Genomic DNA, 72,089 nt, shown 5'->3' with positions numbered 1-72,089 from the left:
CTGACGTTAGAAAAATTATATACGTCACATAAATTTGATGTTCAATGTGCATACAAACAATTTTATTTTTTTCCCCCCATAGTCTTTTTTACCCCATAGTCTTTGTTTTTTCTATTATATATATATTTTGTGTACAAATTGTAATGTTGTACAAATCATAATGTGTACAGAGTTTTTGTACAAGTTTAATTCATCAGTGTTTTCATGGTTTTACGAACCACTTATCACAAAATGGATGATTATATACAAGCACACTCTTTTTTTTGGGCATATTTCTGTCGCATTTTCATGACTACATGATACAGGCTAATACTAAGCACTCATACAAAAACATTATAAGAAAACAAAAAGACTTTTTATTGATACATTTTTTCTATAACATGTATAAGGAGAAAAATAAGAAAATAAAATTCAAACCATTCAGGTGTCCTTATATCCGGTTTTAGGGCAAGGAGAATAGCATTAAATGTTAGGTTGAAGTATATGAATTTAAATTTACGACATTATGCCAAAAATTTAAGAAGATAAACTTTTATCGTCTGGTGCAAAAAGGTATGTGTCAAAAAACTTATTACTTGTACCATGGATAATTATACTGATCATTATATACAATTATTATTTATTGACTGGTACAAGTGAATTATTTTGAAGGTAGAGTTATGTCCCTTAAACATTCAAGGTTGTTTCAATTCATATAAGTTAAAATGTCAAGTTTTTAATTGTCTTTCTATAAATGTTGTCTTTATAAATTCAATAACAATGGGTAAAACAGGTGAGAATTTTTAGGATATGAAGTTTGAAACTTGTTTCCAAAATTTCAAGTTTTAAAAATATATATGTAGTATGTAATAACAGAACTAAAAAAGCAGAAAAAAGAAGGATTCATGTCCTTGTTTGCAATATAAACACAAAAAAAAACCATTCAAAATTTATCGGGGAATAATTTTCTGTAGATATTCCATTCATTTAACATTGGCACCTTTTGTTTATCAAAAACTATGAAAAAATATATAACAATGATTTTGTAAGAGGACTTAATATATACTTAATTATAGAGACATACTTTTTAATTCAATTTTAGAAAATAAAAGCATCAAAATCATGCTGATCAAGATTGCAATTATTTAGTTTGCTATATTGCTTTTTAAATGAATATGAAAAGGAACAGGAAAATGTTAAATCAAATTTCCACAGGTATTTAGACAATATTTCCCTTTTAGATAAGACCACAGTAATTATCCAAAAAGATCTTTTAGCCTACATTATTTGTTTTTTAAGTGACCGTATCTTTAAAAGAATCAACACCTTCATCAATGTCTTGTTATTTTTTATTGAAATACATCAATTGTATATGAATAAAAGGAGATTTGTAGTACACATCATAATATATTTCATAGGGCAACATGCAACCTTCAATTATAGACAGGGATCTTTAACAATAGTTTCTGCACTTAATCTTTTTGAGTCCATACAAGTTATTAGTCCCCCACCGACCAACTCGAAGGGGTCCCTTTAGGTTTACACTCTGTCCGTCTGTCCATCCGTCAGTCTAGCAAATCAGTTTTCCAGACTTTTTTTTCATGCTTGAAGATATTGATTTGATATTTCATTTGGTGTATTGTATCATGAGAAGTTACAGCTCAAGTTCAATTTTCACGATTTTAACTTTTCTCCTTGTTCAGTTAACTTAGCCCTTTCCCTAGAATAAAATTTTTGATAAAATACTTATTCTAAATTACTAAATCTCTGTTCAAAGGGATATAACTCATTTTTTAAAAGATTTTTGAAAGACTTTTTGAATTTTTTTCCTTTTCTTTAGTAAATTGTTTGAAGAATTAAGTGGTAGGTTTCTTTGTTATTTTATGTTATGTTATTGATGCATATGACAAGTTATAGATCAAAATAGAATTTCGTTCCATTACAATGAATTTTAACCAGTAGGGGACTATGTATTGCCATGCAATATTCACAAAATGCTTGTTTAAAATCATTTAGTGAAGCTGTCATGGATGAAATATCCAAAATTTTGAGATCTACCTACTGTCTATTCGAAACCGGGTGGAAATGGGCATCATAAAGACTCGGTTGTAAATATGTATGGATTCTTTATTAAAGGTCTTAGTAATCAGTTGTCTCGTAAAAAGACCCTACAAAACATAATTTTAAAATACTTTAAATACTGGTGCAAAGATAGATAACTCTGACATGTTTATGAACAAGTACATTGCACTGTATAACATTTTAAGTAAAATAATCTTCTTTTTCACATCTATAATTCTGTCTCAAAGACACAAGTTTAAGTTGAGTCTTACATGTATTAATTTATGCATCTCATAAACTTAATTGCAATAAATATTCCGTTACCATGTAAATAACATATTCTACATGAATTCCATAAATAGTAATAAACTAAGCAAAACAGTAAAATATTAAAATATATACATGCAGCAACTCAGCAACGCAAAGTAAGCAAAATAAGCAAATAATTAACAAAATTATAAAACAACATAACACAACTCTTTGCTTACCTCAAGTGCTTATTTGAAGGTCACAAGACTTCATATGTGTATTGGCTACATCATATATTAACCTGAAGATAAATATAAACTTATAACTAATGTGTTCCATGTCTATAATATGAACACATACCAAAAATATGAAAATCTGTTCCCTTAGATACTAAAACATAATAAAGGTTTAAAATGAATATTTTACTATTTAATTTACTTCTTATTGATACACAAGAAAACTCTTTCTTTCTATTTAATATAATTTCACTCCAATGCTCTATTATAATCTATTATTTAAGATTTATTTAATATTTTAATCATTTATCAATCTTTAATGATTTAAAGCATGTTATGGTTAATTAATTGTATTTATCATTCATAAAGGTCATAGTCATACTACAGATTCATTTCTCCATTCAATCCAATCAATCTAACCAAATCTTGCATACTCTGTTAAAACTCTAGGACTATTAAAATAATGTGAGAAAAGTATATACAACTGACCTGTAAAGTAGTAATATGGATTCCCAAAAGATTCAGCAATAACTATAACATTTTAAATAAGACAATTTGCAAACTCCAGAATTGTGAAATATATCTGCTCAGTATGACAGTTAAAATGAGAGTCTCCAGAACAATAGAAATTTCCCTCCAAAAAGAACATGTGACCAAAATCACTATCCATAAGAAATATAGCCTTAATTAAGATTCTAAATATAGAAATCAAGGTAACATAGACAAACAGGTACACTGGTCAGTTAAACAGTATTCAGATTGGACAAATTAAATACCATTCAATTTGTAACTAATAATATCAATAGTATGAAAATCATTTTATTCCAATATATCTAATCAATAATATATACAAATTTACATTTACAAAAATATGCCAAATTCCACTCTTCCACATACTCCACCCAGCCGGAAAATGATGTCTCGGCATTTCCTGCTACGTAGAAGCATTGGTAGATGACTTCAAAATTTCCAGAATGGTCCGACCTGCCTCTGTCTGTAAATCTTGGGAGTAAAGTTGTCTGGTCTGATATAGATTTCAGACACTGGATCTTCTTTTCCCAATCCGACATGGTGGTGATTGCAGACTTTGCCATATCGAATTAACCAGTGGTAAACCGTAGTGGTGGTCTCCGCTCTCTGGCTGAACGACGTAAAGGAACCGGTTCATCTTCGTCATCTGTATCTGTTTGAGAAGTATCATGTTCGAGTGTATCTTCTTGAACAATCTCATCTTGCGAAGCGCTACTTTCGTCCTCAGAAATCAGGTCCTCAACAACACTAATTGTGTCTCCTGAAGATTGGGCGTCCCCTCCTGTCTCTGTATTCTGTAACTCATCAGCTTGAACTAGGGGTAAATTTTAAATGATGGTTGAATCACTGTCCCCTTTTTCCTCTCTGATGACATATCCCCAGTTTGATTCCTCATCAGATGTTGTATCCTTCGAGAAGTCATTCCTGGTGGTCGGTTCCTTCTGTTTTTGTCTTCTCTTGGCAGGTGTTGGTCTTTTTCGGGTTAACCTAGGAGCAGGTGTTGGTGTGTCACTAATAAATCCTATAGGAAGAAGCAAATTCCTGTGAAAAGTTCTAATTCTTCCTTCACCATTTTCCTTTTCACCGAAAATACTGGTATGTCGCTATTGGGTTGACTGATGACATGATAAGGGTCATGTTCCCATCTGTCAGCCAATTTGTGTTTTCCTTCTTTGAAGGCGACTATCTTCACCAGCACTCTGTCTCCTGGTTTAATTGTACCACCACTAACTTTCGTGTTATAAGCCTTCCCTTGTTTGGTCCTTGCATTATCCGCTGCTGCAGTGGCTAGGTCGTTTGCCTGAGTAATCCTGTGTCGCAACTCCTTGATGTATTTTGAGCTTGGTTCCTTCTCATTCTCTCTTAACCCAAATACCACATCAATTTGCAATCTTGGATTTCTACCAAACATAAGCAGATAAGGTGTCTGTCCAGTGCTGTCATGACGCGTACAGCTATAGGCGTGAACAAGCGGAGCGACATAATCTTTCCAAGCAGCTTTCTTGTGTGGTTCCAAGGATCCTAACATTTCCAGTAGTGTTCTATTAAACCGTTCACACATTCCATTGCCCATTGCATGACAGCTGGTAGTTCTCGATTTCTTCATGCCAGTGATGTTACACAGTTCTTTAATCACTTTACTCTCGAAGTTGGCTCCTTGGTCCGAATGTATTCTCTCTGGTATCCCGTAATGGAGAATAAAGTGATTATAGAATGCTTCAGCTGTAGTCTTGGCTAACTGGTTTCTTGTTGGAATGGCCATAGCAAATCTGGTAAAATGATCTGTTATCACTAACAAATGTTGATGCCCTCCTCTAGATGGTTCCAGCGTCAAGAAGTCCATGCAGACCAGTTCTAGTGGAGAACTAGTTGTGATGTTCACTAAAGGTGCTCGCTGAGTGGTTGGAGTCTTCCTTCTGATGCACCTACCACACTCTGAAATCCAAGTTACAATATCACTGTACATTCCTGGCCAGTAGAAACGGTCTTTAATCAAAGATACGGTCATATCTTTACCAGGATGACCCATGTCGTTGTGGATAGCTTGAAATACAGTTGGTACATGTACTATAGGCAATACTAACTGATGTCTTTCTTCTTCATCTATAAATGTTGCTAGATGTAGTACTCCATCTATTAACTTCAGGTGGTTATACTGCTTGAGTAAAGGGTTTGGTTCAACCTCTTTACGTGATGGTTTCCTGTTTTCTCTGATGTATTCAATTATACGGTGTATGTCAGGATCTAAATGTTCAACCTTTTCCCAGTCAATAAGGTTGCCGGTACCTGTTCCTCTTGGGTCGTAGTCATCCAATACTAACTCTTGGTTGAGCGTCAGGTTTTCAATATGGGACCTCGAAACCATGGAATTACAGATGGCTTGAACCGCATCAATGCTAATAGGTAGTCGGCTAAGAGCATCTGCATCTGCATTGTTTCGTCCTGGTCTATACTGTATGTCAAAGTTGAATGCTGCAAGTGCTGCCAACCAACGATGTCCTGTTGCATCCAACTTTGCGGTGGTCAAAACTTATGTTACTGGATTGTTGTCAGTGAGGACTGTGAACTGTTGGCTTTACAGATAGTCTTTGAACTTGTCACAGATGGCCCACTTGAGTGCAATGAATTCCCTCTTATGTGGCGGATAGTTCTCTGCCTTGTTCGAACCACGACTGACATAGCTTTTTCAGGTCTCCCTGCTCCTGGTACAGAACTGCTCCAAGTGCTTCCCCAGACGCATCAGTGTGTATCTCGTATGGAAGCGAACTATCAACAAAACCAAGTACAGGTGCGGAAACAAGATGGTCCTTTAATGTCTGAAACGCCTTATCCTGATCCTCATTCCATATCCAGTCCTTTCTCTTGACTTTTCTCTTGTTCTTCTTATGTGGTGTAGGAATAAGATTTGTCAATGGCCTACTGATCTTACTAAAGTCCTTTATGAATCTCCTGTAGTATCCTCCGAAACCTAAAAATCTACGTACATCCTCCGGAGTTGTTGGTTTAGGCCAGTTGACTTCTCTGTCCGTCTTGTCTTGATCAATCTCTATTCCATCCCTCGATACTACATGACCAATATACTTAACTTTCCTTTTAAAAAAATCACACTTGTTTAGACTCAGCTTCAGGTTGGCCTCTCTGATGCGTTCAAATACCAGCTGTAAATTCTCTAATTGCTCTTCAAATGTCTTTCCAAAATTGATAATGTCGTCCTATCGGTCCTACGGAAAAAGCAGTCCGTTCCTTGTGTTCTACCAGGATTTCTACTTGATGATAACCGGACTGCATGTCGACAACTGAGAAAAACTTGCTTCCCTGGCAGTAATCCAACATTTCTTCAATGCGTGGAAGAGCATAACTATCCCGTTTTGTCTGATTGTTCAATTTCCTGTAATCCACACACATTCTTAAGGCTCCTGATTTCTTCTTAAAGAGGACGACATTTGACGAAAAAGGTGATCGGGAAGGTCTTATAATCCCTATGTCCATAAGTTGATGTAAATGTGACCTGACTTCGTCATACATGGATGCTGGTATTCTCCTATATGCCTGTTTGAATGGTCTCTCTTCATATAAATCTATACGGTGTTTCACTCTATCCGTGTGACCTACATCGTGATCTCCTTTACTGAAGATGTCAGAATATCCGACAATCAACTGCCTACCTACCTGTAACTGTGTAGTGTTAAGGTCACTTTCGGAGATATCGACTTGCTCTAATAAACTTTTACCATCATCTTTTTTCTGGGTTGGGTTGTTCCTCAATGGTTACTGGTTGAATCTCACATATAATCGACTTCGGAGGTATGGTGAAAGTCCTTGTGGTTGTATTTGACATTCTAACGGTTATTATTCCATTCTGTTTGTAATCATACTGGTGTAATGATGGCTCAATGTCGATGTCCTTGCATTCCGTAGATAACTCGCTTGACTGTGAGATAGATGGTGTTGTACAGTACGGAATTTCTCTATCAAAATATCCTGTAACTTCCTTCATGGTTGTATAGTAATTCCCTGTTGACATCTTACAATGGCTAATCGGTTGTTATTATTTGACAATTCTCTTTCTCTCATTGATATGCAGCGAAATGTCAAGTACCATTGAGTTGTCAATGCTGCATTTTGTAAATATCTATCTCCATGTTGTTCTTGAAGTTCCAATATAAGGTGATCTAAAATAGTGGATCCTATTAATGCTGGTACATGTTGACTGTAACGGCTATCTGGAACTACAAGTAGTACATGCTTACTACTGATGTTGCTATTCCCTGGTGTTTTAATATCCACTTCTATAAATCCGGCGTATGGTAATTGCGTTCCTCCTGCTGTCTCAATTTCCAAAATAGAGTCTAATTTCTTTAAAGGTGTAGATTCCGAAAGATATTCCTGATAAAATGATTCCGCTATAGTTGATACTGTAGAACTTGTATCCAATAATGCTGGTAATCTGTGTCCATTAAAAAATATTTCAGCTTCAGTTGGTTTTCCAAAAATGCCTGAAGGTGTAATACTCTTTACAATGTTGTTTCCAACCATGGAACCATAATTCCTCTTGCTCAAACCTAATACCGACCCTCTGTACAGGTTTCCTGGCGTTTAAATTCCTCGAAGGGTCCATTCTTGTTCTGCAACCTATCTTTATACATGTATGACCTTCCTGTCCACAACGATGACAAACTATCGGGTAATCGTTCCTTTGTTGTTGTTGTTATTGTTGTTGTTGAGGATCTTGCTGTACAGGATCATGTCTTCCTTGATTTTGCCAATTGTTGTTCTGTCCTTGGCAATTGTTGTTCGGTCCTTAAACATTCAAGGTTGTTTCAATTCATATAAGTTAAAATGTCAAGTTTTTAATTGTCTTTCTATAAATGTTGTCTTTATAAATTCAATAACAATGGGTAAAACAGGTGAGAATTTTTAGGATATGAAGTTTGAAACTTGTTTCCAAAATTTCAAGTTTTAAAAATATATATGTAGTATGTAATAACAGAACTAAAAAAGCAGAAAAAAGAAGGATTCATGTCCTTGTTTGCAATATAAACACAAAAAAAAAACATTCAAAATTTATCGGGGAATAATTTTCTGTAGATATTCCATTCATTTAACATTGGCACCTTTTGTTTATCAAAAACTATGAAAAAATATATAACAATGATTTTGTAAGAGGACTTAATATATACTTAATTATAGAGACATACTTTTTAATTCAATTTTAGAAAATAAAAGCATCAAAATCATGCTGATCAAGATTGCAATTATTTAGTTTGCTATATTGCTTTTTAAATGAATATGAAAAGGAACAGGAAAATGTTAAATCAAATTTCCACAGGTATTTAGACAATATTTCCCTTTTAGATAAGACCACAGTAATTATCCAAAAAGATCTTTTAGCCTACATTATTTGTTTTTTAAGTGACCGTATCTTTAAAAGAATCAACACCTTCATCAATGTCTTGTTATTTTTTATTGAAATACATCAATTGTATATGAATAAAAGGAGATTTGTAGTACACATCATAATATATTTCATAGGGCAACATGCAACCTTCAATTATAGACAGGGATCTTTAACAATAGTTTCTGCACTTAATCTTTTTGAGTCCATACAAGTTATTAGTCCCCCACCGACCAACTCGAAGGGGTCCCTTTAGGTTTACACTCTGTCCGTCTGTCCATCCGTCAGTCTAGCAAATCAGTTTTCCAGACTTTTTTTTCATGCTTGAAGATATTGATTTGATATTTCATTTGGTGTATTGTATCATGAGAAGTTACAGCTCAAGTTCAATTTTCACGATTTTAACTTTTCTCCTTGTTCAGTTAACTTAGCCCTTTCCCTAGAATAAAATTTTTGATAAAATACTTATTCTAAATTACTAAATTTCTGTTCAAAGGGATATAACTCATTTTTTAAAAGATTTTTGAAAGACTTTTTGAATTTTTTTCCTTTTCTTTAGTAAATTGTTTGAAGAATTAAGTGGTAGGTTTCTTTGTTATTTTATGTTATGTTATTGATGCATATGACAAGTTATAGATCAAAATAGAATTTCGTTCCATTACAATGAATTTTAACCAGTAGGGGACTATGTATTGCCATGCAATATTCACAAAATGCTTGTTTAAAATCATTTAGTGAAGCTGTCATGGATGAAATATCCAAAATTTTGAGATCTACCTACTGTCTATTCGAAACCGGGTGGAAATGGGCATCATAAAGACTCGGTTGTAAATATGTATGGATTCTTTATTAAAGGTCTTAGTAATCAGTTGTCTCGTAAAAAGACCCTACAAAACATAATTTTAAAATACTTTAAATACTGGTGCAAAGATAGATAACTCTGACATGTTTATGAACAAGTACATTGCACTGTATAACATTTTAAGTAAAATAATCTTCTTTTTCACATCTATAATTCTGTCTCAAAGACACAAGTTTAAGTTGAGTCTTACATGTATTAATTTATGCATCTCATAAACTTAATTGCAATAAATATTCCGTTACCATGTAAATAATATATTCTACATGAATTCCATAAATAGTAATAAACTAAGCAAAACAGTAAAATATTAAAATATATACATGCAGCAACTCAGCAACGCAAAGTAAGCAAAATAAGCAAATAATTAACAAAATTATAAAACAACATAACACAACTCTTTGCTTACCTCAAGTGCTTATTTGAAGGTCACAAGACTTCATATGTGTATTGGCTACATCATATATTAACCTGAAGATAAATATAAACTTATAACTAATGTGTTCCATGTCTATAATATGAACACATACCAAAAATATGAAAATCTGTTCCCTTAGATACTAAAACATAATAAAGGTTTAAAATGAATATTTTACTATTTAATTTACTTCTTATTGATACACAAGAAAACTCTTTCTTTCTATTTAATATAATTTCACTCCAATGCTCTATTATAATCTATTATTTAAGATTTATTTAATATTTTAATCATTTATCAATCTTTAATGATTTAAAGCATGTTATGGTTAATTAATTGTATTTATCATTCATAAAGGTCATAGTCATACTACAGATTCATTTCTCCATTCAATCCAATCAATCTAACCAAATCTTGCATACTCTGTTAAAACTCTAGGACTATTAAAATAATGTGAGAAAAGTATATACAACTGACCTGTAAAGTAGTAATATGGATTCCCAAAAGATTCAGCAATAACTATAACATTTTAAATAAGACAATTTGCAAACTCCAGAATTGTGAAATATATCTGCTCAGTATGACAGTTAAAATGAGAGTCTCCAGAACAATAGAAATTTCCCTCCAAAAAGAACATGTGACCAAAATCACTATCCATAAGAAATATAGCCTTAATTAAGATTCTAAATATAGAAATCAAGGTAACATAGACAAACAGGTACACTGGTCAGTTAAACAGTATTCAGATTGGACAAATTAAATACCATTCAATTTGTAACTAATAATATCAATAGTATGAAAATCATTTTATTCCAATATATCTAATCAATAATATATACAAATTTACATTTACAAAAATATGCCAAATTCCACTCTTCCACATACTCCACCCAGCCGGAAAATGATGTCTCGGCATTTCCTGCTACGTAGAAGCATTGGTAGATGACTTCAAAATTTCCAGAATGGTCCGACCTGCCTCTGTCTGTAAATCTTGGGAGTAAAGTTGTCTGGTCTGATATAGATTTCAGACACTGGATCTTCTTTTCCCAATCCGACATGGTGGTGATTGCAGACTTTGCCATATCGAATTAACCAGTGGTAAACCGTAGTGGTGGTCTCCGCTCTCTGGCTGAACGACGTAAAGGAACCGGTTCATCTTCGTCATCTGTATCTGTTTGAGAAGTATCATGTTCGAGTGTATCTTCTTGAACAATCTCATCTTGCGAAGCGCTACTTTCGTCCTCAGAAATCAGGTCCTCAACAACACTAATTGTGTCTCCTGAAGATTGGGCGTCCCCTCCTGTCTCTGTATTCTGTAACTCATCAGCTTGAACTAGGGGTAAATTTTAAATGATGGTTGAATCACTGTCCCCTTTTTCCTCTCTGATGACATATCCCCAGTTTGATTCCTCATCAGATGTTGTATCCTTCGAGAAGTCATTCATGGTGGTCGGTTCCTTCTGTTTTTGTCTTCTCTTGGCAGGTGTTGGTCTTTTTCGGGTTAACCTAGGAGCAGGTGTTGGTGTGTCACTAATAAATCCTATAGGAAGAAGCAAATTCCTGTGAAAAGTTCTAATTCTTCCTTCACCATTTTCCTTTTCACCGAAAATACTGGTATGTCGCTATTGGGTTGACTGATGACATGATAAGGGTCATGTTCCCATCTGTCAGCCAATTTGTGTTTTCCTTCTTTGAAGGCGACTATCTTCACCAGCACTCTGTCTCCTGGTTTAATTGTACCACCACTAACTTTCGTGTTATAAGCCTTCCCTTGTTTGGTCCTTGCATTATCCGCTGCTGCAGTGGCTAGGTCGTTTGCCTGAGTAATCCTGTGTCGCAACTCCTTGATGTATTTTGAGCTTGGTTCCTTCTCATTCTCTCTTAACCCAAATACCACATCAATTTGCAATCTTGGATTTCTACCAAACATAAGCAGATAAGGTGTCTGTCCAGTGCTGTCATGACGCGTACAGCTATAGGCGTGAACAAGCGGAGCGACATAATCTTTCCAAGCAGCTTTCTTGTGTGGTTCCAAGGATCCTAACATTTCCAGTAGTGTTCTATTAAACCGTTCACACATTCCATTGCCCATTGCATGACAGCTGGTAGTTCTCGATTTCTTCATGCCAGTGATGTTACACAGTTCTTTAATCACTTTACTCTCGAAGTTGGCTCCTTGGTCCGAATGTATTCTCTCTGGTATCCCGTAATGGAGAATAAAGTGATTATAGAATGCTTCAGCTGTAGTCTTGGCTAACTGGTTTCTTGTTGGAATGGCCATAGCAAATCTGGTAAAATGATCTGTTATCACTAACAAATGTTGATGCCCTCCTCTAGATGGTTCCAGCGTCAAGAAGTCCATGCAGACCAGTTCTAGTGGAGAACTAGTTGTGATGTTCACTAAAGGTGCTCGCTGAGTGGTTGGAGTCTTCCTTCTGATGCACCTACCACACTCTGAAATCCAAGTTACAATATCACTGTACATTCCTGGCCAGTAGAAACGGTCTTTAATCAAAGATACGGTCATATCTTTACCAGGATGACCCATGTCGTTGTGGATAGCTTGAAATACAGTTGGTACATGTACTATAGGCAATACTAACTGATGTCTTTCTTCTTCATCTATAAATGTTGCTAGATGTAGTACTCCATCTATTAACTTCAGGTGGTTATACTGCTTGAGTAAAGGGTTTGGTTCAACCTCTTTACGTGATGGTTTCCTGTTTTCTCTGATGTATTCAATTATACGGTGTATGTCAGGATCTAAATGTTCAACCTTTTCCCAGTCAATAAGGTTGCCGGTACCTGTTCCTCTTGGGTCGTAGTCATCCAATACTAACTCTTGGTTGAGCGTCAGGTTTTCAATATGGGACCTCGAAACCATGGAATTACAGATGGCTTGAACCGCATCAATGCTAATAGGTAGTCGGCTAAGAGCATCTGCATCTGCATTGTTTCGTCCTGGTCTATACTGTATGTCAAAGTTGAATGCTGCAAGTGCTGCCAACCAACGATGTCCTGTTGCATCCAACTTTGCGGTGGTCAAAACTTATGTTACTGGATTGTTGTCAGTGAGGACTGTGAACTGTTGGCTTTACAGATAGTCTTTGAACTTGTCACAGATGGCCCACTTGAGTGCAATGAATTCCCTCTTATGTGGCGGATAGTTCTCTGCCTTGTTCGAACCACGACTGACATAGCTTTTTCAGGTCTCCCTGCTCCTGGTACAGAACTGCTCCAAGTGCTTCCCCAGACGCATCAGTGTGTATCTCGTATGGAAGCGAACTATCAACAAAACCAAGTACAGGTGCGGAAACAAGATGGTCCTTTAATGTCTGAAACGCCTTATCCTGATCCTCATTCCATATCCAGTCCTTTCTCTTGACTTTTCTCTTGTTCTTCTTATGTGGTGTAGGAATAAGATTTGTCAATGATCTACCTGCTGATCTTACTAAAGTCCTTTATGAATCTCCTGTAGTATCCTCCGAAACCTAAAAATCTACGTACATCCTCCGGAGTTGTTGGTTTAGGCCAGTTGACTTCTCTGTCCGTCTTGTCTTGATCAATCTCTATTCCATCCCTCGATACTACATGACCAATATACTTAACTTTCCTTTTAAAAAAATCACACTTGTTTAGACTCAGCTTCAGGTTGGCCTCTCTGATGCGTTCAAATACCAGCTGTAAATTCTCTAATTGCTCTTCGAATGTCTTTCCAAAATTGATAATGTCGTCCTATCGGTCCTACGGAAAAAGCAGTCCGTTCCTTGTGTTCTACCAGGATTTCTACTTGATGATAACCGGACTGCATGTCGACAACTGAGAAAAACTTGCTTCCCTGGCAGTAATCCAACATTTCTTCAATGCGTGGAAGAGCATAACTATCCCGTTTTGTCTGATTGTTCAATTTCCTGTAATCCACACACATTCTTAAGGCTCCTGATTTCTTCTTAAAGAGGACGACATTTGACGAAAAAGGTGATCGGGAAGGTCTTATAATCCCTATGTCCATAAGTTGATGTAAATGTGACCTGACTTCGTCATACATGGATGCTGGTATTCTCCTATATGCCTGTTTGAATGGTCTCTCTTCATATAAATCTATACGGTGTTTCACTCTATCCGTGTGACCTACATCGTGATCTCCTTTACTGAAGATGTCAGAATATCCGACAATCAACTGCCTACCTACCTGTAACTGTGTAGTGTTAAGGTCACTTTCGGAGATATCGACTTGCTCTAATAAACTTTTACCATCATCTTTTTTCTGGGTTGGGTTGTTCCTCAATGGTTACTGGTTGAATCTCACATATAATCGACTTCGGAGGTATGGTGAAAGTCCTTGTGGTTGTATTTGACATTCTAACGGTTATTATTCCATTCTGTTTGTAATCATACTGGTGTAATGATGGCTCAATGTCGATGTCCTTGCATTCCGTAGATAACTCGCTTGACTGTGAGATAGATGGTGTTGTACAGTACGGAATTTCTCTATCAAAATATCCTGTAACTTCCTTCATGGTTGTATAGTAATTCCCTGTTGACATCTTACAATGGCTAATCGGTTGTTATTATTTGACAATTCTCTTTCTCTCATTGATATGCAGCGAAATGTCAAGTACCATTGAGTTGTCAATGCTGCATTTTGTAAATATCTATCTCCATGTTGTTCTTGAAGTTCCAATATAAGGTGATCTAAAATAGTGGATCCTATTAATGCTGGTACATGTTGACTGTAACGGCTATCTGGAACTACAAGTAGTACATGCTTACTACTGATGTTGCTATTCCCTGGTGTTTTAATATCCACTTCTATAAATCCGGCGTATGGTAATTGCGTTCCTCCTGCTGTCTCAATTTCCAAAATAGAGTCTAATTTCTTTAAAGGTGTAGATTCCGAAAGATATTCCTGATAAAATGATTCCGCTATAGTTGATACTGTAGAACTTGTATCCAATAATGCTGGTAATCTGTGTCCATTAAAAAATATTTCAGCTTCAGTTGGTTTTCCAAAAATGCCTGAAGGTGTAATACTCTTTACAATGTTGTTTCCAACCATGGAACCATAATTCCTCTTGCTCAAACCTAATACCGACCCTCTGTACAGGTTTCCTGGCGTTTAAATTCCTCGAAGGGTCCATTCTTGTTCTGCAACCTATCTTTATACATGTATGACCTTCCTGTCCACAACGATGACAAACTATCGGGTAATCGTTCCTTTGTTGTTGTTGTTATTATTGTTGTTGAGGATCTTGCTGTACAGGATCATGTCTTCCTTGATTTTGCCAATTGTTGTTCTGTCCTTGGCAATTGTTGTTCGGTCCTTGCCAATTGTTGTTCTGTCCTTGCCAATTGCTGTTCTGTCCTGAGGTTTGGTTTCAGCCTCTGCGGCCTCCCCTACCAGAATCTCTATACCCACCATTACCTCCGTATGGTGCATGTTCCTGTTGGCGTTGATCTCGTAATTCTGTAAATTGATGAGTCAGTTGTTGTACCATACCTTTTAATTCCTCAACATCCTTTGATTCATGTGAAGTAGTAGCTGCCTTAGAAGTGTTAGGCTTGGTGTTTTTTTTAGGCTGATGATCTTTCTCGATTTGTCTAAGAGCAACTCTGAGATGGTTGAAATCTTTTATTGAGTCATACTTATGGCCACTTACATCTTTTAATTCCTGTCTCAGTCCGGTCCATAACATGGCATGAAGCATGGTGTTCATCTCGTGATACGGAATAATAAACCTTTTCAATTCCTTTTCCTAAAATATCTTGAAGTCGATTGCTCCAGGTAGTTACATCTTCATCTTCCTTCTTGCGGGCACTGTAAAATTCTGACAGAAGTTGTTCTTTGTTGTCTACACTTCCATAAACGCTGTCTAAAATTTCCAATAAGTCGTTGATAGGTTTATCCAACCCTTGGTACATTATCATACGTGCAGCTGATCCAGATAAAAAGCGACGGATGGCAAAGTCTTTTTGTGATTTGGTATATGTCGGATCCTTTAATGCTATCTTCATATGTCATATGCAATCTCGTCCTTCTTATCTCCACCAGAAAAGTTCCTTACCTTGGATGCATATGATGACATGGTTACTGTTGGCTTAGGTGCAACTTTCAATACCGCTCCTGTTTCTGTTTTCAATACAGCAATATGTGGTGGAGACAAAAGCACATTTTCTAATGGCTTGTAATCTTTCTGGTGCTCGATGTAATCCTTAATCCATTGATCCAAATCCTTTGGAGTATCTCCCTTTGGGTTGAGACCCATAGCTTGGAAAGTGCTATACATAGTATCATACTGGTCTTTAATCTTCTCTGGCTCTGCCATGACGAGTAGTATAAAAAAAATATCCGAATAAAATAATACAGACGAATCAAATCAAAATGTACAACGGATGAAATCAATATCTGAAATAAAATATATATACACAAATACAAGTACCTTAATCTGTAATCAATGTAGACTAAAGACTAAGAAATACTATCAACTGAATGACCTAGGGCAATCAAAGATACCTAATCTCTAAACTCTAAACAGAAAAACTCAATCTAGAATCAAAGATCACCAAAATAAAAAAAAAAAATACCGACAGACAGTAACACCAGCTGAAATAAATAATTCTAATCAGGTATGTTGGGTGTGCTTGGTATGTTAACAAAAGCAAAATGTTAGTTCAGGGTAAGATGCATGCATTATGATATGACTCGCTCAACTTCAAATCAGTCAAAGTGGTTTAATTTTTATTTATTTTTTTATATATATAGTTCAAGTTTAGACACCAAGATTATTTATGTAAGTTTAAACTAAGTTTTATTTATGTTTAGACAAACCTTCAAAATATTTATAATATACCCTGTATAAATTGTATCGTGTTCACAAACGATTACACACTAACAATGACAAAGTACAATGTAACTGATAAATAAACTTAACTACAGTACAAATTCACATACAAACAATGAGTACGGTAACATATATGACATACAACAATACTAACTACACAATATATACTGACAACAAACAACAGTAATTTAAATAATAATAAAAAAATAATTTATAGTGTGTGTGAATGTGTATGTATGTACGAAGCTGTATGTAAATATTCACAGAAAAATTATTTTCAGAAACTAAAGTCCTTTTATGAAAATAATTTACATGAATACGAACAAATAATTGCAAGTCTCAATCTAGTATACCCTATCAAAACAAAAAAATTTCAATGTACCAAGTTTTCAATACCCTACAGACAGCTGTGTAATGTAAACAAAGCTACTTCCGGTTCAGTGACCTTGACCTAAGTGTGGGTGTGTCTGCAAAGGGGGTCGGATCAAGTATCAATGAATGTCAACAAAGTCAACAAAGATCTACAAAGTCACTTTAAATTTTTAAAATGTCTCCAACTCTCATTGACATTTACCCGAGTGTGGTGTATAATCAATGCGTAATGTTTAAAATAATAAGCAACACTTGCTGTAATTCAGCAGTCACAAAATCAACCACAAATTCTGCACAAAAATTTCAACCTGTTTACGTTCAAATAACAAAGTTTTTGTCACTCAATATTAAATACAAATGACAGTAAACATACATAAAACACAAATAACATATAATACAAATGTAATAAAGTAAATGTCAAACCTTTTGAAGACACAAAAAGGTTGTAAACTATCAATCAATCTGCAAAGTTCATAAATTCCGCCGTCTTGCTCGATTTCCGGAAGTTGATAAATTCGGTATATCCTAGAAACGGTATGCTGATCCAGGGAATGTCTTTTTATGTCATTGTCACTAAGAGCTCTAAATCACATTGGGCGGCATTGAAACCAGATGGAAATGGGCATCATAAAGACTCGGTTGTAAATATGTATGGATTCTTTATTAAAGGTCTTAGTAATCAGTTTTATACTGCACTCGTTCTATTTGAGCAGTCAAAATGCGTTGACTGTATATTTCTATGTCATATACAGTCACTGACCTGATATCACTTTTCCTAATGAATATTTAAATAGAAATTGCCGAAATTGTAATTAATTATTCATACGACCTATTCAAACTGTTCTTGTTTCCAATGTATACGACGACTCAAACTTATTTCTTTTACAATTTTTAGTAAAAAAATATTTCACTTAAATCATTATGTTTTATGCTTATTGTTGATATTTTAGTTCATTCTCAAACAATAACTCCTTCACCAAAGATTAAGGGTTTCATTAGAAAATGTACATTTCATTGTGTTGTTTATTTCTCCGCCTGCATGATATGAGGCCTTTTTATAAAAGGGGGAGTTTCCCAATATTTAAATCAAATAATAAAATCAGAGACATATAATACAATATATTGTATTATATGTCTCTGATAAAATTAACACATCAAACAACAATTAAAAATGTTTTTTTAGATTGCAGTATAAAGACAATAATAGTGCATTGACTTGACATATCAACGATATAAGGATTCGGCACGAAACGGGGAAAATGCTCGGCATAGCCTCGCTTTCCCCGTTTCTAAGCCTCATCCTTATATCGTTGATATAAAAAAATATAATTATAAAATACTTTAAATACTGGTGCAAAGATAGATTACTCTGACATGTTTATGAACAAGTACATTGCACTGTATAACATTTTAAGTAAAATAATCTTCTTTTTCACATCTATAATTCTGTCTCAAAGACACAAGTTTAAGTTGAGTCTTACATGTATTAATTTATGCATCTCATAAACTTAATTGCAATAAATATTCCGTTACCATGTAAATAATATATTCTACATGAATTCCATAAATAGTAATAAACTAAGCTAAACAGTAAAACATTAAAATATATAGATGCAGCAACTCAGCAACGCAAAATAAGCAAAATAAGCAAATAATTAACAAAATTTTAAAACAACATAACACAACTCTTTGCTTACCTCAAGTGCTTATTTGAAGGTCACAAGACTTCATATGTGTATTGGCGACTTCAAATATTAACCTGAAGATAAATATAAACTTATAACTAATGTGTTCCATGTCTATAATATGAACACATACCAAAAATATGAAAATCTGTTCCCTTAGATACTAAAACATAATAAAGGTTTAAAATGAATATTTTACTATTTAATTTACTTCTTATTTATACACAAGAAAACTCTTTATTTCTATTTAATATCATTTCACTCCAATGCTCTATTATAATCTATTATTTAAGATTTATTTAATATTTTAATCATTTATCAATCTTTAATGATTTAAAGCATGTCATGGTTAATTAATTGTATTTATCATTTATAAAGGTCATATTCATACTACAGATTCATTTCTCCATTCAATCCAATCAATCTTACCAAATCTTGCATACTCTGTTAAAAACTCTAGGACTATTAAAATAATGTGATAAAAGTATATACAACTGACCTGTAAAGTAGTAATATGGATTCCCAAAAGATTCAGCAATAACTATAACAATTTATATAAGACAATTTGTAAACTCCAGAATTGTGAAATATATCTGCTCAGTATGACAGTTGAAATGAGAGTCTCCAGAACAATAGAAATTTCCCTCCAAAAAGAACATGTGACCAAAATCACTATCCATAAGAAATATAGCCTTAATTAAGATTCTAAATATTGAAATCAAGGTAACATAGACACACAGGTACACTGGTCAGTTTAACAGTATTCAGACTGGACAAATTAAATACCATTCAATTTGTAACTAATAATATCAATAGTATGAAAATCATTTTATTCCAATATATCTAATCAATAATATATATACAAATTTGCATTTACAAAAATATGCTAAATTCCACTTTACCACATATTTACACCAAAACTGATTCCTGATACAATTGTATCTTGGCATTGCACAAGGTTATGTTTTTCTCTGTCAGACTGTATTATGACATCTACACTTTGAATCCAATAGATGTTGGATGTGTACATGATTTTTTTTATTATAGTCCTTTAAATGAGGTACAGCTTAAGTGCAGATTGTCTGACTGGGAGACCTTGCAAGGTATGCACATACTAAATATAGTTATCCTATTGCTCATAATAAGAAAAAAAATAAAGTTACCAAAAATCTTTCACCTACTCCACCGCTGCACCCTTAACCTTCTGCCCCTTCTGTTGCCGCTGTCCCCTTCGGTTGCTGCCGCCCCTTCTACAGCTGTCACCCCTTTTGCTGTTGCCACACCCTCTGTTGCTGCTGCCCCCTCAGTCACTCCCCATGCAATCTCGCTTTCTGTGACAGAAGTTACAGGCTCAACAAAACTATAAAAGATATAAATTATACACATCTTCATCTGGTAAAAATTATGCCATACTGTGTGACATATTTCAGTGCCTTTCATGTTTTACTTCCTGTTGTCAGAATAATTTTTTGAATTGTTCACTACAAGAAGGTCAATAATATTGACCATGGATATGATTGTGACTTTATATTTTGTTTTGTTTTAGTTTGCATTTTTCACACAACAATCCAGAGAAACAAGTCCTGCAGATGTATCTTTTATGGACAACTTCTCATGAAAACTTAATTTAAGATACCAGGTTTTTAAACTGTGTCTATGAAAAAAATAAGGTCATATTTCACTGCAACTTTGACATTTTATAGTAAGGGAAGTTATACATTTGTATATAATATATAATAAATGTAAAATAATGCTTTATTTAAAATGGTTTCCTTGCAAAAATAAAGACATAATTTGGTCAATTCACTTACAATGTATGTCAGTTGGTTTGAAGATATATATGTAACTGAAGCAGACAACGAATATATATGTTTTTAACATGTTAAATAAGGATGATGAATGTGCATTAAAATAGTTAAAGGCACGGATAAAGAAAGTTTGATGTGAAGAAATAAATTGTTTTGTGTACCCAGATCAGGAAGTAACTAATGGTATTGTTAAGCTGTGATGCATATCAATGTGATATTTATCATGTGTGTTACCTGAATGAGGAAGTTTGTTTATTTCTATTATACAAGAAGCTTTAATTATTTTTTGTCTGGTGATTTAATATTTTATTTAGTTATTGACTGTGTGAATAGGGTGACTGCTTTATAACTAACATAGATTTTATAATTCTTAATCTAATATTCACTCACATAATATGGCTTTTCTGAAATCTGATCCTTAAACTTATTTCTAAATGCATGATTGGTCTGTAGTAAAATGTTTATTTTTAACATGTTTATTGAAGGTTAATTAAAACAATTATATATGTATATCAAAACCTACATTATACCCATGCATGAGCAATGATGAACACAGTTATTTTGTAGTGCATTTGAACAATGAAAAATGCAAGTGTTTGTTTAGGGGCCAGCTGAAGCATTGCCTCGATATCCATGTGCGGGATTATCTCTCTGTGTTGAGGATCATTGGTGGCCTTAGGCTGTTTCTTTGCTCTATGGTCAGGTTGTTATATTAATGACACATTCTCCATTTCAATTTTCAAATTTAGATTGAGACTAATCCCACCTGTATAATTTCTCAGTTAGATTTTTACTGTGTAACTTGGTGAAGTATACTACTTTTGGACCAAATTAAATCAAAATTATTAAAATGTCTACTAGTTTTATATCATAATTATAATCATGGTCAATTATTCTAAAGGTGTCTTTTATTCAATTTCACCGGTCGTAGAGGACTACACATATGTGCCTATTGTCTTGAACTTTCAAATCCCTTGGTGTTCAGTTATGAAACTTAGCATGATTGTTCACCAATACGTAGTGATGTTTTTTATACAAATAAGAAAGCCCTACATTGAAGGTCAAGGTTAAAATAACAATTGACTAAATTCAACTGCAGTTTGGGAGGTATTCGAAAATTCTTGCCTTCCATTTGCCATGTTGGCATACGCTGACTTGCTGTCTCACTGATAATTTGTCTCATTGATTGAAAGTCATACAATAGTTATTATGCTATAGACATATCAACAAAAAATAGCTCACTTTACCCAAGTAAGGTTGAGTTAATTCCCTTTAGCCTTTGTTGAGATTCCAACTTACTATGCATTATCCTTTAATAGTGTATTGTTAACATGGACAATTTCAAGTTATTTTTTATCACATTTTAAAATGTGCAGAATATCTCTAGTAGGAAAGGCTTACAAAAATCAACAATGATGTGAAGGTGTAACCTCTATGCGAAATGTGTATGTATTTGAAATTGCAAAAGTATAAACCCACAACCCACCTCCTGTAGAAAATGAGTAGTTATATATACATGTTAAAGTTATATTAAATACTATAATTTTTGTCTTTTCAGGTATTACTGTTCTGTATTCTCTTTATGCCATGTGATGCTGCAGTAGATGAAACAGTCTGTACAGATGATTCTGGCTGCAGTACAATAAGTTTTTCACAATGTGACACTACTGCTGGTAAATGTCAATGTCTACCTGACTACTATGATGATGGGACAAAATGTCAGCCAAGTAAGTTGTTTAAACAAAAAACACAGAAACTTGTATGAAAACTTTATTTAAGTTAGCTGTTTTCAGATTGATCATTAAACCTCAAAGAGTCACGGATTTAAAAGCATCATCATGACTTCTGATTTTCGAAACAATCTTTTCAAATAGTAACTAATTTAGTATGTTTTGGTAGTCTTTCAATGTATGCATATGTCATTGATGTCCAACCCAACATATTTCGTGCCAGTACCAATATTAGCAGAGTAAAACGAAACTCAAAGTATATCTGTAACTCATCATGGTTAACTCACATACCAAACATCATCCATATATCTAAAGGCGTTTAGAAAAAAAGTGTGTATAATGATTTGTTGCGGAATGATGGAATGGAGGACAAGGGTAAAATTATATGGCACCGATTTCAACACGTTTGTCGTACACTTCCTTCTACCATTGCTACTGATAACAATGTCAAATGCGAAAAGGGTTGTTTTTGATATATCATTGGTGGCGATCCGATGGATACATCTGTTGTAGGGTTGTCACTGACTCAGACGTACTTATATATATATATATATATATATAAACGAGTCTAAATTGAAAACTACGTTCAAACCTATGATTGCATTGGATAAAAACCGCAATTTTTATACGTGTGCATGTCAAACAAATTTCGTTGTAGAAGGGTCTAAAAACAGCACAAACAACATTTTCCAAAAGACCAACAAAGTGAAAAAAGTATAACAAAACGCATTTGACTAACAGGTCGAACAACTGATGTTCTTTAACCCTGCTGACTGCCATTCGCGACTGCCAAATAAAATTGATCACAAGAAATATATATATATATATACAACTCGTCTAAACATCAACCCAACAATGTTAGATCTGTAAATTTGCTTTCGCAAATTTTTGGTTCTTCCCTCGCCGGGATTCGAACCCATGCTACTGTGATATCGCTGGCCATGTGTTACCTTTCCACGTCAGTTTTAATCTAGCGGCGTACTACAGTACATGATATATAAGGCATGAAGATGTTATTGTTACAGATCAGCTAAATTATCTATAGTAAAGGATCCTACAAATTAATGTAAGATACAGTCACAGAAAATAATTATATTCATAAGTACGTCTGAGTCAGTGACAACCCTACAACAGATGTATCCATCGGATCGCCATCAATGATGGTGATACATGGCTGTGTACATAATGTATATACAACTCGTCTAAACATCAACCCAACAATGTTAGATCTGTAAATTTGCTTTCGCAAATGTTTGGTTCTTCCCTCGCCGGGATTCGAACCCATGCTACTGTGATATCGTGACACCAACTCGCCTGCACTGCAGCCGTCCCGCTAGACCACACGACCACCTGGGCTCTCAAAAAAAGAGCTTTCGCTAGCCATGTGTTACCTTTCCACGGCAGTTTTAATCTAGCGGCGTACTACAGTACATGATATATAAGGCATGAAGATGTTACTGTTACAGATCAGCTAAATTATCTATAGTAAAGGATCCTACAAATTAATGTAAAATACAGTCACAGAAAATAATTATATTCATAAGTACGTCTGAGTCAGTGACAACCCTACAACAGATGTATCCATCGGATCGCCATCAATGATGGTGATACATGGCTGTGTACATAATGTATATACAACTCGTCTAAACATCAACCCAACAATGTTAGATCTGTAAATTTGCTTTCGCAAATTTTTGGTTCTTCCCTCGCCGGGATTCGACCCCATGCTACTGTGATATCGTGACACCAACTCGCCTGCACTGCAGCCGTCCCGCTAGACCACACGACCACCTGGGCTCTCAAAAAAGAGCTTTCGCTGGCGATGTGTTACCTTTCCACGTCAGTTTTAATCTAGCGGCGTGCTACAGTACATGATATATAAGGCATGAAGATGTTATTGTTACAGATCAGCTAAATTATCTATAGTAAAGGATCCTACAAATTAATGTAAGATACAGTCACAGAAAATAATTATATTCATAAGTACGTCTGAGTCAGTGACAACCCTACAACAGATGTATCCATCGGATCGCCATCAATGATGGTGATACATGGCTGTGTACATAATAATATATATATATAGAGAGAGACAGAGAGAGATAGAATTCTATAAATAAAGGCAACAGTAGTATACCGCTGTTCGAAAGTCATAAATCCACGGACAAAAACAAAATCGGGGTAACAAACTAAAACTGAGGGAAACGCATTAAATATAAGAGGAGAACAACGACATAACACTAAAATGTAACACACATAGACAAAATCCCACGAGAATAACAAGCATAACATATATATAACATCAAAACCAAAGACATGAATTTGGGATAGACAAGTACCGTGACACGTCTTATCGCAATGTGAATTTACACTCAAAAATAAGAGAAAACAAACGACACAACGTTATAATGTAATACACACAGAAACGAACTATAATATAACAATGGCCATATTCCTGATTTGGTACAGGGCATTTTTAAAGGAAAAAATGGTGGGTTGAACCTGGTTTTGTGGCATGCCAAACCTCGCACTTTTATGGCCATGTGAAATATAAAAAGGACCAACCAGCAAATTTACTATGTACCGGATCGTCTAGAATAGACGATACTATGCAGATAAGGAAAAAGTTATATCAGTCTAAAAATTTGCACAACGGTACTGGTATAAGATGTTATTATACGAAAATGTTGTTATTAAATCATGTTGACAAATATTTCGGCTCAACAAATGGCCTTCTTCAGTGTCAAAAGTTTTAACAATACTGATACATAATGTATTAGGTGTAAAAATAGATCAGTAATAATACGAGAAGGCCATTTGTTGAGCCGACATATTTGTCAACACGATTGAATAACAAATATATAACAGATATCCTTCCTCGGTAACTGCACGTTGACAAATGAATCATGTCAATTCAAATTAAGACTCTATCAAAATTTATACAATTTAAGCAAACGCTGGAACAATTTTAAAATTTCCAAACACGGTGCAAAGACTACAAAGATAAGATATGCCAATGTAAAACATTCTTCAGTGTCGATGTGGCATGCAGTATATTGGCGAGACAGAACAGCCATTCAACAAACGCATGAATGGTCATCGTAGTGACTACACCTGCAAGCCCGACCGTAATCATTTAAGATCACATGGGCACGCCCAAGCTGATCTTAAAAAAACTAATCATCACCATCATAGATCACAACGAGGACTGGTCAAAGGCCGACAGACTTGCTCGGGAAAGTTTTTGGATAGGAAAGCTCAGGACAGTTTCCCCAGAGGGCATTAATGAAAAAACATAGAAGAGTCACTCATTTTCCCTACCATCACTAATTTCCTGTCATCACTTGTGTCCAGTTACTCCGACTTCCGTACTGGACTCTTACACTTTTCAGGAATTTTGAATTATACTAGTTTTAATTACAGTTGGCAGGGATGTGTAAATACGCAGCCACGTTCTATTACTTAACCTTAGTAAAAATTTATTACTAATTTTTCTTATCAAATTACTATATTTTTGGGATGTTTAAATACGCAGTCTCTGTTGTTGCAATTGCTCTACCGTTGTCATATTTCAAATATTATACCAGCTTAGATCGGTCAGGACTGTTTATTGGGACTGGATTTCCACGCAGTTGTTTAACATCTCAACTGTCGACACATTTGGGAACTTAGAGTTGTGCCAATTCACATCGTAAATAACTATTTTAATTTTGGCATATCTTTGTAGTCTTTGCGCCGTGTTTGGAAATTTTAAAATTGTTCCAGCGTTTGCTTAAATTGTATAAATTTTAAGATTTTGATAGAGTCTTAATTTGATTTGACATGATTCATTTGTCAACGTGCAATTACCGAGGAAGGATATCTGTTATCCGAAATATCTAACATATTGTTCGTTTTATTGTGTTTTTGGTGATGTTGTACCCTTTTAGACTTGTTGTATATTATATTTGTAGTGTACTGAATCATGTTTATTTGATCCATCGCCCCGTAAGATTTATCATTGACTATTTATTCAGTCATTTTATATATATATATATAAATATAGACAGGGGCCCTAATGCATTTCTGCATCAAAACAGATTTATGGTATGGGATTCTGTTCTCTACTTTCATCTTACCAAGCTGTTTGAACATCTAGGTGCTGAAGATGAAAGTGGATCAACATCTAAAATTAGTTTTGCAGCCCTTTTCTGCAATTTTATTATTTTGAGAAGCTCATTTTTAGCACAACCACTCCAAATAATACAACAATTATCTATCAGTTTGGGAATATAACCATGATAACCAGTAAGAAGATATATACCAGACAAGAGACTAAAATTCAACTGGGATCTATATATGCTATTGTTCTATATTGTGATATCTCTTATTATCTATATATAGATCACAGTTCAATTTCGTAAGTTTTGATGCAGAAATGTTGTAAGAAAGAAGCTGTAATTACAGACTTTGGAATTTTTGAAAATCACATTTATACGGATTTTTTTTTCTAAACGCCTCTAGATATTTGGCTGATTTTTGGTATGTCAATTAACCATGATGAGCTACAGATCAAGTTTAAGTTAAGTTAGATCCCAGTTCAATTTTTTAAGTTTTGATCCAGAAAAGCCTTAAGAATGTAATTGTTGTAATTACAGATTTTGGACTTAAATTGTTGAAAATCACAGTTATACAGACTTTTTTTCTATACACCTTCAGATTGTGAGCTGATTTTTGTCGAGCCTACAACTTTTGTTGCAGAAAGCTCGACATAGGGATAGTGATGCGGTGGCGGCGGCGTTTGCTAACTTCTTTAAAGCTTTATATTTTAGAAGGTGGAAGACCTGGATGCTTCATACTTGGTACAGGCATTTTCTACATTTGAAAATTCCTGTACCAAGTGACAGTTCTTGTCCATTCGTTTTTTGATGCGTTTTGTTATTTTATTTTGGCATGTGATTAGGGACTTTCCGAATTGGTTTTCCTTAAGTTCAGTATTTTTGTGATTTACTTTTGAATATGGATGCCTCATGTTATGAAGTTTCCGTCAGTCACATGTCCAATGTCCTTGACCTCATTTTCATGGTTCAGTGACTACTTGAAAAAAAGGTTCAGATTTTTTGTAATGTTAAATTCTCTCTTATTATAAGTAATAGGATAACTATATTTGGTATGTGCGTACCTTGCAAGGTCCTCACCCCGGTCAGACAGTTTTTACTTGACCTCGACCTCACTTCATTGATCAGAGAACAAGGTTAAGTTTTGGTGGTCAAGTCCATATCTCGAATACTATAAGCAATAAGTCTAGTATATTCGGTGCATGGAAGCACTGTAAGGTGTACATGTCCAACTGGCAGGTGTCATCTGACCTTGACCTCATTTTCATGGTTCAGTGGTTATAGTTTAGTTTTTGTGTTTTGGTCTCTTTTTCTTATACTGTATGCAATAGGTCTACTATAATTGGTGTATGGAACTATTTTAAGGTGTACATGTCTAGCTGGAAGGTGTCATCTGATCTTGGCCTCATTTTCATGGTTCAGTGTTCATAGTTAAGATTTTGAATTTTAGTCTTTTTTTCTTTTATGAAGACCTTAGTACTATCATGAAAATGGAAATATTTTATAATCTATATATCAGTCGCATAGGTTTTATTTGACCTTGACCTCAATTTCATGGTTCATTGCTCAGTGTTAAGTTTTTGTATTTTGGTCTGTTTTTCTTAAACTATAAGCAATTATAATAGATCAACTGTATTTGTTGTATGGAAGGATTGTTAGCTGTACATGCCTGCCTGGCATGACTCATCTAACCTTGACCTATTTTTCATGGTTTTTGGTTAATGCTAAGTTTATGTGATAGTTGTAATAAAGCTTTATATTTAGTACTATCAACATAATATCAATGATTAGTACAGAAGGGGAGACATTTCAGCGTGTGCACTCTTGTTGATATATGAGACTATTACTTGTGTTGTTGAAATTGCAGTTTTTTTCAACTTTTGAGACAGGCTAATTGGTGTCATTCTGACACATCTAGTTTAAACATAACAGTACATACAATCTAACTCTCTTTCATTTTGTAACAGTATTAAAACATTTGACTTTTCTACTCTTTACACAAGTATTCCACATTCCAAACTAAAAGACAAATTAAAAGAGTTGGTATTACTTTGCTTCATAAAAAAGAATGGCCAACGTAGATACAAGTATCTTGTCTTAGGGAGGGATAAATCATACTTTGTAAAGAACCATTCTGATTCAAACAAAAAATTCTCTGAAACCGATATTATCAAGATGCTTGATTTCTTGATTGACAACATATTTGTTACTTTCGGAGGACGTGTTTTTCAACAGACTGTCGGCATCCCAATGGGAACAAACTGTGCCCCTCTACTTGCTGACTTGTTTCTTTATTATTATGAGGCTGACTTCATGCAGGAACTTCTTAGGAAGAAAGATAAGAAGTTAGCAATATCCTTTAACTCTACTTTCCGCTATATAGATGACGTTCTTTCACTAAACAATTCAAAATTTGGTGACTATGTGGATCGCATCTATCCCATCGAATTGGAGATAAAGGATACTACAGATACAGTTAAGTCGGCTTCATATCTTGACTTACATCTAGAAATTGATAATGAGGGTCGGTTGAAAACAAAACTTTACGACAAAAGAGATGATTTCAGCTTTCCAATTGTGAACTTTCCATTTCTAAGTAGCAACATTCCAGCAGCACCTGCATACGGGGTATATATCTCCCAATTGATACGATATTCCCGTGCTTGCATTTCCTATCATGATTTTCTTGATAGAGGGTTACTGCTCACAAGGAAGCTATTAAACCAAGAGTTCCAAAATGGTGAAGTTGAAATCATCCCTTCGTAAATTTTAAGGACGCCATCACGAGTTGGTTGACCGTTATGGAATAACCGTTTCACAAATGATATCGGATATGTTCCTTACGTCGTAACTACAATCCCCTTCCCTTTCATGAATTTGACCTACCGAATTAGACTATTTACCGGATTTGTAATCACATAAGCAACACGACGGGTGCCGCATGTGGAGCAGGATCTGCTTACCCTTCCGGAGCACCTGATATCACCCCTAGTTTTTGGTGGGGTTCGTGTTGTTTATTCTTTAGTTTTCTATGTTGTGTCATGTGTACTATTGTTTTTCTGTTTGTCTTTTTCATTTTTAGCCATGGCGTTGTCAGTTTGTTTTAGATTTACGAGTTTGACTGTCCCTTTGGTGTCTTTCGTCCCTCTTTTATCATGCGTGTTCAATAATATATTCTTATGGTACATTGCTTCTGTAAAATAAAGTATTTAGGTTTCAAAACTTGAACATAGCATAATTTTAATTTTGCATTTAAAATTCTATTAAACTTTTTAAATTCTTGTTTTGATTTATAAACAATATAAAAATATCCCACATATCACTATATATGTCTCATAGTACCACAATATGTGATGATACACTACAATAACTAAAAAATCTTCTACTTCATTGTATATATGAACAAGAACATTGTTGTATCAAAAAACGTAAATATTTACTTTAAACCACTAAAAGTTATTCTCCAGAGCTAGATTATTCCGATTTTTCGTATTAAAAGTAGAAAAGACTCTTCTACTTCATTTTAAGTACGAAATTTTGCATAAAGAACATGTGAAAATAATTTAACATTTGGCGGATCATTATGTATGCCAAATGGGGTAAATCTTACATGGTTAATCACATAAGAGCATTTGCTTAAAGTAATTCAGTACGTCAAAGAAAAAGGTCTGTATGTAAATTTTCGCCTTTTTTTTTACACGTTTCAAAAGAAAAGAACAATTGTACTTCACAATAATGGAAATCGAGATATGTATTATCCGCAAAATTAACTACTGTACATAAAACAATTAAATCAATTTGTTCAAATAAAAAACCTTCTTCGAGTATTTTATGGTATCAAAAGGTTTGCTGTGCGTTTAAAACTGTTGGTATATATTTATAGATGGAGCGCTAATAAATATCACATGCAGTTCATAATTTTACACGCATTTGAAGTTTACTAAAATCGGCTATAGAGGGCCCGGTCACTCATCTCTTACATGGAAGGAGGTGGAATTATCTCACGACATATGACACTAAAACTAAAAAGTATAATGTTGTCAATAACCTACAATTTGGTTCTTTGGTCAGGTTGCAGTTGTCTGTTTGACATATTCCACATTAGCATTCTCAATTTTATTAAGGACAAGTTTTATCTTATTTTTAGAAAGTTTAGAACTTGTTCTAAATCTTCATTAAGGCACCAGCCTCCCTAACAACACGACAGGTTATCTACTGTTACTAAATGTATTCACTGAAATATAGTTCCCTATGGTTCTCATGTATGTGCACATAATACACATACAGACTGAAAGAACTTTGTATATTATTGGAGCAGTTCATTTTAAGAATGTATTTCATTAAGATGTGTTGATGTGCAGGCTTTTTTTTAAAATATTTTGATTAGGTATTTGGGTATTGATACAATACTTATATGATTGAAAACTGTCATTATCACTAAAAAATCAGAGACAAGGTACTACTGCAGTCTACCTTTAATTACAATGCCCAACCTTCTAAACTGGCAATCAAATTGACCACATTACTTATCAACCTCAGTCTTGTATATTGCAGGGTCTGTATTATATTATTTAAGACTTAATATACAAATATTTGACCTCATAATTGAATACACAAATGTATATATTAGATGTCTGATGTCTGATGTATATAAGTTTATGATAATTGTATGCATTGGTTCAATAATTGGAATAACATTATTTTTCATCGGTCACTCGTTTATTATGACTTTAAACCGAGAATTGGTAAATTATTTCTTTTGATTTTATTTTTAAAGAAGTATTCTGATGCCAGTGATAGTAGTAGTTGATTCAAATAGGACTGGTCCTAGTCCGTTTGATTCCTATAAATATTTAGAAAATGATCCTAAAAAGTTCATTTTTACAAAGAAATATTTTTTTTCTTCATGTATGTTAATGTATGATATATACGAAAAACGTAAAATCACAAAAATACTGAACTTAGAGGAAAATCAATCCGGAAAGTCCATAATCACATGACAAAATCCTGACTTGGTACAGGCATTTTCAAATGTAGAAAATGGTGGATTAAACCTGGTTTTATAGCGCTAACCCTCTCACTTTGATGATAGTCTCATCAAATTCCGTTATATATTCCGAACTCTGACTATGAATAACATAATTTTGAACAAAAAATCAAAAAAATTACTCATTAGGTCTCTATGTTACTTCCATTGTTTTTAAAATAGAATACTCGATGGAGTAAGTATGAGTAGTGTAACAGCCTTCCGTTCAAAACAGAAACATTAGACATGTGCTTTAAACCTGTTTCATTGTACCATGTGAAAACTGAGCTTTCTGTATAAATGATTTTGTATTTTTCATTGTTTTATGAGTAACATAAGTCCTTAGTAATATTTTCCACTGGACATTACTAGTATTACATTTTAAAAAACTACAAAGTACTTTTTGACAAAATTCAGTTTAGAAATGAAATTTTGTGAAAAATGAATGATATAAAACATATTTGTTATAGTTATTTATACCTTCATATGTTTATGGAAAGTTTTATCTGCTTACTTTGATTAATTTTAAGAAAACCAAACACAAAATACTCACAACAAATTTATTATTAAAGCCATTCATAGTCCTCAGTCTCATCTCCATCACTTAAATCATCATTCTTACTTACGCTTTCAATTTCAGAGTCTGATTCAATATGAATTATTATTTTTTGAATTTCATCCTGTATAGCATCCTTTTGCCAATATTTTAGTTCAATATTGTTTTTTACATGATTGCATGAATTAACCATGTTGTGCTATTTATCTGTTCAAACCCTTTTTGGAAAGTTTGCTATAGCTTGCTATTGCTACTTTCCTTAGGCGTCGGCCTTAAACTTCCGGTGACAGACTATCGCAATATATTCTGCTTCAAGATAATGTAGTACTAGTGTTTGAAATCTGATTCTTGGAAGATTCTTTTGAAATTTTGAGTAACTACTCTTTTGACTGAAAAGATTACAGCTTGAATAAAAAAGATATGCATGTTCAACGACGATTCAGATGAATTTTACTTCATTTTGAAAACGAGTATCAAAAACATTACTTTGCGGATCTGCGATGCGATGCGCTGAGAAAAGAAAATCACAAGATTGAAACAAGTTGACAATTTTGACCAAGCCGTCGGATAATTGACAAGTGATAATGGTTTGTTTAAACAATACACATGTGATAGAATATTAAATACTGGATAATTATATGTCTAATATCTCAAGCCAAGGACGAGAAAAGGTAATACTAAATACCGGAAAGTGCATTGTTTCTGTCTAAACATCGATCGGAAGGTTTTGATGCCAAAAATCATTTGAAAACTTTTTATTCCGTTATTTAAATACTAATTGTTTCACATTCCAATGTGGATATAAGGACCTTTACTCGTTCAGCCTGATGCCGAAGTGGATCAAACTGACAGCAGAAAAACATTGACCCCAACGACAATTCAGAATTCTTCTTTTTCTTCCAATAATTTACATAATACCACCTCTGTTGTATTATCGCAAATTCGTATCATATAGCATCCGTATTAAAAGCAACCGAATCAGCATCTACTTCTTAGAATATTATCGCTAGATCAGTGTATCAAGACAAATGCTGTAGAAATTAATAAAGTCCATGATATGTACCCTTTGGCTAAAATGGCTGCATTTTCACTTCACAATTTAAATAGAGTACAGACAAACTTGTGCATCTGGAAAAGTTTTAAGGCATAACATGTCCTATATAAATAGAATACAATTGCTTTGTCATCCAAACACAGAGGCAATGATTACTACTTTATCAAATGAATGGCTTAAACAAAAAATCTCAAATGTTATTGACTCATTCTGCTATGATTGCTATATGCTCCCACCATATTGAGTTTCATCCTTGTTCTTCCGTAAGTATGTACGTCCTTCCCTTACTTGAACGTACCACCGTACATCCCAAAATATCGTTTCTGTTTTCTTACTTTAAATTGCCTGAACCAAACTGTATGAAACATGTATGCAATGCTTATAACCACAATACACAAGTCAAGTTTGAATTTTGATTGCGTCACTTTTACCATTCTAGCGTTAAATTGCTGGGAATTTTAGTTCCTGTTCTCTAACTTTAGTTTGTCTTAACCACAGGGTCGGATCCAGCCATTTTAAAAAGAGGGGTTTCCCAACCCAAAGGTAAAGAGGGGGTTCCAACTATATGCTCCTATTCAAATGCATAGATCGTCCAAAAAAGGGGGGTTCCAACCCCCGGACCCCCCTTTGGATCCACCAATGACCCATATGTTATGAAACCTATACATAATGCTCATTACCACAAACACTGTTCAAGTTTGAATTTTGGTGGCGATAGTTAAACCGTTCTAGAGTTATGCCCCTTTACATATGTAAAAATTGCTGAATATTTTTGTTTCAGTTATCTAACTTTAGTTCGCTCAACCAAATGTTATGAAACTTATACACAATACTTTTAACTATAAAACCAAGATCAAGTTTGACTTTTGGTGGAGTCATTTTTACTGCTCTAGGATTGTGCCTCGTTACAAATGGAACCAGATGGTCCGCAGGGCACAGCTTTATACGACTATAGAGGCCGAACTCTGAACAGTTGGGCAAGTATGGACATAACATTCAAGCTTGATACAGCTCTGAATTTGGATTGTGAATAGTTGACACAGCATAGGTTTCTGACACAGAATGAATGTGGTCTTATGAACTTAATTTGTTTTTGCTTTTGAGCAATTCACTATGCTGTTGAATATTAATCCCCTTAATGTATACACAATGCTTATTACCCCATAACTCAGATCACATACAAATTTTGGTAGCGTCACATTTACAGTTCTTGAGTTGTGACCCTTTATTATGATAATGCTTAAGCGGTGGCATCATTTCTGTCCCATGGACACTTTCCCTATTTTCGATCAAATAGATATAGGAAGATGTGGTGTGAGTGCCAATGAGACAACTCTCCATCCAAATAACAATTTAAAAATTAAACCATTATAGGTTAAAGTACGGCCTTCAACACGGAGCCTTGGTAATACTAAATTCACAGGCCCTTGAAGTTGACATGGCATGGGAACATAAAATAATTTACAGAGCTTTCTGTATATTTTTTTTTTTTTTTAAATCTACAGTTTTAGGTTGCAATAGATAAAATCAAAACATTTTATGACAAACATGAATTTTTTTTTAGGTTTTTGATAATTACTGACGAGATAATGGTTTAGTTTAATACATCAAAGTTGTGATGAAATAAATATTTGAAATAATACACGTCTATAACCTTTTTGGAATAATACACAGCTGCAGTTGCAAACTTTCCAGAGGTGCTATCCAGCACTTTGATTGAATAAGGGATTTCACATCATTTTGTTTAAATGTAGAGATTTCCTGACCAACATAGGAAGATGTGGTGTGAGTGCCAATGAGACAACTCTCCATCCAAATAACAATTTAAAAATTAAACCATTATAGGTTAAAGTACGGCCTTCAACACGGAGCCTTGGTAATACTAAATTCACAGGCCCTTGAAGTTGACATGGCATGGGAACATAAAATAATTTACAGAGCTTTCTGTATATTTTTTTTTTTTTTAGATCTACAGTTTTAGGTTGCAATAGATAAAATCAAAACATTTTATGACAAACATGAGTTTTTTTTTAGGTTTTTGATAATTACTGACGAGACAATGGTTTAGTTTAATACATCAAAGTTGTGATGAAATAAATATTTGAAATAATACACGTCTATAACCTTTTTGGAATAATACACAGCTGCAGTTGCAAACTTTCCAGAGGTGCTATCCAGCACTTTGATTGAATAAGGGATTTCACATCATTTTGTTTAAATGTAGAGTTTTCCTGACCAACAAATCCCTTTAAATTTACCCAAATAAGTTCATTAGGATTAAACTCGCAGTGATATGGTGAGAGTCTTAGAACTTCATGTCCTTTCTTTTTCAAAAATTCATCAACCTTGTATACAGGGTCAATTTTTTGAGATTTAATAATTTCATATATCTGAGGTTTGGGTTTTTTCATGTCAAATTCCACACCAAGTCTATTTACAAAGTCAACTATGTCACCTTTTCTGGAATTAGATGTGGGAGGTTTTGTACCCTCGACACGCAAACTATGATACGAGACATTGTTCATTACTATAAGACTTTTTTTTGGCAAAGTAGGAACTAATTATTGTCCAATCCATTGATCAAAAATTTTGCTGTTCATCTCTGTATGGTAATCGCGTCTGTCCGAACTGATACCCTTAAAACTATATCACATCCCCTTAAAAAAAAATTCATATCCAGCATGCATAACAACAAATCTTTGACCTTTACCTAGGGGGATTTTTCTGTTTTTTGCATCTTCTGAACTAGTCCATTGATGTATGGTTGGTTTCAACCCAAGTTTCATCCAAATAAACAACAGTTTAACCTTCTTTATGCTTTTTCTTAATTGTCCTAAGATATTTTTCAACAAACCTTTTCTGTTTTTATCCACTTTCTTATACCTAAAGCCTTACTCATGCAGAGTTTTCCATAATTTGTATTTTATATTAGCTATAATATCATGATATTTTTCCAAAAGATGTTTTAATTTTTTTAATGTCACACATTCATATTTCCTAAATAAATTATGCACAATTTAGTTTTAATCAGATCTTTGTCAAACTGATCAATTTTGTCCTTTTTAGTTGAGACACTTTTTGACTTCAAGATTTCTTCTGATCCAAACATTTTTTATATAAAGCTTTCACTTACTTTCAAACAGTGGGCAGTTCTTTTTTATGCAATGAATGAAATGGAGCTCCCCGCTTTGACTGGGCAAGAAAATAATTGAACACTTTCAGAATTATTTCCTTTTTTTAGAAATTTATGGAGGCATGTTGATTTTTTTTTATTCATAAGTAAGAGAGATAAAGCATGAATTAAAAACAATATTAAAAAAGTCCTCTATTTATAACAAATGCATTTTGGGTTATAATTTATCTAATTTTATTTTCATTTTTGAAAGTCATATAAGATGTGGGTTTTTTTTTCAAGAAAAAGGTAAATATCAAATATATTCTGTAAATAATTATTTGTAAAACTTTTTAGAGCCTCTCCATTTTGTTTCTACCGTCACCATGCTTAAAGCATGAAAGGTTGCTTATATTCTTTCAGAAGGTATAAATTTATAATCAAATTAAGCTAACAAAAACTAAGATTTAGTAAAGGAAAAAAATAAAACATATGATTATAACATTTTCCCACTAATACCATATTTGAAGATACATGCAAGTTCATTTATAAAATCATAAAAACACTTAAGATGATGGTCATTTTATATAACAGGTATAGTGTCCTTTAATATTAGAATGAGTAAAGTCACATGGTACAATGAAACAGGTTTAAAGAAACGCGCGTCTGGCGTACTAAATTATAATACTGGTACTTTTGATAACGATTTACACCATTGGGTCGATGCCACTGCTGGTGGACGTTTCGTCCCCGCGGGTATCACCAGCCCAGTAGTTAACACTTCGGTGTTGACATGAATATCAATAATGTGGTCCTTTTTATAAATTTTCCTGTTTACAAAACTTTGAATTTTTCGTAAAACTAAGGATTTTCTTATCCCAGGTATAGATTACCTAAGCCGTATTTGGCACAACTTTTTGGAATTTTGGATCCTCAATGCTCTTCAACTTTGTACTTGTTTTGCTTTATAAATATTTTGATATGAGCGTCACTGATGAGTCTTATGTAGACGAAACGCGCGTCTGGCGTACTAAATTATAATCCTGGTACTTTTGATAACCAATTAAAGCACATGTCTAATGTTTTTGTTTGAATGAAAGGTTGTTTCACTACTCATACTTACTCCATTGAGTATTTTATTCTAAAAACAATTGAAGGAACATAGAGACCTAATTAGTAATTTTTGACTGTTTGTTCAAAACTATATTATTCATAGTCAGAGTTCGTATATATCATACATTAACATACATAGATGCCTCATGTTTCGAACTTTCGATCAGTCACATGTCCAATGTCCTTGACCTCATTTTCATGGTTCAGTGACTACTTTAAAAAAAAGTTAGTATTTGTTTGTAATATAAAGTTCTCTCTTATTATAAGTAATTGGATAACTATATTTGGTATGTGTCTACCTTGCAAGGTCCTCATTCCTGTCAGACAGTTTTCACTTGACCTCGACCTCATTTCATGGATCAGTGAACAAGGTTAAGTTTTGGTGGTCAAGTCCATATGTCAGATACTATAAGCAATAGGTCTAGAAAATTTGTTGTATGGAAGGACTGAAAGGTGTACATGTGCGAATGACAGGTATCATCTGACCTTGACTTCATTTTCATGGTTCAGTTGTTATAGTTAACTTTGTGTGTTTTGTTCTGTTTTTCTTATGCTATATGCAATAGGTCTACTATATTTGGAGTATGGAATGATTGTAAGGTGTACATGTCTTGCTGACAGGTGTCATCTGACCATGACCTCATTTTTATGGTTCAGTGGTCAAAGTTAAGTTTTTGGTCTATTTTGTTTGATACTATATGCAATAGGTCTACTATATTTTGTGTATGGAAATAATTTATGATCTATATGTCAGTCGCGCAGGTTTAATTTGACCTTGACCTCATTTTCACAGTTTGTTGCTTAGTGTTAAGTGTCTGTGTTTTGGTCTGTTTTTCTTAATTTATAAGCAATAGGTGAACTTTATTTGTTGTATGGAAGAATTATTAGCTGTACATATCTGCCTGGCATGGTTTATCTGACCTTGACCTGGGATTGATTTTGGGAGTTTTGGTCCAACGAATTAGGGGCCAAATGGGTCCAAAATTAAACTGTGTTTGATTTCATCAAAAAATGAATTATTGGGGTATTTTGATATGCCAAATCTCACCGTGTATTCAGATTCTTAATTTTTGTCCTGTTTTTAAATTGGTCTACATTAAGGTCCAAACGGTCCAAAATTAAACTTAGCTTGATTTTAATAAAAAATGAATTCTTCTAACTTTAGTAAAAGTAAATAGAAATCTATGAAATTTTAACACAAGGTTTATGACCATAAAAGGAAGGTTGGGATGGATTTTGGGTGTTTGGGTCCCAACAGTTTAGGAATTAGGGGCCAAAAAGGGCCCAAAATAAGCATTTTCTTGGTTTTCGAACAATAACTAGTATAAGTGAACAGAAATCTATGAAATTTTAACATAAGGTCTATGACCACAAAAAAAAAGGTTGCGATTGATTTTGGGAGTTTTAGTCCCAACAGTTTAGGAATTAGGGGCCAAAAGCAGGTCCCAAATAAGCATTTTTCTTGTTTGTTTTGCACAATAACTTTAGTATAAGTTAATAGAAATCTATGAAATTTTAACACAAGGTTTATGACCACAAAAGGAAGGTTTGGATTGATTTTGGGAGTTTTGGTCCTAACAAATTAGGGGCCAAAAGGGTCCAAAATTAAACTTTGTTTGATTTCATAACAAATGAATTATTGGGGTATTTTGATATGCCAAATCTAACCGTGTATTCAGATTCTTAATTTTTGGTCCTGTTTTTAAATTGGTCTACATTAAGGTCCAAACGGTCCAAAATTAAACTTAGCTTGATTTTAATAAAAATTGAATATTACGGGTTTTTTGATATGCTGAATCTAAACATGAACTTAGATTTTTGATTTTGGGCCCAGTTATCAAGTTGGTCTAAATCGGGGTCCAAAATTATTATATTAAGTATTGTGCAATAGCAAGAAATTTTCAATTGCACAGTATTGCGCAGTAGCAAGAAATCTTCAATTGCACAGTATTGTGCAATGCAAGAAATCTACAATTGCACAGTATTGCGCAATAGCAAGAAATGTCTAATTGCACACTATTGCGCAATAGCAAGAAAATTTTAATTGCACAGTGTTGCGCAATAGCAAGAAATATTCAATTGCACAGTATTGTCCCGTTTTCAAATTGGTCTACATTAAGGTCCAAAGGGTAAAAAAATTAAACTTTGTTTGATTTGAAAAAAAATTGAATAAATGGGGTTCTTTGATATATGCTGAATCCAACCATGTATTTATATTTTTGATATGTTGGCCCGGTTATCAAATTGGTCCACGGGTCTAAAATTGAACATTATTTGATTTCATCAAAAATTGAATTCTTGGGGTTCTATGATATGCTGAATCTAACCATGTATTTAGGTTTTGAATATTGGACCATGATAGGTAAATGTCCAATTAAAATCATTCAGTTTTTAAGTTTAAGTTCTTAGACCACATTCATTCTGTGTCAGAAACCTATGTTGTGTCAACTATTTAATCACAAACCAAATTCATAGCTGTATCAAGCTTGAATGTTGTATCCATACTTGCCCCAACTTTCCCGGGTTCGACTTCTGCGGTCGTATAAAGCTGCGCCCTGCCGAGCATCTGGTTTTTAATTCGTATAAAATGAGTTTACGGTTAGATAGATATCGTCAAGCTCATTTTGTCTGTTTGCTTTTATATTTGCTTTAGCGTGTTATAAATTGATACTAGTATTCAACTTAATACAATTTTCCATGTTAATCTCTTGTAGTTTAAACAATTCTCATCCGTTTTTTAAGTTTTTTACATCATTCGATTTCGTTTTAAAGGTAGAAGTTTAATATGAAACAGCGCCACCTTGATAATTTACAAACTAGGATTTCCCACAGGTGCTTTATAATTACCGTACTTTATAAAATCATGTGACTGATAAGAAATTCCATATGCCATTTTACAATCCCGGTAACACAGATAGGTATCAAAGGGTTCTTGCCGCTGACACTATAATTGGATAAAATCATATGACTTTAGTACAGAGCTCTCTAGGCCATGAACACATGCTAATTAGTCGTTGTTATTCCTTTTAAATATTACTTCCATGGGTCAATATTAAAGAAGTTTTGTTTATTGTTATTTCTGATTATATCAACCAATTATACTAGATAAATGCAACAGTGGTATACCACTGTTTAAAAGTCATAAATCGATTGAAAACAAATCTGGTTAACAAACTAAAACCAAGAATTGGTGAATTAATAGTTTTTATTTTATTTTTAAAGAAGTATTCTAATGCCAGTGATGGTAGTAATTGATTCAAATGAAACTGATCTCTATTTGTTTTTATCAATTTAATACACCAGTGCACGAGACTTTTTGTGGTATGCGCTGTTTGCTAGTTGGTCTGTCTGTCCATTGTCAACATGTTGGAGATTTAAAACACTTTAAATAAAGGCAACAGTAGAATACCGATGAATCCATGGACAAAAAACAAAATCGGGGTAACAAACTAAAACTCAGGGAAACGCATTAAATATAAGAGAAGAACAACGACACAACACTACAATGTAACACACACAGAAACGGACAAAGCATCAGACAAAATCCCACGAGAATAACAAATATAACATCAAAACCAAATACATGAATTTGTATATCAATTGACTTGAGCTTCTTTTTCTTTTTATGCCCCATTTATTGGCATTATGTTTTCTAATCTGTGCGTCCGTTTGTTGGTTTGTCTGTCCGTCCGTTCGTTCCGCATCAGGTTAAAGTTTTTGGTCGAGGTAGTTTTTGATGAAATTGAAGTGTAATCATTTTGAAACTTAGTACACATGTTCCTTATGATATGATCTTTTTAATTTTAATGCTAAATTAGAGATTTTCCCCATTTTCATGGTCCACTGAACAAAAAAAATGATAGTGCGGATGGGGCATCTGTGTACTTAGGACACATTCTTGTTTTATAAATTTTAGATTTTATGTTTTTGAGTTATGGGGTTTTATTCATTAAAAAAGGGGGGATTTTCAAGTTTTCGGACAATAACTCAAGAATGCTGTCAGTAACTTGCAAGAAATTTGGGTGAATTATTTAAATCTATTGACATGAACTCCCTTTTGATTTTTATAAATTTTGGATTTTGCATTTCTGAGTTATAGGGTTTTGTTTATAAAAAATGGATAGTTTTCAGACAATAACTCAAAAAAGCTTCCAACAATTTTCATGAAACTATGGTGAATTGTTTATTAATAAATATTGAATATTCTTTTAATTTTCAGAGATTTCAAATATGAACAATGATGAAATTGAGAAGTAATTGAACTTCACTCTTTGAAAATGTGACTTGCATATCATGTGCCTATTGCGCAGCTATTTATTCATATTGTCACACTATAATTAAGAAAATTGATGATTAAAGTGAATTAAATGATCTAACATTAAGAATAATTTCAGTGAAAGAATTAGGAGTAGCCTGTACAAAGAATGGACAATCATTAGAATGTAAAGATGCACAAGGCATATGTCAGAGTAATGCCTGTAGTTGTAATTCTGGATTTTTTGACAATAATTTTGAAGGTGCTGCTGGAACATGTGAAGCAGGTTGGTAGATTTATTTATTCTAAGGTCAATATTAAAGAAGTTTTTTATTGTAATATTTGATTCAATTTATGGCCATTTATGGGCATTATGTTTTCTGGTCTGTGTGTGCGTCTGTTCGTTTGTTTGTGCGTCCCTCCGTCTGTCTGTCCATTCGTCTCGCATCAGGTTAAAGTTTTAAGTCGAGGTAGTTTTTGATGAAGTTGAAGTCCAATCATTTTGAAACTTAGTACACATGTTCCTTATGATACGATCTTTTTAGTTTAATGCCAAATTAGAGATTTTACCCCATTGTCACGGTCTACTGAACCAAAAAAAATCATTTAAAAAGGGGGGATTTTCAAGTTTTCGGACAATAACTCAAGTATGGTGTCAGTAACTTGCAAGAAATTTGGGTGAATTGTTTAAATCTATTGACATGAGCTCTCTTTTCATTTTTATAAATTTTGGATTTTGCATTTCTGAGTTATAGGGTTTTATTTATAAAAAATGGAGATTTTCCAGTTTTCAGACAATAACTCAAAAATGCTTTCAACAATTTTCATAAAACTATGGTGAATTGTTTGTAAATAGTGATGTAAGATTCCTTTTAATTTTCAGAGATTTCAAATATGAAATTGAGAAGTAATTGAACGTCATTCTTTAAAAATGTGACTTGCATATCATGCGCTTATTGCGCAGCTGTGTATTCAATTTGTCACACTATAATTAAGAAAATTGATGATTAAAGTGAAATGATCTAACATTAAGAATAATTTCAGTGAGGGAATTAGGAGTAGCCTGTACAAAGAATGGACAATCATTAGAATGTAAAGATGCACAAGGCATATGTCAGAGTAATGCCTGTAGTTGTAATTTTGGATTTTTTGACAATAATTTTGAAGTTGCTGCTGGAACATGTGAATCAGGTTGGTAGACTGATTTATTCTAAGGTCAATATTAAAGAAGTTTTTTGTCTCGCTTAACGAAGTCAAAAAACGAGACATAGGTATGGTGTTTCCTGTGTCGGCGGCGACGGCGGCGTCAACAATGTATTATTTTGTGATTAGGTCTAGTTTATGGTGAACTACTAGTAGTAAGTCAAAGATATTTGGAATGCAGTTGTATAAGTATTGGAACACCTCATTACCATGGAGATTATTTGATCCCGCCCTTATGTGATTAGGTCAGTGTATGGGGAACCAGTATAGGTAAAGTAATGATTATTGGTATGCAGTTGTATAAGCATGAGCATATCTCATTTCCATGGAGATTATTTGGCACTGCCCCCTCATTCATAGTCAATTGACTTTGAAATGTTTGCTTAGCTTAAATGTATTAGTTTGTGATTAGGTCAGTTTATGGGGATCCACTAGTCATAGGTTAATGATAATTGGTATGCAGTTGTATAAGCATTGGCATACCTCATTTCCATGGAGATTATTTGTCTCCACCCCTTGAGTCATGATCTATTGACTGAAACTTTTGCTAAGTTTTCATGTATTAGTTTGTGATTAGGTCAGTTATGGGGAACCAGTAGTGGTAGGTCAATGATAATTGGTATGCGGTTGTATTATCATTGGCACATCTCATTACCATTGATTTTTTTACCCTCCCCCTCAGTTATGGTTTATTGACTTTGAAATTTTGATTATTTTACATGTATGAGTTTGTGTTTAGGTTTGTTTATGGAGAACTACTTAATGATAAGTCAATGGTATTTGGTATGCAATTGTATTAGCATCGACACATCTCATTTCCATGGAAATTGTTTAGCCATGTACCTTCAGTCATAGTTGATTGACTTTAAAAATTTGCTTAACTTACATGTTAAAATGTTGCTATTATTTATTTCAACATTTGCATTATCGAAATTACAAAAAAGCGAGACATATCTCTGTGATAACAGTTTATTTATTGAAATTTTTGATTCTATCAACCAATTATACAAGATAAAGGAAAAAGTGCTATACCACTGTTTAAAAGTCATAAATCGATTGAAAACAAATTTGGTTAATAAACTAAAACCAAGAATTGGTGAATTATTAGTTATGATTTTATTTTTAAAGAAGTATTCTGATGCTAGTGATGGTAGTAATTGATTCAAATAAAACTGATCTCTTTTTTTTATCAATTTAATACACCAGTTCACGAGACTTTTTGTGGTATGCGTTAATTGCTAGTCTGTCCGTTGTCAACATGTTGGAGATTAAAAACACTTTAACCAATTTGCATAAAACTTTGGTGAATTGTTTATATCTATTGACTTGAGCTCCTTTTTTCCTTTTTATGGCCCAATTATGGGCATTATGTTTTCTGGTCTATGCGTCTGTATGTGCTTCCGTCTGTTCGTTTGTCTGTCCGTCAGTTCGTCCCGCATCAGGTTAAAGTTTTAGGTCGAGGTAGTTTTTGATGAAGTTGAATTCCAATCATTTTGAAACATAAGAACACATGTTCCTTATGATATGATTTTTTAAATTTTTATGCCAAATTAGAGATTTTACCCTATTTTGACGGTCCACTGAACATAGAAAATGATAGTGCGGATGGGGCATCTGTGTTCTAAGAACACATTCTTGTTTTATAAATTTTAGATTTTATGTTTTTGAGTTATGGGGTTTTATTCATTAAAAAAGGGGGATTTTCAAGTTTTCGGACAATAACTCAAGGATGCTGTCAGTAACTTGCAAGAAATTTGGTTGAATTGTTTAAATCTATTGACATGAGCTCCCTTTTGATTTTTATAAATTTTGGATTTTGCATTTCTGAGTTATAGGGTTTTGTTTATAAAAAATGATGATATTTTCCAGTTTTCAGACAATAACTCAAAAAAGCTTTCAACAATTTTCATGAAACTATGGTGAATTGTTTATAAATATTGAATATTCTTTTAATTTTCAGAGATTTCAAATATGAACAATGATGAAATTGAGAAGTAATTGAACTTCACTCTTTGAAAATGTGACTTGCATATCATGCGCCTATTGCGCAGCTATTTATTCATTTTGTCACTCTATAATTAAGAAAATTGATGATTAAAGTGAAATGATCTAACATTAAGAATAATTTCAGTGAAGGAATTAGGAGTAGCCTGTACAAAGAATGGACAATCATTAGAATGTAAAGATGCACAAGGCATATGTCATAGTAATGCCTGTAGTTGTAATTCTGGATTTTTTGACAATAATTTTGAAGGTGCTGCTGGAACATGTGAAGCAGGTTGGTAGATTTATTTATTCTAAGGTCAATATTAAAGAAGTTTTTTATTGTAATTTTTGATTCTATTTATGGCCATTTATGGGCATTATGTTTTCTGGTTTGTGAATGCGTATGTTCGTTTGTTTGTGCGTCCCTCCGTCTGTCTGTCCATTCGTCTCGCATCAGGTTAAAGTTTTAAGTCGAGGTAGTTTTTGATGAAGTTGAAGTCCAATCATTTTGAACCTTAGTACACATGTTCCTTATGATACGATCTTTTTAGTTTTAATGCCAAATTAGAGATTTTACCCCATTGTCAAGGTCTACTGAACCAAAAAAAATCATTTAAAAAGGGGGGATTTTCAAGTTTTCGGACAATAACTCAAGAATGGTGTCAGTAACTTGCAAGAAATTTGGGTGAATTGTTTAAATCTATTGACATGAGCTCTCTTTTCATTTTTATAAATTTTGGATTTTGCATTTCTGAGTTATAGGGTTTTATTTATAAAAAATGGAGATTTTCAAGTTTTCAGACAATAACTCAAAAATGCTTTCAACAATTTTCATAAAACTATGGTGAATTGTTTGTAAATAGTGATGTAAGATTCCTTTTAATTTTCAGAGATTTCAAATATGAAATTGAGAAGTAATTGAACGTCATTCTTTAAAAATGTGACTTGCATATCATGCGCTTATTGCGCAGCTGTGTATTCAATTTGTCACACTATACTTAAGAAAATTGATGATTAAAGTGAAATGATCTAACATTAAGAATAATTTCAGTGAAGGAATTAGGAGTAGCCTGTACAAAGAATGGACAATCATTAGAATGTAAAGATGCACAAGGCATATGTCAGAGTAATGCCTGTAGTTGTAATTCTGGATTTTTTGACAATAATTTTGAAAGTGCTGCTGGAACATGTGAACAAGGTTGGTTAATTTATTTATTCTAAGGTCAATATTAAAGAAGTTTTTTGTCTCGCTTAACGGAGTCAAAAAGCGAGACATAGGTATTGTGTTTCCGGCGTCGGCGGCGGCGTCGAAAATGTTTTAGTTTGTGATTAGGTCTAGTTTATGGTGAACTACTAGTAGTAAGTCAAAGATATTTGGAATGCAGTTGTATAAGTATTGGCACACCTCATTACCATGGAGATTATTTGACCCCGCCCTTATGTGATTAGGTCAGTGTATGGGGAACCACTCTAGGTAAAGTAATGATAATTGGTATGCAGTTGTATAAGCATGAGCATATCTCATTTCCATGGAGATTATTTGGCCCCGCACCCTCATTGATGGTCTATTGACTTTGAAATGTTTGCTTAGTTTTAATGTATTAGTTTGTGATTAGGTCAGTTTATGGGGATCCACTAGTCATAGGTTAATGATAATTGGTATGCAGATGTATAAGTATTGGCACACCTCATTACCATGGAGATTATTTGACCCCGCCCTTATGTGATTAGGTCAGTGTATGGGGAACCACTATAGGTAAAGTAATGATAATTGGTATGCAGTTGTATAAGCATGAGCATATATCATTTCCATGGAGATTATTTGGCCCCGCCCCCTCATTTATGGTCTATTGACTTTGAAATGTTTGCTTAGTTGTAATGTATTAGTTTGTGATTATGTCAGTTTATGGGGATCCACTAGTCATAGGTTAATGATAATTGGTATGCAGTTGTATAAGCTTTGACATACCTCATTTCCATGGAGATTATTTGTCTCCACCCCTTGAGTCATTATCTATTGACTGAAACTTTTGCTAAGTTTTCATGTATTAATTTGTGATTAGGTCAGTTATGGGGAACCAGTAGTGGTAAGTCAATGATAATTGGTATGCGGTTGTATTATCATTGGCACATCTCATTACCATGGATTATTTTTACCCTCCCCCTCAGTTATGGTTTATTGACTTTTAAATTTTGATTATTTTACATGTGTGAGTTTGTGTTTAGGTTTGTTTATGGAGAACTACTAAATGATAAGTCAATGGTATTTGGTATGCCATTGTATTAGCATCGGCACATCTCATTTCCATGGTAATTGTTTAGCCATGTACCTTCAGTCATAGTTTATTGACTTTGAAAATTTGCTAAACTTACATGTTAAAATGTTGTTATTATTTATTTCAACATTTGCATTATCGAAATTACAAAAAAGCGAGACATATCTCTGTGATAACAGTTTATTTATTGAAATTTTTGATTCTATCAACCAATTGTACTAGATAAAGGAAAAAGTGTTATACCACTGTTTAAAAGTCATAAATCGATTGAAAACAAATTTGGTTAATAAACTAAAACCAAGAATTGGTGAATTATTAGTTTTGATTTTATTTTTAAAGAAGTATTTTGATGCTAGTGATGGTAGTAATTGATTAAAATAAATCTGATTTTTTTTTTTAATCAATTTAATACACCAGTTCACGATACTTTTTGTGGTATGCGTCAATTGCTAGTTGGTCTGTCTGTCCGTTGTCAACATGTTGGAGATAAAAAATACTTTCACCAATTTGCATAAAACTTTGGTGAATTGTTTATATCTATTGACTTGAGCTCCTTTTTTAGCTCACCTGGCCCGAAGGGCCAAGTGAGCTTTTCTCATCACTTGGCGTCCGTCGTCCGTCGTCGTCCGTCGTCGTCCGTCGTCGTTAACTTTTACAAAAATCTTCTCCTCTGAAACTACTGAGCCAAATCAAACCAAACTTGGCCACAATCATCATTGGGGTATCTAGTTTAAAAAATGTGTGGCGTGACCCGGTCAACCAACCAAGATGGCCGCCACGGCTAAAAATAGAACATAGGGGTAAAATGCAGTTTTTGGCTTATAACTCAAAAACCAAAGCATTTAGAGCAAATCTGACATGGGGGTAAAAATGTTTATCAGGTCAAGATCTATCTGCCCTAAAATTTTCAGATGAATCGGTCAATCGGTTGTTGGGTTGCTGCCCCTGAATTGGTAATTTTGAGGAAATTTTGCTGTTTTTGGTTATTATCTTGAATATTATTATAGATAGAGATAAACTGTAAACAGCAATAATGTTCAGCAAAGTATGATCTACAAATAAGTCAATATGACCAAAATGGTCAGTTGACCCGTTTAGGAGTTATTGCCCTTTATAGTAAATTTTTAACCATTTTTCGTAAATTAAAGTAATCTTTTACAAAAATCTTCTCCTCTGAAACTACTTGGCCAAATTAATCCAAACTTGGCCACAATCATCTTTGGGGTATCTAGTTTAAAAAATGTGTGGCGTGACCTGGTCAACCAACCAAGATGGCCGCCACCGCTAAAAATAGAACATAGGGGTAAAATGCAGTTTTTGGCTTATAACTCAAAAACCAAAGCATTTTGAGGAAATCTGACATGGGATAAAAATGTTTATCAGGTCAAGAACTATCTGCCCTGAAATTTTCAGATGAATCGGTCAATCGGTTGTTGGGTTGCTGCCCCTGAATTGGTAATTTTGAGGAAATTTTGCTGTTTTTGGTTATTATCTTGAATATTATTATAGATAGAGATAAATTGTAAACAGCAATAATGTTCAGCAAAGTAAGATCTACAAATAAGTCAACATGACCAAAATGGTCAGTTGACCCTTTTAGGAGTTATTGCCCTTTATAGTCAATCTTTAACCATTTTTCATAAATCTAAGTAATCTTTTACAAAATCTCAACTGAAACTACTAGGCCACAATCATCTTTGGGGTATTTAGTTTGAAAAATGTGTCCGATGACCTGGCCATTCAACCAAGATGGCCGCCACGGCTAAAAATAGAACATAGGGGTAAAATGCAGTTTTTTGCTTATAACTATGAAACCAAAGCATCTAGAGCAAATCTGACAAGAAGTTAAATTGTTAATCAAGTCAATATCTATCTGCCCTGAATTTTTCAGATGAATTGGACAACTGGTTGTTGGGTTGCTGCCCTCCAATTGGTAATTTTTAAAGAAATTTTGCCGTTTTTGGTTATCTTGAATACTATTATAGATAGCGATAAACTGTAAACAGCAATAATGTTCAGCAAAGTAAGATCTACAAATAAGTCAACATGACCTAAATGGTCAATTGACCCCTTAAGGAGTTATTGCCCTTTATAGTCAATTTTTAACAATTTTCATTAATTTGGTAAATTTATGTAAATTTTTACCAAATATAGTTCTCTGTTACTAATGGGCAAAGTTCATGATAGATATAATTGTAAGAAGCAAAATCGTTCAGTAAAGTAAGAACTTCAAACACATCACCATCACCAAAATACAATTTTGTCATGAATCCATTTGTGTCCTTTGTTTAATATGCACATAGACCAAGGTGAGCGACACAGGCTCTTTAGAGCCTCTAGTTCCTTTTTATGGCCCAATTATGGGCATTATGTTTTCTGGTCTGTGCGTCTGTCTGTGCTTCCGTCTGTTCGTTTGTCTGTCCGTCAGTTCGTCCCGCATCAGGTTAAAGTTTTAGGTCAAGGTAGTTTTTGATGAAGTTGAATTCCAATCATTTTGAAACATAAGTACACATGTTCCTTATGATATGATTTTTCAAATTTTAATGCCAAATTAGAGATTTTACCCTATTTTGACGGTCCACTGAACATAGAAAATGATAGTGCGGATGGGGCATCTGTGTTCTAAGAACACATTCTTGTTTTATAAATTTTAGATTTTATGTTTTTGAGTTATGGGGTTTTATTCATTAAAAAAGGGGGATTTTCAAGTTTTCGGACAATAACTCAAGGATGCTGTCAGTAACTTGCAAGAAATTTGGGTGAATTGTTTAAATCTATTGACATGAACTCCCTTTTGATTTTTATAAATTTTGGATTTTGCATTTCTGAGTTATAGGGTTTTGTTTATAAAAAATGATGATATTTTCCAGTTTTCAGACAATAACTCAAAAAAGCTTTCAACAATTTTCATGAAACTATGGTCAATTGTTTATAAATATTGAATATTCTTTTAATTTTCAGAGATTTCAAATATGAACAATGATGAAATTGAGAAGTACTTGAACTTCATCTTTGAAAATGTGACTTGCATATCATGCGCCTATTGGGCAGCTATTTATTCATTTTGTCACACTATAATTAAGAAAATTGATGATTAAAGTGAAATGATCTAACATTAAGAATAATTTCAGCGAAGGAATTAGGAGTAGCCTGTACAAAGAATGGACAATCATTAGAATGTAAAGATGCACAAGGCATATGTCATAGTAATGCCTGTAGGTGTAATTCTGGATTTTTTGACAATAATTTTGAAGGTGCTGCTGGAACATGTGAAGCAGGTTGGTAGATTTATTTATTCTAAGGTCAATATTAAAGAAGTTTTTTATTGTAATTTTTGATTCTATTTATGACCATTTATGGGCATTATGTTTTCTGGTCTGTGTGTGCGTCTGTTCGTTTGATTGTGCGTCCCTCCATCTGTCTGTCCATTCGTCTCGCATCAGGTTAAAGTTTTAAGTCGAGGTAGTTTTTGATGAAGTTGAAGTCCAATCATTTTGAAACTTAGTACACATGTGTCTTATAATACGATCTTTTTAGTTTTAATGCCAAATTAGAGATTTTACCCCATTGTCACGGTCTACTGAACCAAAAAAAAAATCATTTAAAAAGGGGGGATTTTCAAGTTTTCGGACAATAACTCAAGAATGGTGTCAGTAACTTGCAAGAAATTTGGGTGAATTGTTTAAATCTATTGACATGAGCTCTCTTTTCATTTTTATAAATTTTGGATTTTGCATTTCTGAGTTATAGGGTTTTATTTATAAAAAAATGGAGATTTTCAAGTTTTCAGACAATAACTCAAAAATGCTTTCAACAATTTTCATAAAACTATGGTGAATTGTTTGTAAATAGTGATGTAAGATTCCTTTTAATTTTGAGAGGTTTCAAATATGAAATTGAGAAGTAATTGAACGTCATTCTTTAAAAATGTGACTTGCATATCATGCACTTTTTGCGCAGCAACAATTTTCATGAAACTATGGTGAAGTGTTTATAAATATTGAATATTCTTTTAATTTTCAGAGATTTCAAATATGAACAATGATGAAATTGAGAAGTAATTGAACTTCACTCTTTGAAAATGTGACTTGCATATCATGCGCCTATTGCGCAGCTATTTATTCATTTTGTCACACTATAATTAAGAAAATTGATGATTAAAGTGAAATGATCTAACATTAAGAATAATTTCAGTGAAGGAATTAGGAGTAGCCTGTACAAAGAATGGACAATCATTAGAATGTAAAGATGCACAAGGCATATGTCATAGTAATGCCTGTAGGTGTAATTCTGGATTTTTTGACAATAATTTTGAAGGTGCTGCTGGAACATGTGAAGCAGGTTGGTAGATTTATTTATTCTAAGGTCAATATTAAAGAAGTTTTTTATTGTAATTTTTGATTCTATTTATGGCCATTTATGGGCATTATGTTTTCTGGTCTGTGTGTGCGTCTGTTCGTTTGTTTGTGCGTCCCTCCGTCTGTCTGTCCATTCGTCTCGCATCATGTTAAAGTTTTAAGTCGAGGTAGTTTTTGATGAAGTTTGAAACTTAGTACACATGTTCCTTATAATACGATCTTTTTAGTTTTAATGCCAAATTAGAGATTTTACCCCATTGTCACGGTCTACTGAACCAAAAAAAAAATCATTTAAAAAGGGGGGATTTTCAAGTTTTCGGACAATAACTCAAGAATGGTGTCAGTAACTTGCAAGAAATTTGGGTGAATTGTTTAAATCTATTGACATGAGCTCTCTTTTCATTTTTATAAATTTTGGATTTTGCATTTCTGAGTTATAGGGTTTTATTTATAAAAAATGGAGATTTTCCAGTTTTCAGACAATAACTCAAAAATGCTTTCAACAATTTTCATAAAACTATGGTGAATTGTTTGTAAATAGTGATATAAGATTCCTTTTAATTTTCAGAGATTTCAAATATGAAATTGAGAAGTAATTGAACGTCATTCTTTAAAAATGTGACTTGCATATCATGCGCTTTTTGCGCAGCTGTGTATTCAATTTGTCACACTATAATTACGAAAATTGATGATTAAAGTGAAATGATCTAACATTAAGAATAATTTCAGTGAGGGAATTAGGAGTAGCCTGTACAAAGAATGGACAATCATTAGAATGTAAAGATGCACAAGGCATATGTCAGAGTAATGCCTGTAGTTGTAATTCTGGATTTTTTGACAATAATTTTGAAGTTGCTGCTGGAACATGTGAATCAGGTTGGTAGAGTTTGTTTTTAGGTTTGTTTATGGAGAACTACTTAATGATAAGTCAATGGTATTTGATATGCCATTGTATTAGCATCGGCACATCTCATTTCAATGATAATTGTTTAGCCATGTACCTTCAGTCATAGTTTATTGACTTTGAAAATTTGCTTAACTTACATGTTAAAATGTTGCTATTATTTATTTCAACATTTGCATTATCGAAATTACAAAAAAGCGAGACATATCTCTGTGATAACAGTTTATTTATTGAAATTTTTGATTCTATAAACCAATTATACTAGATAAAGGAAAAAGTGTTATACCACTGTTTAAAAGTCATAAATCGATTGAAAACAAATTTGGTTAATAAACTAAAACAAAGAATTGGTGAATTATTTGTTTTGATTTTATTTTTAAAGAAGTATTCTGATGCTAGTGATGGTAGTAATTGATTAAAATAAATCTGATCTCTTTTTTTTTAATCAATTTAATACACCAGTTCACGATACTTTTTGTGGTATGCGTCAATTGCTAGTTGGTCTGTCTGTCCGTTGTCAACATGTTGGAGATTAAAAACAGTTTAACCAATTTGCATAAAACTTTGGTGAATTGTTTATATCTATTGACTTGAGCTCCTTTTTTTCTTTTTATGGCCAAATTATGGGCATTATGTTTTCTGGTCTGTGCGTCTGTCTGTGCTTCCGTCTGTTCGTTTGTCTGTCCGTCAGTTCGTCCCGCATCAGGTAAAAGTTTTAGGTCGAGGTAGTTTTTGATGAAGTTGAATTCCAATCATTTTGAAACATAAGTACACATGTTCCTTATGATATGATTTTTTAAATTTTAATGCCAAATTAGAGATTTTACCCTATTTTGACGGTCCACTGAACATAGAAAATGATAGTGCGGATGGGGCATCTGTGTTCTTAGGACACATTCTTGTTTTATAAATTTTAGATTTTATGTTTTTGAGTTATGGGGTTTTATTTATTAAAAAAGGGGGAATTTTCAAGTTTTCGGACAATAACTCAAGAATGCTGTCAGTAATTTGCAAGAAATTTGGGTGAATTGTTTAAATCTATTGACATGAACTCCCTTTTGATTTTAATAAATTTTGGATTTTGCATTTCTGAGTTATAAGGTTTTGTTTATTAAAAATGGATATTTTCCAGTTTTCAGACAATAACTCAAAAAAGCTTTCAACAATTTTCATGAAACTATGGTGAATTGTTTATAAATATTGAATATTCTTTTAATTTTCAGAGATTTCAAATATGAACAATGATGAAATTGAGAAGTAATTGAACTTCACTCTTTGAAAATGTGACTTGCATATCATGCGCCTATTGCGCAGCTATTTATTCATTTTGTCACACTATAATTAAGAAATTGATGATTAAAGTGAAATGATCTAACATTAAGAATAATTTCAGTGAAGGAATTAGGAGTAGCCTGTACAAAGAATGGACAATCATTAGAATGTAAAGATGCACAAGGCATATGTCATAGTAATGCCTGTAGGTGTAATTCTGGATTTTTTGACAATAATTTTGAAGGTGCTGCTGGAACATGTGAAGCAGGTTGGTAGATTTATTTATTCTAAGGTCAATATTAAAGAAGTTTTTTATTGTAATTTTTGATTCTATTTATGGCCATTTATGGGCATTATGTTTTCTGGTCTGTGTGTGCGTCTGTTCGTTTGTTTGTGCGTCCCTCCGTCTGTCTGTCCATTCGTCTCGCATCAGGTTAAAGTTTTAAGTCGAGGTAGTTTTTTATGAAGTTGAAGTCCAATCATTTTGAAACTTAGTACACATGTTCCTTATAATACGATCTTTTTAGTTTTAATGCCAAATTAGAGATTTTACCCCATTGTCACGGTCTACTGAACCAAAAAAAATCATTTAAAAAGGGGGGATTTTCAAGTTTTCGGACAATAACTCAAGAATGGTGTCAGTAACTTGCAAGAAATTTGGTTGAATTGTTTAAATCTATTGACATGAGCTCTCTTTTCATTTTTATAAATTTTGGATTTTGCATTTCTGAGTTATAGGGTTTTATTTATAAAAAATGGAGATTTTCCAGTTTTCAGACAATAACTCAAAAATGCTTTCAACAATTTTCATAAAACTATGGTGAATTGTTTGTAAATAGTGATGTAAGATTCCTTTTAATTTTCAGAGATTTCAAATATGAAATTGAGAAGTAATTGCACGTCATTCTTTAAAAATGTGACTTGCATATCATGCGCTTTTTGCGCAGCTGTGTATTTAATTTGTCACACTATAATTACGAAAATTGATGATTAAAGTGAAATGATCTAACATTAAGAATAATTTCAGTGAAGGAATTAGGAGTAGCCTGTACAAAGAATGGACAATCATTAGAATGTAAAGATGCACAAAGCATATGTCAGAGTAATGCCTGTAGTTGTAATTCTGGATTTTTTGACAATAATTTTGAAGTTGCTGCTGGAACATGTGAATCAGGTTGGTAGAGTTTGTGTTTAGGTTTGTTTATGGAGAACTACTTAATGATAAGTCAATGGTATTTGGTATGCCATTGTATTAGCATCGGCACATCTCATTTCCATGGTAATTGTTTAGCCATGTACCTTCAGTCATAGTTTATTGACTTTGAAAATTTGCTTAACTTACATGTTAAAATGTTGCTATTATTTATTTCAACATTTGCATTATCGAAATTACAAAAAAGCGAGACATATCTCTGTGATAACAGTTTATTTATTGAAATGTTTGATTCTATCAACCAATTATACTAGATAAAGGAAAAAGTGTTATACCACTGTTTAAAAGTCATAAATCGATTGAAAACAAATCTGGTAAACAAATTCAAACCGAGAATTGGTGAATTATTAGTTTTGATTTTATTTTTAAAGAAGTATTCTGATGCTAGTGATGGTAGTAATTGATTAAAATAAAACTTATCTCTTTTTTTTTTTATCAATTTAATACACCAGTTCACGAGACTTTTTGTGGTATGCGTTAATTGCTAGTTGGTCTGTCTGTCCGTTGTCAACATGTTGGAGATTAAAAACAGTTTAACCAATTTGCATAAAACTTTGGTGAATTGTTTATATCTATTGACTTGAGCTCCTTTTTTCCTTTTTATGGCCCAATTATGGGCATTATGTTTTCTGGTCTGTGCGTCTGTCTGTGCTTCCGTCTGTTCGTTTGTCTGTCCGTCAGTTCGTCCCGCATCAGGTTAAAAATTTAGGTCGAGGTAGTTTTTGATGAAGTTGAATTCCAATCATTTTGAAACATAAGTACACATGTTCCTTATGATATGATTTTTTAAATTTTAATGCCAAATAAGGGATTTTACCCTATTTTGACGGTCCACTGAACATAGAAAATGATAGTGCGGATGGGGCATCTGTGTTCTTAGGACACATTCTTGTTTTATAAATTTTAGATTTTATGTTTTTGAGTTATGGGGTTTTATTCATTAAAAAAGGGGGGATTTTTAAGTTTTCGGACAATAACTCAAGAATGCTGTCAGTAATTTGCAAGAAATTTGGGTGAATTGTTTAAATCTATTGACATGAACTCCCTTTTGATTTTTATAAATTTTGGATTTTGCATTTCTGAGTTATAAGGTTTTGTTTATTAAAAATGGATATTTTCCAGTTTTCAGACAATAACTCAAAAAAGCTTTCAACAATTTTCATGAAACTATGGTAAATTGTTTATAAATATTGAATATTCTTTTAATTTTCAGAGATTTCAAATATGAACAATGATGAATTGAACTTCACTCTTTGAAAATGTGACTTGCATATCATGCGCCTATTGCGCAGCTATTTATTCATTTTGTCACACTATAATTAAGAAAATTGATGATTAAAGTGAAATGATCTAACATTAAGAATAATTTCAGTGAAGGAATTAGGAGTAGCCTGTACAAAGAATGGACAATCATTAGAATGTAAAGATGCACAAAGCATATGTCAGAGTAATGCCTGTAGTTGTAATTCTGGATTTTTTGACAATAATTTTGAAGTTGCTGCTGGAACATGTGAATCAGGTTGGTAGAGTTTGTATTTAGGTTTGTTTATGGAGAACCACTTAATGATAAGTCAATGGTATTTGGTATGCCATTGTATTAGCATGGGCACATCTCATTTCAATGATAATTGTTTAGCCATGTACCTTCAGTCATAGTTTATTGACTTTGAAAATTTGCTTAACTTACATGTTAAAATGTTGCTATTATTTATTTCAACATTTGCATTATCGAAATTACAAAAAAGCGAGACATATCTATGTGATAACAGTTTATTTATTGAAATGTTTGATTCTATCAACCAATTATACTAGATAAAGGAAAAAGTGTTATACCACTGTTTAAAAGTCATAAATCGATTGAAAACAAATTTGGTTAATAAACTAAAACCAAGAATTGGTGAATTATTAGTTTTGATTTTATTTTTAAAGAAGTATTCTGATGCTAGTGATGGTAGTAATTGATTGAAATAAATCTGATCTCTTTTTTTTTTATCAATTTAATACACCAGTTCACGAGACTTTTTGTGGTATGCGTTGTTTGCTAGTTGGTCTGTCTGTCCGTTGTCAACATGTTGGAGATTAAAAACAGTTTAACCAATTTGCATAAAACTTTGGTGAATTGTTTATATCTATTGACTTGAGCTCCTTTTTTCCTTTTTATGGCCCAATTATGGGCATTATGTTTTCTGGTCTGTGCGTCTGTCTGTGCTTCCGTCTGGTCGTTTGTCTGTCCGTCAGTTCGTCCCGCATCAGGTTAAAGTTTTAGGTCGAGGTAGTTTTTGATGAAGTTGAATTCCAATCATTTTGAAACATAAGTACACATGTTCCTTATGATATGATTTTTTAAATTTTAATGCCAAATTAGAGATTTTACCCTATTTTGACGGTCCACTGAATATAGAAAATGATAGTGCGGATGGGGCATCTGTGTTCTTAGGACACATTCTTGTTTTAGAAATTTTAGATTTTATGTTTTTGAGTTATGGGGTTTTATTCATTAAAAAAGGGGGGATTTTCAAGTTTTCGGACAATAACTCAAGAATGCTGTCAGTAACTTGCAAGAAATTTGGGTGAATTGTTTAAATATATTGACATGAACTCCCTTTTGATTTTTATAAATTTTTGATTTTGCATTTCTGAGTTATAGGGTTTTGTTTATTAAAAATGGATAATTTCCAGTTTTCAGACAATAACCCAAAAAAGCTTTCAACAATTTTCATGAAACTATGGTGAATTGTTTATAAATATTGAATATTCTTTTAATTTTCAGAGATTTCAAATATGAACAATGATGAAATTGAGAAGTAATTGAACCTCACTCTTCGAAAATGTGACTTGCATATCATGCGCCTATTGCGCAGCTGTTTACTCATTTTATCACACTATAATTAAGAAATTGATGATTAAAGTGAAATGATCTAACATTAAGAATAATTTCAGTGAAGGAATTAGGAGTAGCCTGTACAAAGAATGGACAATCATTAGAATGTAAAGATGCACAAGGCATATGTCAGAGTAATGCCTGTAGTTGTAATTCTGGATTTTTTGACAATAATTTTGAAGGTGCTGCTGGAACATGTGAAGCAGGTTGGTAGATTTATTTATTCTAAGGTCAATATTAAAGACGTTTTTTATTGTATTTTTTTGTTTGTTCTATCAACCAATTATACTAGATAAAGGCAACAGTGGTATACCACTGTTTTAAAGTAATAAATTGATTGAAAACAAATCTGGTTAACAAACTAAAACAGTGAATTGGTGAATTATTAGTTTTGATTTTATATTTAATGAAGTATTCTGATGTTAGAGACGGTAGTAATTGATTCAAATTAAACTGATCTCTCTTTTTTTATCAATTTAATATACCAGTTCACGAGACTTTTTGTGGTATGCCTTGTTTGCTAATTGGTCTGTCTGTTCCTTGTCAACATGTTGGACATTAAAAAAACTTTAAACCAATTTGAATAAAACTTTGGTGAATTGTTTATATCTATTGACCTGAGCTTCTTTTTCTTTTAATGTCCCATTTATGGGCATTATGTATTCTGGTCTGTGCGTGCGTCTGTTTGTTTGTTTGTCCGTCCCTCCGTCTGTCTGTCCATTCGTCTCGCATCAGGTTAAAGTTTTAAGTCGAGGTAGTTTTTGATGAAATTAAAGTCCAATCATTTTGAAGCTTAGTACACATGTTCCTTATGATACGATCTTTTTAGTTTTAATGCCAAATTAGAGATTTTACCCCATTTTCACGGTCTACTGAAAAAAAAATGATAGTGCGGATGGGGCATCTGTGTTATTAGGACACATTCTTGTTTTATAAATTTTAGATTTTATGTTTTTGAGTTATGGGGTTTTATTCATTTAAAAAGGGGGATTTTCCAGTTTTCGGACAATAACTCAAGAATGGTGTCAGTAACTTGCAAGAAATTTGGGTGAATTGTTTAAATCTATTGACATGAGCTCCCTTCTGATTTTTATATATTTTGGATTTTGCATTTCGAGTTATAGGGTTTTATTTATAAAAAATGAAGATTTTCCGATTTTCAGACGCTTACTCAAAAATGCTTTCAGCAATTTTCATAAAACTATGGTGAATTGTTTGTAAATATTGATGTAAGATTCCTTTTAATTTTCAGAGATTTCAAATATGAAATTGAGAAGTAATTGAACTTCATTCTTTAAAAATGTGACTTGCATATCATGCGCTTATTGCACAGCTGTGTATTCAATTTGTCACACTATAATTAAGAAAATTGATGATTAAAGTGAAATGATCTAACATTAAGAATAATTTCAGCGAAGGAATTAGGAGTAGCCTGTACAAAGAATGGACAATCATTAGAATGTCAAGATGCACAAGGCATATGTCAGAGTAATGCCTGTAGTTGTAAGTCTGGATTTTTTGACAATAATTTTGAAGATGCTGCTGGAACATGTGAATCAGGTTGGTAGATTTATTTATTCTAAGGTCAATATTAAAGAAGTTTTTTTGTAACTCAGTCATGTTTCATTGAATTTGAATATTTTCATAACTTGTGGAAGATGTTCAAGTATTGTTTATTTTTATTTCAACATTTGCATAATCAAAATTACAAAAAAGCGAGACATATCTCTGTAATAACAGTTTGTTCTTTTAATGCCCCATTGATGTTCATTATGTTTTCTGATCTGTGCTTGCGTCTGTTCGTTTGTCTGTCCGCTCGTCCGTCTGTCTGTCAGTTCGTCCCGCATCAGGTTAAAGTTTTTGGTCGAGGTATTTTTTGATGAAGTTGAAGTCCAATCATTTTGAAACTTAGTACACATGTTCCTTATGATATGATCTTTTTAATGTTAACGCCAAATTAGAGATTTTATCCCACTTTCAAGGTATACTGAATCAAGAAAATGATAGTGCGGATGGGGCTTCCGTGTACTTAGGACACATTCTATAAATGTTTTATCAATTTTAGATTTTATGTTGTTGAGTTATGGGTTTTTATTCATTAAAAAAGGGGGGATTTGCCAGATTTCGAACAATAACTCAAGTATGCCTTCAATAACTTGCAAGAAATTTAGGTGAATTGTTTAAATCTATTGACATGAGCTCCCTTTTGATTTGTTTAAAGTTTGGATTTTGCATTTCTGAGTTCTAGGGTTTTATTTATAAAAAAATGGAGATATTCCAGTTTTCAGACAATAACTCAAAAATGCTTTCAGCAATTTTCCTGAAACTATGGTGAATTGTTTATAAATATTGATGTAAGATTCCCTCTTATTTTCAGAGATTTCAAATATGAAATTGAGAAGTAATTGAACTTCATTCTTTGAAAATGTGACTTGCATATCATGTGCTTATTGCGCAGCTGTTTATTCATTTTGTCAAACTATAATTAAGAAAATTGATGATTAAAGTGAAATGATCTAACATTAAGAATAATTTCAGTGAAGGAATTAGGAGAAGTGTGTACACAGAATGGAAAATCATTAGAATGTAAAGGTGCACAAAGCATATATATATGTCAGAGTAATGCCTGTAGTTGTAATTCTGGATTTTTTGACAATAATTTTGAAGTTGCTGCTGGAACTTGTGAAGCAGGTTGGTAGATTTATTTATTCTAAGGTCAATATTAAAGAAGTTTTCTGTATTGAAATTTTTGATTCTATCAACCAATTATACTAGATAAAGGAAAAAGTGTTATACCACTGTTTAAAAGTCATAAATCGATTGAAAACAAATTTGGTTAATAAACTAAAACCAAGAATTGGTGAATTATTAGTTTTGATTTTATTTTTAAAGAAGTATTATGATGCTAGTGATGGTAGTAATTGATTAAAATAAAACTTATCTCTTTTTTTTTATCAATTTAATACACCAGTTCAAGAGATTTTTTGTGGTATGCGTTGTTTGCTAGTTGGTCTGTCTGTCCGTTGTCAACATGTTGGAGATTAAAAAAAGCACTTAAACCAATTTGAATAAAACGTTGGTGAATTGTTTATATCGATTGACTTGAGCTCCTTTTTCTTTTAATGCCCCATTTATGGGCAGAATGTTTTCTTGTCTGTGCGTCCGTCTGTTCGTTTGTCCGTCAGTTCGTCCCGCATGTGATTATAGTTTTTGGTCGAGGTATTTTTTTATGAAGTTGAATTCCAATCATTTTGAAACTTAGTACACATGTTCCTTATGATATGATCTTTTTAATGTTAACGCCAAATTAGAGATTTTATCCCACTTTGATGGGCCACTGAACAAAGAAAATGATATTGCGGATGGGGCATGCGTGTACTTAGGACACATTCTTGTTTTATAAATTTTAGATTTTATGTTTTTGAGTTATGGGGTTTTATTCATTAAAAAGGGGGGATTTTCCAGTTTTCGGACAATAAATTAAGAATGCTGTCAGTAATTTGCAAGAAATTTGGGTGAATTGTTTAAATCTATTGACATGAGCTCTCTTTTGATTTGTATAAATTTGGATTTTGCATTTCTGAGTTCTAGGGTTTTATTTATAACAAATGGAGATTTTCCAGTTTTCAGACAATAACTCAAAAATGCTTTCAGCAATTTTCATGAAACTATGGTGAATTGTTTATAAATATTGATGTAGGATTCCTTCTAATTTTCAGAGATTTCAAATATGAAATTGAGAAGTAATTGAACTTTATTCTTTGAAAATGTGACTTGCAAATCACGCGCTTATTGCGCAGCTGTTTATTCATTTTGTCACACTATAATTAAGAAAATTGATGATTAAAGTGAAATGATCTAACATTAAGAATAATTTCAGTGAAGGAATTAGGAGTAGCCTGTACAAAGAATGGACAATCATTAGAATGTAAAAATGCACAAGACATATGTCAGAGTAATGTCTGTAGTTGTAATTCTGGATTTTTTGACAATAATTTTGAAGGTGCTGCTGGAACATGTGAAGCAGGTTGGTAGATTTATTTATTCTAAGGTCAATATTAAAGACGTTTTTTATTGTATTTTTTTGTTGTTCTATCAACCAATTGTACTAGATAAAGGCAACAGTGGTATACCACTGTTTTAAAGTAATAAATTGATTGAAAACAAATCTGGTTAACAAACTAAAACAGTGAATTGGTGAATTATTAGTTTTGATTTTATATTTGATGAAGTATTCTGATGTTAGAGACGGTAGTAATTGATTCAAATTAAACTGATCTCTCTTTTTTTATCAATTTAATACACCAGTTCACGAGACTTTTTGTGGTATGCCTTGTTTGCTAATTGGTCTGTCTGTTCCTTGTCAACATGTTGGACATTAAAAACACTTTAAACCAATTTGAATAAAACTTTGGTGAATTGTTTATATCTATTGACCTGAGCTTCTTTTTCTTTTAATGTCCCATTTATGGGCATTATGTATTCTGGTCTGTGCGTGCGTCTGTTTGTTTGTTTGTCCGTCCCTCCGTCTGTCTGTCCATTCGTCTCGCATCAGGTTAAAGTTTTAAGTCGAGGTAGTTTTTGATGAAGTTAAAGTCCAATCATTTTGAAGCTTAGTACACATGTTCCTTATGATACGATCTTTTTAGTTTTAATGCCAAATTAGAGATTTTACCCCATTTTCACGGTCCACTGAAAAAAAAATGATAGTGCAGATGGGGCATCTGTGTTATGAGGACACATTCTTGTTTTATAAATTTTAGATTTTATGTTTTTGAGTTATGGGGTTTTATTCATTTAAAAAGGGGGGATTTTCCAGTTTTCGGACAATAACTCAAGAATGGTGTCAGTAACTTGCAAGAAATTTGGGTGAATTGTTTGAATCTATTGACATGAGCTCCCTTCTGATTTTTATATATTTTGGATTTTGCATTTCGAGTTATAGGGTTTTATTTATAAAAAATGGAGATTTTCCAATTTTCAGACGCTTACTCAAAAATGCTTTCAGCAATTTTCATAAAACTATGGTGAATTGTTTGTAAATATTGATGTAAGATTCCTTTTAATTTTCAGAGATTTCAAATATGAAATTGAGAAGTAATTGAACTTCATTCTTTAAAAATGTGACTTGCATATTATGCACTTATTGCACAGCTGTTTACTCATTTTGTCACACTGTAATTAAGAAAATTGATGATTAAAGTGAAATGATCTAACATTAAGAATAATTTCAGTGAAGGAATTAGGAGTAGCCTGTACAAAGAATGGACAATCATTAGAATGTAAAGATGCACAAGGCATATGTCAGAGTAATGCCTGTAGTTGTAATTCTGGATTTTTTGACAATAATTTTGAAGATGCTGCTGGAACATGTGAATCAGGTTGGTAGATTGATTTATTCTAAGGTCAATATTAAAGAAGTTTTTTTGTAACTCAGTCATGTTTCATTGAATTTGAATATTTTCATAACTTGTGGAAGATGTTCAAGTATTGTTTATTTTTATTTTAACATTTGCATAATCAAAATTACAAAAAGGCGAGAAATATCTCTGTAATAACAGTTTGTTCTTTTAATGCCCCATTGATGTTCATTATGTTTTCTGATCTGTGCTTGCGTCTGTTCGTTTGTCTGTCCGCTCGTCCGTCTGTCTGTCAGTTCGTCCCGCATCAGGTTAAAGTTTTTGGTCGAGGTATTTTTTGATGAAGTTGAAGTCCAATCATTTTGAAACTTAGTACACATGTTCCTTATGATATGATCTTTTTAATGTTAACGCCAAATTAGAGATTTTATCCCACTTTCAAGGTATACTGAATAAAGAAAATGATAGTGCGGATGGGGCTTCCGTGTACTTAGGACACATTCTATAAATGTTTTATCAATTTTAGATTTTATGTTGTTGAGTTATGGGTTTTTATTCATTAAAAAAGGGGGGATTTGCCAGTTTTCGGACAATAACTCAAGTATGCCTTCAATAACTTGCAAGAAATTTAGGTGAATTGTTTAAATCTATTGACATGAGCTCCCTTTTGATTTGTTTAAATTTTGGATTTTGCATTTCTGAGTTCTAGGGTTTTATTTATAAAAAAATGGAGATATTCCAGTTTTCAGACAATAACTCAAAAATGCTTTCAGCAATTTTCCTGAAACTATGGTGAATTGTTTATAAATATTGATGTAAGATTCCTTCTAATTTTCAGAGATTTCAAATACATGAAATATGAAATTGAGAAGTAATTGAACTTCATTCTTTGAAAATGTGACTTGCATATCATGTGCTTATTGCGCAGCTGTTTATTCATTTTGTCAAACTATAATTAAGAAAATTGATGATTAAAGTGAAATGATCTAACATTAAGAATAATTTCAGTGAAGGAATTAGGAGAAGTGTGTACACAGAATGGAAAATCATTAGAATGTAAAGGTGCACAAAGCATATATATATGTCAGAGTAATGCCTGTAGTTGTAATTCTGGATTTTTTGACAATAATTTTGAAGTTGCTGCTGGAATTTGTGAAGCAGGTTGGTAGATTTATTTATTCTAAGGTCAATATTAAAGAAGTTTTCTGTATTGAAATTTTTGATTCTATCAACCAATTATACTAGATAAAGGAAAAAGTGTTATACCACTGTTTAAAAGTCATAAATCGATTGAAAACAAATTTGGTTAATAAACTAAAACCAAGAACTGGTGAATTATTAGTTTTGATTTTATTTTTAAAGAAGTATTCTGATGCTAGTGATGGTAGTAATTGATTAAAATAAAACTGATCTCTTTTTTTTTCATCAATTTAATACACCAGTTCAAGAGATTTTTTGTGGTATGCGTTGTTTGCTAGTTGTTCTGTCTGTCCGTTGTCAACATGTTGGAGATTAAAAAAAGCACTTAAACCAATTTGAATAAAACGTTGGTGAATTGTTTATATTGATTGACTTGAGCTCCTTTTTCTTTTAATGCCCCATTTATGGGCAGAATGTTTTCTGGTCTGTGCGTCCGTCTTTTCGTTTGTCCGTCAGTTAGTCCCGCATGTGATTATAGTTTTTGGTCGAGGTATTTTTTTATGAAGTTGAATTCCAATCATTTTGAAACTTAGTACACATGTTCCTTATGATATGATCTTTTTAATGTTAACGCCAAATTAGAGATTTTATCCCACTTTGATGGGCCACTGAACAAAGAAAATGATATTGCGGATGGGGCATGCGTGTACTTAGGACACATTCTTGTTTTATAAATTTTAGATTTTATGTTTTTGAGTTATGGGGTTTTATTCATTAAAAAGGGGGGATTTTCCAGTTTTCGGACAATAAATTAAGAATGCTGTCAGTAACTTGCAAGAAATTTGGGTGAATTGTTTAAATCTATTGACATGAGCTCTCTTTTGATTTGTATAAATTTGGATTTTGCATTTCTGAGTTCTAGGGTTTTATTTATAACAAATGGAGATTTTCCAGTTTTCAGACAATAACTCAAAAATGCTTTCAGCAATTTTCATGAAACTATGGTGAATTGTTTATAAATATTGATGTAGGATTCCTTCTAATTTTCAGAGATTTCAAATATGAAATTGAGAAGTAATTGAACTTTATTCTTTGAAAATGTGACTTGCAAATCATGCGCTTTTTGCGCAGCTGTTTATTCATTTTGTCACACTATAATTAAGAAAATTGATGATTAAAGTGAAATGATCTAACATTAAGAATAATTTCAGTGAAGGAATTAGGAGTAGCCTGTACAAAGAATGGACAATCATTAGAATGTAAAGATGCACGAGGCATATGTCAGAGTAATGTCTGTAGTTGTAATTCTGGATTTTTTGACAATAATTTTGAAGTTGCTGCTGGAACGTGTGAAGCAGGTTGGTAGATTTATTTATTCTTAGGTCAATATTAAAGAAGTTTTTCAATTGTAATTTTTGATTCTTTCAACCAATTATACTAGATAAAGGCAACAGTGGTATACCACTGTTTAAAAGTCATAAATTGATTGAAAACAAATCTGGTTAACAAACTAAAACCGAGAATTGGTGAATTATTAGTTTTGATTTTATTTTTAAAGAAGTATTCTGATGCCAGTGATTTAAAACACTTTAACCAATTTGCATTAAACTTTGGTGAATTGTTTATATCTATTGACCTGAGCTCCTTTTTCTTTTTAATGCCCTTGCATGGGCATTATGTTTTCTTGTCTTTGCCTGCGTCTGCCGTTCGTCTGTAAATGCCTTTAGAAACTTGTAAGAAACTTGGGGTGAATTGTTTAAATCTATTGACATGAGCTCCCTTTTGATTTTTATAAATTTTGGATTTTGCATTTCTGAGTTATAGAGTTTTATTGTCGAGGCCTGCGACTCCTTGTCGCAAAAAGCTTGACATAGGGATAGTGATCTGGCGGCGGCAGCTACAGCTGCGGCAGCACTAGCTAACTTCTTAAAAGCTTTATATTTTAGAAGGTGGAAGACTTGGATGCTTCATACTTTGTATAAAGATGCCTCATGTTACAAAGTTTCCATCAGTCACATGTTAAATGTCCTTGACCTAATTTTTATGGCCATGGTTCAGTAACTACTTGAGAAAAAAGTTAAGATTTTTTGTAATGGTAATTTCTCACTTGACCTCAACATCATTTCATGGACCAGTGAACAAGGTTAAATTTGGTGGTCAAGTCCAAATCTTGAGTACTATAAGCAATAGGTCTAGTATATTTGGTGTATGAAAGGACTGTAAGGTGTACATATCCAACTGGCAGGTGTCATCTGACCATGACCTCATTTTCATGGTTCAGTTTTTAGATACGTTTTTGAGTTTTGGTCTTTATATACGCCTGTCAAAATTTTGACGGGACGTATTATGGTATACAAATGTCTAGTGTCCGTCTCTCTGTCCGTATATCCGCCTGTCCGTCTGTCCGTCCGTCTGTTCGTCTGTCCGTCTGTCTGTCTGGCGTCAACATGTCGCACTGTAAATTGAGAACGACTTATCCAAATTTCATGAAACTTAATATAGTAGTTTCTTATGATGGTCAAATGATCTGTATACTTTTTGGTGAAAAAAAAATTAAAACTTTTTGAGTTACAGCACTTTGTAACTAAAACAGGGTGTGTGTTTTTTTTCACATGTCGCACTGTATCTCAAAAACAATTTTTGATTATTGCTTTAGATTTTACACACCTCTTAGTTATAGTAATCTTAAGATCTGTATACTTTTTGGTGATGATTAAAAATTTAATTTTTGAGTTATTGAGTATTTTGTAAAATTGGGTGAGGTTTTTTTTACATGTCGCGACGTATCTCAAAAACGATTTATGATGATTGCTTTAAACTTTACACACTTCTTTGTTATATTAATCTAAAGATCTGTATACTTTTTGGTTTTGATTCAAAATTTTATTTTAGTGATATTTAGTTTTCAGTAAAAAAAAAAAAAAAGAGGGGGGTTTCACATGTCCCGCCGTATCTTAAAAACAATATATGGTTATTGCTTAAAACTTTCTCAGAAACTGTTATTGCATTAAACTTCCACACCAGACGACGAACGTATCATGCGCTCATGGCGCAGCTGTTAATTCTCTAATACTATATGCAATAGGTCAACAATATTTGGTGTATGGAAATATTTTATAATCTTTATGTCAGTCACGCAGGTTTTAATTGACCTTGACCTCATTTTCACAGATCTTTGCTCAGTATTAAGTTTTTGTGTTTTTGTCTGTTTTTCTTAAACTATAAGTAATAAGTCAAGTATATTTGTTGTATTGAAGAATTGTTAGCTGAACATGTCTGCCTTGCATGGTTCATCTTCCCTTGACCTAATTTTCATGGTTCAATGGTCAATGTTTAGTTTTTTTGGTTAATGTTAGTACTTGTTTTATTTTACTTGACTTGGCGGGGTTTAACCGGTTCACTTATTAAAGATCAGTCCATCTATAGACAGGAGTTTTGGGATAAACTCATCAATGAAGTGTCCAGTTATTTGTCCTATATTATACACTCAGTTCTTTTCTATATCCGTTTGGTGACACTGATTAGAAATCAATAGTCATTATAATGGCAATCAACCTTATCGCACACATCTTCAAATAGACTGTCCGTATGCAACTTAAAACATAAGCTCCGGCCGATTAGTTGAAATAACATAGGTATTTCAACATATACATTATGGGTCTTCATTGGTAATAAAATTATTGATCTTTGTTATTTATACCGATCAGCTTGTGACTTGCCTAATTAACTGTTTTAATTTTTTTTTACTTATCATTTAATTGAGATTAATTATATTCTAATCAAAAGAATTTTGAAAATTAAACCTAAAGGCTTGGATGCTGTTTGCACATTGAGACAATTAATTGTTATAAAAAGGATATGAAAAATGGAACTGAATCAAAACAGTTCAAACTATCACAATGATTGTTACTCCACCCAGCAAGAAGAAACGTTAGCCATGTCGTTTTCTTGAAAAATGGCAGAATGAGCTGAAGTTTTCAGGCTGGTTGACCAAGATCAACACAGGAGACTCCAATGCCTACTGCACATTATGCAATAACGACTTAAGATTAGACCACGGTGGCCTTAATGATGTTAATAAACACCAACACAGCAATGCACACTAAGAACCTACAAACTCAGAACAGTACCAAGTCTGCCTCCAACTTCTTCACCCAACCAGATGATGATAGTGTGGCACAAGCAGAAGTCCTCTTCGCCTACTCTATAGCAGAACACAACATACCATTCTCTTATGCAGACCATTTCACCAAACTATGCAAAGTGATGTTTCCAGACAGGAAGATTGCAACCAAATTTGCTTGTGGCAGAACCAAGGCTCTCAGATCGTCAAATGATTCCTAGCTCCTGCACTTCAGCAAGATGTTATCACCAACCTTAGAACCCAACCATTCTCACTTGGAATAGATGAAAAGCAATGACAGAAACACTGCTTCATCTTGGGACCACTCAACAACTTCAACACCATCTGCCAAGCTTCAGAGGCACGTATTGGTTACCTGGCAGCAGAGATGAAGACTCTTCTACGTACATTCCTGGGAATATTCGTCAAGGCAAAACTCATTCAGACTACTCAAGATTTTACAACCATAGATTACAGCAATCCTGACAACCAACTACCAAACAGTATTCTCAGCATTGGATCCAAGACAAGAGGTTACCTGTATGACCACTCAGATGACATATGTCCAACAGTACTTCAGAGACTTTTAGGTATTTATAACATTTTTACTATATATAACAAGCATTTGAGGTATATGTCAATGAGATACAGAGTCAAGTACCTGCCACTGGACATTCAGTAATTATGCAAAACATTGAGACAACTATTTTTATGCAGTTAAGCTGCATTATGCTAGCACCCTAGATTTGTGTTCTACCTAATAAAAACTGAAATACTTGCCATTGTTATTATTTTGCTGGCTACTATGTTATTTATAACTAATTGAACACTTTTTTAATACATTTAATTCTGGATAACAAAAAATACAACCAGAAAAACCTGAAATGATCGTCGAATCGCCAAAAAGTTTTGTAATTGCACATAGGAAGTAGTACTCATTAGGAATCATTATGTAGTTTATTATCACCTGACGTGTGCTTTTGGCTAAAATGTCAAAAAACAATTGTATAAAATATTTAATCGCCGAAAATCTCTAAAGTCTGGATTTTCCAAATGGCAAAAGTCGTAGGAATATTGTTTGTCGTCAATACGTTAGTTCAACTGTTCATGCTGTTGGTGGCAATTTCAAAGACGAAATTTTGGTATCTTTTCAATTCGTAGGCAGGGGCTCAAAATAGCGGTGATCCAAGGTACGCGACCTTCCTCTTGAAAGAAAATAGAAATTAACTTTGCAAACCTTTTCACCAAAGTCTCCAAATAAACGATCTCAAAACTTATTTTCATCATTATTATTCATGACAGCAATGTTCATTTTGTTCAACCGCTAGCATTATACAGAAAATCTCCGACAAATAACGCGTAAATTCGAGTAAAATCGTATCTAACTGACAAAAACAACAATGGATGCCATAAGACAAATATAATATCGGATCCGATTCCGGAAGCGGATAAGGGTAATTCCGGGTTTTGGCGATTAAATGAAAAAAATAAAAATCCAGGCACATTACAAATACATCTATGCATGGTAAATGAATATAAACACTAGAATTGAAAACCAAAATATATATATGTAATAGAAAGAAAAAGCAGAAAATATTTTGTACAGAAACTCAAAATTACTTTTTGACAAATTTCAATGTCAAAATCTAATACAATGTGACAGCTGGAAACAGTATATCTATCAATATGTACATGTTACTGGTCACAGTATAAATTTTCTTTATCAGTGATAAATGTTGATAATGCATGTAAGAAGCTTTTAAAGTGTAAACATATTACTGCAATTTTGAAAATGTATTTTTTTCTTAATTTTGAAGGGTCAGTTAAAGTAGCTGAAAGTTTCTTACTTTATTTTCACAAATAATGCAACTATATTATATAATACCTGAATGTAAGCAAATCATATGATATATAGGTTGTGTCCTTTGGGCCACTCTACCCCTCATGTTGAATACTTTGAAACGGATAAGATCCCCACTTCCTGACCATATACATTCGTGTATGGGACTCTATAACTAATCAATGAAATATAGAGTAGTTCCTGGGGTCACCCCACCCCTTCTGTTTTGGAATTTGAAAATGGTTGAGATCTGCACCCCTAAACCATATATATATTCATGTATAAAACAATATAAAAATGAAATGAAATATAGGGGGAGTCCCTTGGGTCACCCCACCCTATCCTGTTTGAGAATTTGAAAACACCGTTGAGATCCCCACCCCTTAACAAGATATATTTATGTATGGGACAATATAACAAATAAAATGAAATATAGGGGGAGTCCCTGTAGTCACACCACCCCTCCTGTTTGAGAACATGGAAACGATCGAGATCCCCACCCCTAAACAATATATATTCTTGTACGGTTCAATAGAACTAATTAAATGAAATATAGGAGGAGTCCCTTGGGTCCCCCTACCCTCTCATGTTTGAGAATTTGAAAACCGTTGAGATCCCCACCCCTAAACCATATATATTCATGTATGGGACAATATAAAAAATAAATATAGGGGAAGTCCCTGTGGTCACCCCAACCCTCCTGTTTGAGAACTTGGAAACGATCGAGATCCCCACCCCTAAACAATGTATATTCTTTCTTGTATGGGTCAATATAACTAATTAAATGAAATATAGGGGGAGTCCCTGGTATCACCCTGCTCCATCCTGATTGAGAACTTAGCAACGTATGAGATCCCCACCCCCAAACCATATATATTCATGTATGGGACAATATATCAAATCAAATGAAATATAGGGGAAGTCCCTGGGGTCTCCATACCCCCTCCTGTTTGAGAACTTAAAAACTGTCAAGATCCCCACCCCTAAACCATATATATATTCATGTATTTGACAATATAAAAAATAATTTACATTTACTATGAGCAGGTCAGTCAGACCCCACCTTTGATCCCTGTAGTAGTAAACATTTGTCTGATTTGTGTCTTAAACCTTTTGTACTATCATAGATCATCGTTTGAAGTCGTCCATCTGTGACAATATAGAGGAAAAGATCAAGGTAGGAAGCAGTCCTTATAGTATCAGTAGAATCCTCAATTTCAAGTTCACTGGGATATATAAGATGTAAGTATTGGCTGAACTATGGGTTATTTAATGATAGGACATCATCAATATATCGGAAAGTAAAATTAATGAATTTCGCAAGGTGCTTTTTCTTTTTGTCTTTTAGAAGGTTCTGAATTAGAACTGTTTCATAGAAGTACAAAAAAACAAATAAAAAAACCTCTGTTTAATGAGATGGTGAAGTCGATCTTTCACCTGAGCGTGGGGAATAGTAGTGTTAAGCGTAAAATTGCAAAGATTGTGATCGAAGATTAAGCAGTAGATCTTACGAATTTTTTAGAATCCACATCTGGTTAACACCGCTGGTAGAATATATCTCACCACAATATTTTTGAAGCCCATCTTTAACTGTAGAAAGAATAGACTAATGTGCTTCATTATCCATTTTAACTCATTTTTATAAATATTATTACAACAGTATCTTAAAATATAAAATATCTTAAATAAATCTGCTTTTATTCTCGTTTCAATGTTAACCACAAACTTCTAAAAATATTCTACAATTCTTGAAATTAACCACCAATCAATGAGGCAAAATCTATAGTGAACTATTTTTTTATTTATTTAGATATATTCCTTAAAAAATCGTTTATAAATACTTCATACCAAATAGTGAAACTAAGTTATGGAGTGTTCATCATATGTAAAGCCTACAGCATTGTCATATTATACAGTATTGACATAATAGTCCTGTTATTATGGAAAACATATATATAGTTGTATAATGAATTATGTGGATGAATGATTAATGATTGTTGAAAGAACAAACAAATCATTAATGTTCATAACCTAGCAGGTTCCCAGAGACCAAAATGTGACAAAATAATAAATGTGTATATTCTTCTTACCATGTCAGAAAATAAGTGCAATAACAAACAAATGACGGTTTAGTAACCTACAAATAATGACAACTTGT

General features: G+C 33.1%; 1 protein-coding gene across 1 annotated transcript; it reads left to right on the top strand.

The window, feature by feature from the left end:
• Nucleotides 1–20,615: 20,615 nt before the first annotated feature.
• On the top strand, nucleotides 20,616–68,312 carry LOC134686630 (transmembrane cell adhesion receptor mua-3-like). The gene is made up of 21 exons (XM_063546304.1): nucleotides 20,616–20,681; nucleotides 21,994–22,162; nucleotides 41,515–41,661; nucleotides 42,420–42,566; nucleotides 44,710–44,856; nucleotides 45,616–45,762; nucleotides 46,628–46,651; nucleotides 49,972–50,118; nucleotides 51,035–51,181; nucleotides 51,928–52,074; nucleotides 53,496–53,642; nucleotides 54,402–54,548; nucleotides 55,960–56,106; nucleotides 57,528–57,674; nucleotides 58,882–59,028; nucleotides 60,007–60,159; nucleotides 61,349–61,495; nucleotides 62,703–62,849; nucleotides 63,837–63,989; nucleotides 65,180–65,326; nucleotides 68,062–68,312. The coding sequence occupies exons 1-21, from the start codon at nucleotides 20,616–20,618 to the stop codon at nucleotides 68,310–68,312; spliced, it is 3,021 nt and encodes a 1,006-aa protein (XP_063402374.1).
• Nucleotides 68,313–72,089: the final 3,777 nt, after the last annotated feature.

Source organism: Mytilus trossulus, chromosome 10 (assembly GCF_036588685.1).
Source record: "Mytilus trossulus isolate FHL-02 chromosome 10, PNRI_Mtr1.1.1.hap1, whole genome shotgun sequence".
Lineage (NCBI taxonomy): Eukaryota > Metazoa > Mollusca > Bivalvia > Mytilida > Mytilidae > Mytilus > Mytilus trossulus.
The sequence above is the reverse complement of the archived record's forward strand: the minus strand, read 5'-3'. Positions and strand labels throughout refer to the sequence as shown.

Excerpts from the sequence above, each read along its gene's own strand:
- LOC134686630 (XM_063546304.1), top strand. The coding sequence starts at position 20,616 with ATGGTATTGTTAAGCTGTGATGCATATCAATGTGATATTTATCATGTG. Across the intron at positions 20,682-21,993 it reads TGTGTTACCTGAATGAGGAA|GTATTACTGTTCTGTATTCT; the intron begins GTTTGTTTATTT and ends TTGTCTTTTCAG. Across the intron at positions 65,327-68,061 it reads TGCTGGAACGTGTGAAGCAG|CAATGCACACTAAGAACCTA; the intron begins GTTGGTAGATTT and ends ACACCAACACAG.